This window comes from Gekko japonicus, unplaced genomic scaffold, assembly GCF_001447785.1.
Source record: "Gekko japonicus isolate JY-2015 unplaced genomic scaffold, Gekko_japonicus_V1.1 scaffold165, whole genome shotgun sequence".
NCBI lineage: Eukaryota > Metazoa > Chordata > Lepidosauria > Squamata > Gekkonidae > Gekko > Gekko japonicus.
Window position 1 is genome coordinate 1,597,635 of NW_015163097.1, and position 57,166 is coordinate 1,654,800.

General features: G+C 43.3%; 1 protein-coding gene across 1 annotated transcript; it reads right to left on the reverse strand.

Moving 5' to 3' along the window:
* Positions 1-21,587: 21,587 nt before the first annotated feature.
* KIF11 (kinesin family member 11) lies at positions 21,588-48,022 on the reverse strand. Its single transcript, XM_015406634.1, has 22 exons — positions 47,949-48,022; positions 47,063-47,195; positions 46,425-46,522; positions 46,269-46,347; positions 44,773-44,958; positions 44,575-44,699; positions 42,995-43,085; positions 42,194-42,436; positions 41,961-42,056; positions 40,259-40,347; positions 39,502-39,589; positions 32,029-32,217; positions 30,982-31,189; positions 30,644-30,816; positions 30,057-30,179; positions 29,682-29,840; positions 27,923-28,038; positions 25,967-26,246; positions 23,820-24,042; positions 23,554-23,708; positions 23,231-23,347; positions 21,588-21,896 (listed from the first exon to the last, which is right to left on the reverse strand). Exons 1-22 carry the CDS (start codon positions 48,020-48,022, stop codon positions 21,783-21,785), a joined length of 3,159 nt encoding a protein of 1,052 aa, XP_015262120.1. The 3' UTR covers positions 21,588-21,782.
* Positions 48,023-57,166: the final 9,144 nt, after the last annotated feature.

Consider the following 57,166-nt stretch of genomic DNA (forward strand, 5'->3'; position numbering starts at 1 on the left):
GCCAGAGGCATTGCTTTGCTAGGAGCAAGGGTGGCTCCCGGGGGAGGCTGAGCACCTTCCTGAAAATTTCGGTGGGGGCTGACGCCCTGACGCCCCCACGAAGATTACGCCTATGGGTGGGATATGCCTCTGGAGGAAAAAGATACAGAATCCTGAACCCTAAGAATTGTACAGTTAAAGTATGCAATGTAGTACATATTGATGAAAGCAATGTCCTACAGATTTCTAACCTGGCTGAGTCCACAGTGCAATCTGCTACTCAGGAACATGTTTCTCATGTTACCAATGTTCTTTAGATGTAGAAAGCCCGGGAATTTTCTCCCTGATCTAGGAATTTGATTGGGACTAAAGTGTCAAGGTGTATTACCATTTTATGGCTTCTCTTCCCATCTTTGTTTGGTGTTCTGAAGAAGAAGAAGAAGAGTAGCCATAATCTCTCTCTTCTAGTTTTGTCTTTGTAGAGTAAGGATGTAGCCGATTATGCTCTGTTGTCATTTTCATCTCAGTTACCCTTCCCATGCTAGAATTTAGTAAAAAACTTTATATTTTAATAACACATGGATTCTCAGTCTGAATTATTTTACTCTGGCTCTGCTGGACTATTTTATCTCTGCTAAATACCATTTTTTCAATATCTCACTATATCACCCAACAGTAAGGATGTAGTAGATTTTGCTGTTTTTATTTTCATCCCAGTTACCCTTCCCATGCTAGAATTTATTAAAAACTTTATATTTTAATCACACATGGATTCTGAGTCTGAATTATTTTACTTTGGCTCTGCTGCTAAATACCATTTTTTCAATATCTCACTATCACCCAACACAAGTGAAGCCTCAGAGGCGCGGGGCTTCCTCTCCTGTCCCAGACGCCTCTCCCCGCCCCAGAGATGGTTGGCCTGGAGACCCGCAGGCGCTAGAGCGGAGAAACTGAATCGAGAGGGAATGGCAGGGGAACCAACCTCCTTCGGAGGGAAATTGTGTGTTGGCGAACTCCACCCAATCCGCCTTGAGTCCCAGGGAGAAAGGCGAACTAGAGTCCAATTTATTTTCCCCAACCTCCTTATCTGAGACTGGAATTTCATTGGGGGGGGGGGCGTTCACTCTCCTCACCTGCTCCAACATCTTACCCCGGACCCTGACGGAGGGGCGGTGTGGTTCGAATGTCCGGGCAGGCCCTGGGGGACCCCACTCAGTCCAGAGGCTCCCTGGCGGGCCACTCGCACACAGGCCCGCTCAGGATTTGTCTACCCTACCAGAGTTGTTGTGAGAACGAAACTGGGTGAACTATCCAGGGGGCCCCGATATTCAGGGAGAAAGGAGGCGGAGGAGGGGCTAAAAACAAACAGACGACGTCCATTTTCAGATGGCAGGGTCTCAGTTCATTACTCCCAGGCATTCCAGGATACATCTGCCCATCAATCTCCAATTCTGACATATTTATTTCCTTCACCATGCTCCCCCCCCAATTAGACCCAAACAAATGGTAAACTACATAAATTAAGCTTGTTAGCCTTGTTTGGTCCTTGATTCTCTTAAATATCTTCATTATGTTGTGTGCTAATTTACTGCTCACCCTCTAGCTCTGTGTATGGACTGGCAACTTCCATTTCATTGTATCTGAGGAGGAAGCGGGCCTGCACACGAAAGCTTATACATTGAATCAAACTTGGTTGATCTTGAAGGCGCCACTGGACTCGAACTGTGGTCTTCAGATTTCAGTGGCACCCATTACTTATTTGAGAGTAATGCCATTCCACCCAGGGGGGGTTACGCCTAAGCAAAGTGGCCTGAAAGGTCGAAGGATCTCCGCTGAAAGGCGCACAGCCGTTCCTCTTAGGATTGTGGCTTGACGGTGGATGCCTCCTCGTCTCAGTTTTCCGGTTGGTGGATCCGGGCAAGAAAAGGCGTCTGAGCCAGGCCAGCTTCCTTCGCGGCATCGCCTTCCTCTCCTAAACTGCGTGGGTCATCAAATAAAGCCCCGGTATTGAAACACAACAAAGCAAAACGTCGATTAGAAACATGTCCCTCAGCAGCCCTGCTGGAATTGAGCTTCTCTCGGGCAAGAACCGGCCGTCTGCTTTGCTTCTTGTCGGAAAAGCGGAGGAGGACCTTAGAAACCGATACATGCAGACACACACACACACCCATCCCGCGTGAAGTTACTGGGGGGGGGGAGGATAAAAATAGATGGTTACTAATGGAGCGCTCCTTTTGTATTGTGTTCCTTTTGTTCTTGTTAATAACTTATTCCCCCCCCCCCTTGAAATCCGCAGCGGACTGACCAAGAAAGCAGACCAGGGCTGCTGTCACACACGCTAAATAATCCACTTTCAGTGCACTTCCCAACTGGATTTTACTGTGTGAACTGGCAAAATCCAGTTGGAAAGTGCATTGAAAGTGGGGTGGGAATGGATTGCTTAGTGTACGTGACCGCAGCAAGCAGGAACATCCCTGGGCGCCCTTCGGTCCTCCCTGTGAACCAACCAAGTCCCCTTCAGTCCCGTAGAAGGAGCTGTCAAGGGAGCTTTAAGGACGCGTCCAGGGGCTAATTAGACAGACCCTTGTCATTTACTCGAAGTCACTCTCCAACGTTTGCCAATTGCCAGAATTCACTCTCTCCGAAAATATCAGGTACGGGTAACTGAAACCGATCCTTCTGATTACTTTTCTGTCTGGGTTTAATGTCCCTTGGGGCAGTGCTGGTATCCCCCCCCTCCTTCCCTTCCGAGGGAATGGGTTCATATTTGCATCTGGAAGCGTTAGATTTGCGGCGTGGTGGACCTAATGCGCTCGTCGTCGAGGCCCGGCCCCGCTGCCCTTCCGAAGAACCACGCGGATGATCGGAACTAACAATCAACTATCAGGCCGCCGTCGATCTTTTTACGAGCGACCCCCATCAAAACCGGGCGACAAGATGGAGAGAAGGCGAAAAGCCGCCGGTTGGCTGGTCAGGCTGGGGGTGAGGGGGTGGGTGGGAGCCCAATAAAGAGGGGGAAGAGATTATTCTGTGCTGACTTTAATACAAGCAATCGGGCCTTGTTAAAAGGCAGTTGCAAGAGCTCCAGTTATTGCATTCCAGCCCCGCTGCATAATCCCCGGCAAGGGGGCGCGGGGGGGGGGAGAAATCAGCCCTTCGTTTTCCGTCTCACCGCCAACCACCCGTGTCCCGACCCGGCCGCTCCTTTCGAGAGGTTGGAAACGATTTAACTCCCACTCGCCACGAAATGTCACATTTATTGAGCTCCATAATTTTTAATATCACTCTCGTCGGTTTTACTGTCGAGCGCATTATGTTTTTATAGCCATTCGGGGCTCCAAAAAGAAAAAAAAGAGAAAAAAGCCCCGGATTTTTCCCCCTTTCCAAAGCTGTCCCTGTAAGTTTCTTTTTCACACAGTTAGAACTCGTAAAACTCAACAGTCCTGACGCTCGCTCTTTTTTTAATGCGAGAGGGCTTGAAGTTTCAATATTTCCACTCTGCTGGATACTCAAACCAATAAAACATACATGAGATTTTAATTATTTTCTGGATAAAATAAAACTTCCTCCTCCCCCCTCCCACCTTTAAGTGGGGAAACACACATGTTTGGGTCTCCGGCGAGGTCCTCCTTGCTCCAAACACACCCGGAGAACGCAAGGGGAGGGAAGAGGCAACCCCCGGCTTAAGCGCCCTGGGAAGAGCCCTCCGGCAGGAAAGGGGGGAGGGGGGCGGCAGGCACCGTGGTGACCCCCTCCCCTCCCCACGCACAGTCCCCTTCCCTTTCACACTCGCTCTGTCCCGCTGGATCTCGCCTTCCGCTCCAGTCCCTCGGAGAGGGGTGGGGGGGACGGTGTGGCACAGCGGAGTGACGGAGAAGTAGACTGAAGAACTCTTTCCGGGAAGAAAACCCCTCCGAATGTGCCTGAGGGTTCTGAGCAGACCTGCTCTGTCTCGTTCTCTGCGTCCTTGTGAGCATCAAGCACCTGAAGTCCCAGGCTGTGGTCAGGCACACTGAATAATCCACTTCCAAGCCACTTTCCAACGGGATGTTTAGGTGTGAACTGGCAAAATCCTGTTGGAAACAATGCTCCCTCTAAGCCGTAGAGTCTTGTGAGCAAAAATTCTACTTTGTGAGCTATTGGCATTAAAGTTGTGAGCGAGGGATTTGGCTGCTGCATCAATTAGTTTATGCGTTCCATTCGCCTAGAGCGCGGCCCGGCCCTTAGGGGGGGTAGGAGAGGCAGGGGCGGCCGGGCATAACTGTTTAAAGAGCCCCTCCCGAGAGCTGGGAGGGCCGGAATGACCTCTCGTGTCTGATATCCGAGCTCGAGACGCGAGAGGTGGATTTTGCCCCTAGGAGTATAAAGCCACCACCCCGGGGCTCAGGGAGGCGCGGACCCTTTCGTGCCCCCCCCGGCCGTTGCTGCCGCCGCCGCCGCCCACTTCGTGGCTGCGATGCCCGCCCCCCCCCCTCACGGGCACCCCTCCCCTCCCCTCCCTCCAATGTCCCCCATCCGGCGGGGCTGAAGAAAATCAAACCAGTATCCCTGTTGAGTCCTGGGGGTGGTTATTGTTCCTAGTGTTGTAATAATTTGTAATCCAGCAGTTTCCCTTTCCAGACTGCTCCTAAAGTTCCTTTGCAATAAAAATACAACTTTGAGGTCACCCACTGAAAGTCGTGGAAGGCTGAAGACAGCGTTCTCCTACAGGTTTCTCAGTCTTGTGATTCTTGATGTCAGATTTGTGTCCATTTATCCTTTGGGGTAGGGTTCGACCTGTTTGCCTGCATGGTGGTATGCCATCGCCTTCCTCTGCAGAGCCTTCCTTGGTGGTCTCCCTTCCAAGTACTGACCTTGCTTAGCTTCTGAGATCTCAGGCGATCGGGCTATACCACGCCACCATAAAAGACCGTCCTCTGCAGTGTGCAGATCTGGCCAGGGCTGGCGGAGATACCAAGCATTTCCCGACACATCTCGCTGTCCGCCCCCTTTCCTTCCGTGGTATTGAACTGTGTTTCGCCCCTCCCGCTTCAAATCGTAGTCAGGATTTGCCTTTTTGTACCATCGAATTGTTGAGTGTTAAAAGACACGAGGCGGCAAAGAGGCGTCATGTTGGCACCTTTTAAAGACAGCTCAGATTTTTATTCCAGCCTAAACTTCCGCGGACTCCGCGTGCTTCTGGCGAAGTGGGCTGCGTGTAGTCCGCGCAAGTTTAGGCAGGAATGAAATCTCTTTAGCTTTTCAGGAGCCAGAAGACGCCGGTTTGCTTTTCCTGCCGCGGGAGAACAGGGGCACCCTTCTGGCACGGAGAGATAAGAGCCGTGGCTTTCCCCCACGGCAGCACTCAGCGGCGGGTAAACCGCGGGCGGAGGCTTCGGCCGTTTGCGAGGCAGGGGAGCGCCAAAGAGGATCTCAGCTGGGATTCTCTGGTTTGAATCTGCTCTCCGCCACCAACTCTCTCCAACTCTCTCGTAGCTCGGATCCAGCTCTCTTCCTTCTCTCACCCCTCCCCCAACCCAGTACTGGGGGCAATAAATAACGCTGACCTACTTTACAGGGTACAGTTGTCTGTCAGACACTGTGTAGCACATGGAACACCATAAAGTGGCCTGTGAATATTAAGAACACTATTTTAAAAAGGTGACCCTGAATGTAAAATGACTCCCCCCCAGATTGTTATACACAGACACACACAAAATAATTACTAGGCAAATGTATGCAAATGTAAGAGGAACCCCCATCTTTTAAAATGTACGCTTGAGTGGAGGAGACCTAGTTTTACATTTGAGTAAATACCGTACATGGATAGCCCAGGTGTTGGGTGATAGTGAGATATTGAAAAAAAATGGTATTTAGCAGAGATAAGATAGCCCAGCAGTGCCAGAGTAAGATAATTCAGACTGAGAGTCCATGTGTGATTAAAATATAAAGTTTTTACTAAATTCTAGCATGGGAAGGGTAACTGGGATGAAAATAACAACAGAGCATAATTGGCTACATCCTTACTCTACAAAGACAAAACTAGAAGAGAGAGATTATGGCTACTCTTCTTCTTCTTCAGAACACCAAACAAAGACGGGAAGAGAGCCATAAAATGGTAATACACCTTGACACTTTAGTCCCAATCAAATTCCTAGATCAGGGAGAAAATTCCCGGGTATTCTACAACTAAAGAACATTGGTTACATGAGAAACATGTGACTTCCTATGAGTAACATAAACCAACATTTAACCCCAGATATACTGAGTGTTTTCAACTTGTAATGCCCAACACCAGGCTAGCTGGATCTTGCCAGATTTCTGAAGCTGGCAAGTATTTGGCAAGTTGGTCCTGGCAAGTATTTGGATGGGAGACCTCCAAGGAATACCAGGGTCCCAGGCACTGGCAAACCACCTCTGGATGCCTCTTGTCTTCAAAACCCTACCAGGGTCTCAGTAAGTCGGCTGTGACTTGACAGCAAAACAAAAAACAAAGAAACCCCCAGTACCCTGTTACATACCAAACTGCAAAATTATGGAAGGCGTGCACACAAAAGCTTATACCCAGAATTAAACTTTGTTGTTCTTAAAGGTGCCACTGGACTCAAACTTTGTTCTATTGCTTCAGACCAACAAGGCTACCCAGCTGAATCTGGGAGGCATAGGGATTACATTTTTTAAAATCCAAATGCTTTGTTTGATCCACTTTGTGGCATGGCAATAAGTTGCAAGGTATGTTATACCTTGCACCTCATAGAATTGCAGAGGCCTACCTATTCCACAGCCTACAGAGACTTCACTCTACAAGAAAGAAAGGACTGTTCTTCAAGAAGTCTATATGTTGCCAATGGAATTCTGAGCACTCACTCAGTACTACACTTCCCAGGATCCCTTGGGGAAGCCCTGACTGTGAAAGAAGCTTGACATCTCTTAATGGCAGAGATGTGTCCTGAGTTGGCAGTTGCACCTAGAGAAAGAGTCTGTTTCAGTAACACCCACTGGGTGAGGGCGCTGTTCTCAAAAGTGTAAGCAGAATTCTTTGGGGTTATTACAAAACAAAGCTACTAAATAAGGATGGAATATCGATAACTTTTATACTGTTGTGCAAGGGCAGGTTTCATTTCAAACAGGAGGTTCATAGGTTTTAAAAGAGTCTTTTGGGGCTTGATCAAACAAGTTTAGCAACACCTTAACATTTAGTTGGAGAAGTGAACGCTCACTCACAAAAGTTTCTACTGAAATCAGCTCTGCTAGTCTTTAAGGTGCCACTTCTGTTTGCTTGTTCTGCAGCAGAATCACATGGCTGCCCCTCTAGAATTATTTCTGGGCTGGGGCTCAGCCTAAGAAGATAGATGGTTACAAGTGAAGAAGAAGAATCCAGTGACCAGTTTCTGAAATGACAGCTGCCTGGGCTGAAGGCTGCCTGAATTGGCACCCTCCAGCCTTGAAGCGCTTGCCCTCAATCCAGTGGTTCATGAGCTACACAGTGTGAGGCAAAGGCATGGAAAATTCATGGTGGTCCTAACTGCAGCCCCTTCCAGAACAAATCAGCGGACGGAGTACAAACTGTTCCATTGATGTGCATCAAGAAAGGATTTCCAGTCATGAAAATCATTGTTGGAAGGGTCTCACTTGGCGGGAGCAATGCTCCCTCTAAGCTGTGGAGTCTTGTGAGCAAAACTTCTACTTTGTGAGCTCCTGGCATCCAAGTTGTGAGTGAGCGATTTGGCTACTGCATCAATCAGTTTGCTCTGGAGCCAGACAAAAATGCATGAGCCAGAGGATAAAAAACTGTGAGCCAACTCACACTAACTCAGCTTAGAGGGAACACTGATGTCTGGTAGAACATCTGCTTAGCATGCAGAAGGTCCCAGGTTCAGTCCCAGCATCTCCAGTTGAAAGGATTAGGCAGTAGGTGATGAGAAAGACCTCAGCCTTAGACTCTAGAGCTGCTGCCAGTCTAAGTAAATACTGAGTTTGATGGACCAAGGGTGTGATTCGGTATAAGGCAGCTTCATGTCTTCATGTGTTCTTCTTCTCACTGCATTCCAGAATCGGGATCTCAGGTGGGACTATGTAGCCTCCACCACCAAAAGCTTCTGATGGAGCCGCTACATCACTCCTGCCAGCTTGCTGCTTCCCATTTCTTTGCCCTTACTTCATTCCTGCCTACACTCTTTGCTATTGGGAGGAGGTAGGTCTTATCACTGAAGCTCTGAATGCTCTCCATGGCTGGGAAGCACGCATGCTGCACTGGGGCCCCTTCTATAACATCCAGGGTCTTGAGAGAGATGCGGCTAGCATCTTATAGTTCCAGCATAAATTCATAAGGCATCGTGAAGTAATCTCTAATATCTCCTTCCCAGTTTTTCAACCTGCAAAATGTAGAGAAAAGCACTTTGCTTTTGTCAGGATTGTACAAAGAATGAAATGAATGTGGCCCAGATTAAGAAGATGAAAAATGGCACCAGTTTGGAATCTGTATACGAATAGTGTCACCTGTTTTAATATATGTTTTATACTGTTGTACATGTTTTTATATTTAATAACGTATTGTATTTTTATGATATCTTGATTTGTTTGTGATTCGCCCCAAGCCCGCTTGTGGGAAGGGCGGGATATAAATTGAAGCAAATAAATAGAGTCCCCAGTCTAAGTTTTAATGATCTGATAGTCTAAAAATCTAAATACTTATTTCCTACATAGGAGCCAATATTCTTTAACAGCATTCCAGAAGCGGGTGGACTAAAGATCAGGAACAAAATCGGACTTGGATTTAAGAGCAACAGCAGTTAGCGATGGCTCCAGGGTTGTGCGTTTTGCACAGATTTATTGAACAAGGTCTCCATTTACCTTCCCAGATCGTTTGAGCTGCAGCAGGGAAGGGACCAATATCAAAAGGCAACTTCTTATCTTTGCTGCTAGAGAGCTATCTTGTCCAGAGACTGTCTTTCTTCCACTCCAGAACAAACAGTCCACCTGACTGGGTGGTGCCACCTCACTTTGTTGACTTTCTCCCGGTAATTGTGGGTTTATCAGCTTTCCTCCTAAAACACTGAGTCTACCTAGAAGGAAAACCAAAATAAGTGAATGTCCAGAGATCTGATTCTGGGAACAAACCAGGACAATTGAATAACTGAAACAGTCAACATTTAATTGGGGTAGCTTTCCCACTTTGACTTTGTTTGGCTGATGTATTTTGGATGTTGGTGTGTGAATAATGCGAATGTATCCTCCGGACTTTGACTCAGATCCTCAACCGGGAAATCCAAACATTGCTTTGTTTTGCTTCCACTATTTTCTTTGTAACAGTGATTTCTCTTCGCATTTCCATTTACTTTTCAACAATATGGCATTCATTTGGTTCTCGAGATCCTGCTTACTCCTACATTAGGTTCAAATATACACCCAAAACATGTTATGTTATGCATTCAGGAAGGAAGGGAGAAGATTTTTTAGCATGTGCAAAATGACGCGTAGCATTCTGTAGAAATTGTTAAACAGCCATAGCATTCTGGATCTGGACCAAGAAGACCATTCCTTAAATCAAGCGTACATCCACAAAGCCAACTTCATATCTGAATACGAAGGTCTGCCTTCCAAGTCCTGTTCTACATGCCCTTGCCTGCAGTGGTGATACAGTTGGCAAAAAGATAAAGGGCTTTTTCAGTGGTGGCCCCTTGTGTTTTAAATCCCCTCCCCTTTGAGACTCATTTAGGTACCAGGTCAAAACAATTATTTTTCCCTGGGTGTTCAAATTACGGGATTTTATGTTTTTTAGCTGTTTTATGGTCTGCTTCTAGTTTGAGGACTGTTTATGGATATTTGTTTAAAAAGCTGTCCAGTGGTTGTTTTATGATCTTTTTATGTCCTTGGTATTTAATACTGATAATTTGTATTTGGTTTTTTAAAGACTTTATGAAGCTTTTATTGGAAGCCACTCCAAAGCAGGTCTCTGGAGAGGCAGTATATAAATTATCTAAATAAATAGCAGGGATCTGAATATGGTCATAGCCTCTACACCCAAACCATGTCTGCATTGCACATTTGAAGTTGAACCTATATTGCATCTGTCATGACCCTTGATTCATACATTCTGGTTATCGTAGTTCTGTGGAGAATACCTCCCACACTGGTGCCCTGACCTAGACGGTCCGGGCTTGCCCAGTTTCATCAGATCTTGGAAGCTAAGCAGGGTTTGGGTTTGGATAGCACTTGAATGAGAAACCACCAAACCCACACAGAGGCAGGCTAATGGCAAATCACCGTTTTTTTTGTCCTGAAAACCCTACAGTGTTGGCTGCAAGTCAGCCGTGATTTGACAGGACTTCATACACTATCTCCATCCTGGTGTAACTATAGCTATTGCAGGATTCTTTGCAGAAAACATGACCGTTTTTGAGCAGTTTTAGATGTTTATTTCTTTCAATATTTATATTATGCCTTCCCTTGTGGCTCAAGGTGGCTTACAAATCACAATTAAAAGCATCACAATACTCAGGAATCCCCTCCCTGAGAAAATACCTGCAATTATATCCCATTAAAAGCTCAGACAAATAAATTGCCTTGTAGGCATCTCTGAAAAATGTCTGAAGCTGGGGCCTCCTTCGCCTCCTCAGGGAGGCTGTTCTACAGAGTGAACGCTGCCAGGAGGCACCGTCGGGTGGGGTGGGGGGCTCCCTTAAGTGGGGAAAGAGCCAGCAGATGGCAGCTCAAGATCTGTAGTTGGCACATGAGGATAGATGGGGGAAGATGGTGTTATATATGTTGAGGTTCTAAGTGGTGAATGGTTTTAGACTTCATAACCAGCACCTTGAATTGGACTCAGAAACAAACTAGCAGCCAGAGTGGCTGTTTTAAGAGGAGAAGAAGGAGGAGAAGTTGGATTTATACCCTGCCCTTCACTCAGAGTCTCAGAGAGGCTTACAAACTCCTTTCCCTTTCCCTTCCCACAACAGGCACCCTTTGAGGTAGGTGGGGCTGAGAGAGCTCTTCTGAGAACTGCTCTTGAGAGAACAGCTCTGAGAGATCTTGTGACTGAACCAAGGCCACTCAGCTGGCTTCAAGTGGAGGAGAGTGGGGAATTAAACCCAGTTCTCCAGATTAGAGTCCACCGCTCTTAACCACTACACCAAACTGGCTCTCAAGAGAGAGCTGTCCTTGTTAGCTAGTCCATTGCAACAATTGGGCTGCTGCATTCCAAAACAGATGACATTTGGGGTTGTTTTCATGGGCAGCCCAACACAGAGTGCATTACAGTAGTCCAGCTAAAAGGTTAGGTTGTAAATTTCTGGTTTAAATTGTTCAGACTTACAAAGGAAAAATGTTGGCTGCTCATAATTAAGAAACTGATCTCCTTGCTGTAGAATCTTCTTTCAGCAGTTCAGTGCCCATTTTTCCTACTATTTCATAAATCAGTTGCAACCCTGTCAAGACCCAGATCCAGGTCCCCCTGAGCCACCACCCCTCTACCTGGTTAACAGTGGTCAGACCTGTGGGTCCCTGAAGCTGCGTGCACACAAGAAACCAGACTTTTTCTTATAAGAACTAGAAAAGGGTTATTAGATAATTTTTTTAAAGTAAATAAAAGAACACCATTAGGCAGGACAGTTTGCTTGATTAAACAGCACAAAACAATAAAAGCTGACTTTTCTGTCTAGCACATTGATACCTGACATTAGATGGCCCAGTCACAGAATTTCAGAGTCCAAAGGTTAAGCATTCTTCTACAATTCAGCATAGTCCACTCCTTTGTCCAGTTAAATCACCAAGTCAGTCATCCCTTCCCTTAATCTCTAGCTGTATTATACTCTTTGGCCCTCTGGCATCAGGTGATGCTCCAAATGCAACCAGGGGCCATATTCACAGGGATTCTCTGGAAGATTGCATCATCACTTTTGTCCCCCCCCCCCACACACACCTTATGAACTAATTTCCACATTCTTGGCTCCAGCCTTAACAGGGATAAGAGCCAGCAGACCAGATGGATTAATTAAAAAAACCTGCAAAGCTGGGATATGCCCACGAATATTCACCTTAACCCTTGAGAGGAAATAGGGTGCTTTGCCTCACAAACCCCAAGTGGATGACAACTCATGAGCGGGTGGGTCACTGCCATGGACGCCGTGTAGCCAACAGCCCCAGCACCTGATGCCCAAATCCAACTCCCACTGAAGCTTGTTAGGAAGCTTGCTCATGAAGGGAAGGGATCCCCCCCCCAATAATTACGAGGTGCTGCATGGGAACCACAGTCTCAGCTGGCCTCAGTGGGAAGCCTACACGTCTAGCAGGATAGCCATTCCTCCTTAGAATGATGGCTATGGCAACCACAGTGCCCTCCCATCTGTTTGCAAAGCACTGATGTAGCCAAGGAACAGCAAGAAGGCAGTTTCAGGGCAGGGCAAGTCCCTGAGCCCATCATGAAAAGAGTCTGTCCTGCAGTCAGGGGTAAAGGTTAAATATCTTAGCAGTACTGTTTCAAGGAGCTGCGGTGGCTCAAGTGGTTAAGACGCTGAACTGCAGGCTGTGGAAGGTCGGTAGTTCAGCAGTTCGAGACCCGAGTGTGCCGCATGACGGAGTGAGTTCCAGCTCCTGCCAACTTAGCAGTTCGAAAGCAAGAAATTGCAAGTAGATAAATAGGTACCACTTTGGTGGGAAGGTAACAGCGTTCCGTGCGCCTTGGTGTTTAGTCATGCCGGCCACATGATCACGGAAACTTCTTTGGACAGTGCTGGCTCTTCGGCTTTGAAACGGAGATGAGCACCGAACCCTAGAGTCGGACTCGACTGGCTTTCGAGCAAGGGAACCTTTACCTTTACTGTTTCAGGGACTGAGCATTAAAGCAGAAGACAAGAGGTGCCACTTTGGCCGTGTTCTTACTTGCAGTCAGTACCAGCTTACTGTTTATTTCCGTTGTTTATACTCCACCGTTCTCCCCAGTAGGGACCCACAGCAGTTTATGTTGTTCTCCTCTCCTCCATTTTTCCTTCACAACAACCTGTGAGGCTGTGTGTGTGTGTGTGACTGGCCCCGAGATCACTCAGGGGGCTACCATGGCAGAGTAAGAGGTTGAACCTGGGTCTCCCATGTGCTACTCTGGCGCTCTGACCACCACACAACATCCCTCCCTGCAGGCTTGAGGTCTTTCCCTTCTTCACGAAGGAAACGCTCTGTGTCATGAACCAACAGTTATGACTCCTGTCAATAGATACTCCTGAGTTTGTATGTGACTGAAGTGAAACCACTTCAACTACTGGAGAAAGTGATTTATATGAGAATAGTGCTTAGAAATAACAGACTAATGGCAAATCCCCTCCCGACGGGGAGCCAAAAAAAAAATAAAAAAAAATAACAGACTGGATTTTAGAGGCTAAGGTGCTTGTTCAAGTTCCCTAACTCTGGGTGAACAAGCGACGGAATAGCTAACACGGCCCATCAGCAGAGATACAAATGAATTGATTCTCTTTTCTCTGGCGCCCTCGCTCTCAGCTAAAAGCTTCACTGAAATCTGGAGAAGGAGAGAGAGATTATCTGGCTGTCTCTGCCTGTTATCTGACCCCTGTGACAAAAGAGGGGGGAGAGGCAATAATGTGTTTGAACGACACCCAGGCTTTTAAACAGAGTGGTGGTGGAAAGTGCCACCAAGTCTCAGCCAACTTATAGCGACCCTTTGGGGTTTTCAAGGCAAGAGACAAACAGAGGTCTCTGCAAGGTCTTCCTTGGTTGTCTCCCATACAAGTACTAACCAGGCTGACTCTGCTCAGTTTCCGAGATCTGACACTATCGGGCTAGTGATCACAAAACAGGAGCTGACAAATCAGAGACCAACTCAAAGTAGGAGAATTGACAACCTAGTTAAAACGAAGTGCTTGGATGGCACCATATCCAGAGATCAACAGAAGCCCTTCTTAAACAATGGGGGCTCAGAAGATAGTTCTGATGAGTAAACCAATTTCAATCCAAGGAAGATTCGTACATTTCAGAGGACTGCTACATTAAGAAAAAATAGTGATGGTGCTATCCAGGAAATTCCATTAATTTTCTATCCTTTGTAAACATATAATTGAACCTTCTACTGTTACACGTTGGTAGAGATCCTGCTGTAATTAAAATAAAACAAAACAAAACAGAATCAAGTTGAAAACTGAGGTTTTCTGTATATTAGATATATATACTCTGCTTTTCTCTCCTTACTTCTTTGGAACGTGGGTTTGTTCTCTCTGCTTTTCTCTTCAAGAGACCTGAAGTCACTTACACTTACAGTCTTACTTATGTATCCTTTTGGTATCTTCACTATTGTATTATTTCAGACTTCTGGCCCAAACCATCTTTAGTGTTATCATATTCTCTTTTCATGCCATACCTTGTTCATTCACAATTGTCACATACATACAAAACAGCCAGACTATCTATTTGCATGATAGCTCATCCTTAGTGCCAGTCCTTCTGGGGAGCAAAACTCATAGCTTTAAGACTACAAAACCTATGATGCATACTGATTGCTCGGGAATCATCTGTTCTGCAAACCTGGAGTACAATGGGGCATTGAGAACAGATACTCAGCCTGATTTTCTCCGGAAAGTTACCCCTTCATCCCAATGGGTACTGGCCACCTCCCCCATGCTTTCTGCTTCCCAGTAGTCCTTGTGCTAAATATCCTTTGGTCTCTAGAGCAAACAGGAAAGCCAGTGTCTCTTCTGCCTTTTGTTTGTGCTGCTGAGAGGATGCCACCCCCACAGCCATCTTGAGTCAGACCCTCCTTTGTCCAAATTTGGAAAGTGAGTGGCACTGTTCTTAAATGCCTGTCTCAGTTCAGGTCTTCTTCCTTCCAACTTGGGTATCATTCTCTGCTTCCTTTTGCTTGTGGTAGTGACAACTGGAATACATAGATGGTGTTCAGTTGAACTCCCAGTTGTATGCATCTCTTCTGTTCATTCCAGTCATTGACGTGTCAACTGTTTTTATTTCCCATGTATTATGAATGACACATTTCCAAGCAGACTCCATTCTTGAGAGGTTACAGGACTAACCTGGCTCTAGATCATTCTCCTCTGCACTTCTACAGCTTGAAGATGCCAGGCCCATCTTGCTCCGGATGCTTCAAGTGTGTTGTTTAGGCTGTGTAGTCAACCTGATTAGTCCCTTTCCCTGCTATTGTGCACGGACACACATATGGCATTGCCAGGATCTTGGTTCAAATGCATCCTCTCCCTTTCCCTTATTATTTGTAAGTCTGGACAAACCAAACATTATAACCAAAGGGAGGCAAAGCAGCAGTGTGGCTTGTTTCTATTGTTTGATCTTAAAATCAGCAGCACTCTCATTTTGTCTGGGAACGCTTCCATCGAAAATATAATTTGTAATTTTCTGTTCCCTACAAAATAGTCAATAAGGGCAGTCTCATAACATAAAAACAGCGAGTGTTTAACAAGTTGGTAATGTAAAACTGAGCCAATTTGCTTTCAAAAGGTTTGCCAGTCCAGTAAACCACACGCCTCCTTTTCACAAGCATCAGTTTAATTTCATAAGAGGCACCACTACTCAAGTGGATATGCTGAGCCTACTCCCCCCCCAAAAAAAAATGAGTTGAAAAAATGATCCAGAGAAAATCCCTTCATAATTTCTTACCTTTGTACATTTTGCACAGTATACCAAATATGGCAAAAATTGGAAGAACTATTTCTTGTTTTCCGGAAGAAGAGAGAGGACCAAGTCACATTTCAAAATAAGCTTTAGCAGCTATTCTATAAAACGTACAGAATCAAGGTCAGGACAGAAAAGCCCAGAGACCATTAAATGTAATGAAAGCGGCAAATCACTTTCTATATTTCCACTACAACTGCAGTTTTATGCAAGCTTTTCACAGGCACAAGTAACATTTATGATAGCAACCTTTAAAAAGTCAATTTAATTATCTTTATCAAATTGCAGATAATAAATGTCATTGTCCTGTAATGAAAAATCAATTGTCAACATAAGCCATGGATAACATCTAATAAAATGGCCTTCTGTAAATCCATGATTAATAAGATTGGCTTCCACATTAACTAACAGATGTAATGAAATTCCTCCTGTGCATTTCAAGCCATCTATTCTGGATCCAGCCTGTCTGAATGAAGACCCTAAAATAAACGAATGTATAAAATCATGTGTAGTATTTGTGGCATTATCAACTATGCTACTATATTTAAAAACATCTCTTAATGGAAATGTATACTGTTTTTGCTTAGTGGTGAATCTGGGTACTAGAAAAGAGAGACCCGTTGCCATTAAGTTTACTTTCCCCCTCTAGATAAAATTAATCCTATGCTTGCAGTATATCGGGGGATGGAGACAACACCAGCCCTTGCCCCTTTTGTACCCCTCACATGGTCAAGTCAGGCATCCACCAGGTCCAGAGTGGTCTCAAGTGCCCTTGGTAAAGATCCTCACAAGCAGCCCACTGATCGAGGGCAGGCACTGACAGCTGGTCCTCTGACAACCTGCTGTCTGACATTCAGCTGTTGGGAAGCTCCATCCTGGGGGTGGGGAAGAGGAGTAACAGGGCAGAACTTACTCAGTGGGCACTATTGGTCCCTCACAGGCTTGGCCATAAGGCTTCCGGGTAGAGGGAGGCCACTGGTTATGCCCTAGGCCAGGCTAGGGCTTTTAAAAAGCTTGACAGGGAGGTTGGTGAGGACAAAGTTGCTCTGGATCCCAGCTCAGAAGAGTAGAGATAGATTAGAGGAGGTGGACTAGGGTGGTATACTCAACCACTGCTCCCCTCTGTCTGAGGCTAAGGGGAAGCACTTCAGCCAAATTAGGCCCCAGTGTGTAAGGACTGACGTCTGAAATCCTACACAGCCATCTAAATATTTACATCCTGTAGACATGTTGGAAGGGAGACTGATAATTTCTTTTTGTCTGACAATATTTGCCCCAGGATAAACTGGGACAATTTTCATCCCACCATTCTTCTGAGGAGCTCCAAGGAGAATATGTGGTTTTCCCCTCTTCCATTTTATCCTAACAGCAACCCCATTGAGAGAATGTCTGGCCCATGATTACCCAACAAATTTCGTGGTTGAGTAGGGATATGGATCCACCTCTTCCAAACCTAATCACTTTACAGGTTAGGGAAACCAGAAAAAATCATGTAAATTAATAAAAATTGTGGGAATGGACAGAAATGAGAAATATCCCTTACTTGATTGGTAGAATAAAGCTCCATTACCAATCTGGGGGTCTTTCCTGGCAAATCAATAACCTTGGGGCAGAATTCCAATGATTTTTAAATCTTAGAATACAGAGTCTAGGCAAACATCCCTTACATGGTACAGTTTGGCCTTCCCCCCCCCCCGATTATGAAGACATTTTCAGACTATGTACCATGTATTAAGCGACATTAGCATCACAAAGAAATATTTGGTTGATGAAAATGTAACAACAAAACTTGAGGAGTAGAGGCAAAGAGTAACCACAACCGCCTCAGGTGACATGTTCAATGAAAACCAGTTCCACACATTTTTTTTAAAAAGACGATCAAAGTTTATAAAAGATTTGATACCTACCTTTTAATCCTAATCTACCTTTGCTCAGGGTTTCAGGTATAGTTCTCATCTCCACAGCAGCCTCACAACAACCTTGTGAGGTAGATTAGCTTGAGTGTGATTGGCCCAAAAGTCATCCTGCGAGCTTCATGACTGAGCAGGGATTTGAGCCAAGCCCTCATCTGAACCACATGGTGATATTTTACATGAGGCAGGCTGGCTTTATGTTCACGTTAACAAGTTGCAACACTGCATGTATAATGTTGTTGGTCAACTCTCTCAAAGGTCTGGTCTTGAGATCGGGGAAGAATGAGGTCAGCTGGCAGAGACCGCTCTGGCAGCTTCAATAGTAAATTTGGGGTTGCCCCCCCCCCCCCCCGTGCACAGAGCAACCAAGTATATTGGTAAATGTTAAATGCAACACTGTATATTGGTAAATGTTAAATGCAAAGATAGAAACTGGTTTACTGTGAACTGATGTGAAATTCCTGCATTTCAGACTGAAGAGGGGGAAAGTAGCACGGAGGCTTTACAAGTGGGCCCTTAAAGGCCAAGTAAGTTTAGAAGTGTGTTCTGCTTCAAGAAATATGAGAACCGCTATCATAACCACAATGGAATGGAATACAAGAGCGCGCACCCACATTCTTTAGCTCAGGTCCCTACTGGCTAATATCAGCAATAGTCAAACAAGGCAAGGCGGCCATATTAAAGCTTTTGATGCCAAAAGCCTTCCAGTGTTGTGATACACTTTTTGTACTCAGTAAGCCACAAGACAATTATGCCATGCTGCCCAGAGGAAAGTCAAATTACAGTTGCTCCATCTGTTGCATATAGTGATGAAACTCTGAATTAAGCCAGGCATCATTGCAGAATCAGAAGGAAACTGCTCATCAAGCAATGACTGTGGGTTGGTATGAGAATTAGTCTCCCGCAAACCATGTCAACATAAGGGTGTTTTTCATTCTAGGAAGGAAATCCAGGCCAGGTGACCCTAGCAGAAGCCACAGCACTTATGCACATGGATTCTAATGGGATTTAGGCATGTGGGCACAGGAAGTAGGAGGGAGCTAATTCTACCCTTTGTTGGGAAGCAGGGAGGCAGAAGCAGACAAAGCTCTATAGAACTGGAGGTGGGGTGCTGTTTTGGCCAGTGGTGATGTTAGGGCTGGACTTTAAGGCAAAGTTCAGGTCCTGGGTCCTCACTGTAGCCCTCTCAACAAGCTTCACATTTGAAATATACAGTAATAACAAAAAAGGAGAGCATAAAATTCCCTACTTGCATCACTGGCAAAGCTCCCCTAGGAGCAGGAAGAACTCTTTAAAAAAAAGAAAAGAAGACATTTTGTGTTCTGCTGTACGTCATTGGGGGGGAAAGGATCTGAAAGCCAGTGTTTGTATATGAGGCAGAAAAGAAGCTGTAGCTCACCTAGGATCAGCAGAAAGAAGTGGGTGGCAGAGGAAGGGTAGCACATCTCATGTTTCATATGATTTAACATGAATAGAGAATTAAAAATATGTGTGTCCCACCCTCCCTTTTAGGCTCCACCTCCTTCCTTCCCCAACATCACTATGCAGGTTAACACAGAAATAAACCCCTCAGTTCCAAGGAGTTTACTCAAGGTGTCTAGGACACGGAGCAGTGTTATAGGGAGAAAGACCACTGGCACGTGTAGCTCAGGACTATGCTGAAAGTGAGCCTTAATCACCAATTGTTCCCAGTCTTACTCCTTAAGTCTATTTTAATGGGAGATGTTAGTGTCTGGACCTCCTTCTTGCAAGGCATGTGCTCCACCATTACAATATGGCTCATCTTCTTACCTGGAAAAACGGACTCTGATCTATAAACTTTTACCCCAGAACTCCCTCTTCTTGGAAAACCTGTAATTCCACTGGAGTTTTAAAATAAAATTGTTTTGGACAGGAATTGTAACTAAGCAGTACACTAGCACTTTCAACAACAAATGCATGCCTTTTATAACAAGGGCAAAAACATTTATGTTTCTGATTTCCTTGTTTTCATGTAAAGCAATCATCTTATATTTGTTTTTACCATAGAAAGTTACTCCAAACCTGAAAATAATTGTCCCCATGGTTCATTCCTATGACTGTAACCATGTACAGTGAGTCCATGCTCCTGTTAACCACAAGGAAGTTTCTATAATTGTTTTCATATTAATATAATACAGGGCCCAGTTAAACTGAGAATTATCTTATTACAGGTAATAGCATGGCAAGGTCAGAATTTCTGGAGGGGCTGCTAGAAAAGAACAGTTGGCTACGGCTTGTGAAGCACAGATGAGAACACCACCAGTCAGCCTGAAGCCACATAACAACTTTCGGGCTCATCTTCAAGTTCAGCTGTATCTGCAACCAAGCCAGCGGAGTTGAAAGACCGCTAATGGTAACTTAACAGTAGTACCAACAACAAACCCTGATCCTATAGTATAACTATACGGTGAAAAACTTCTTCAATACTGTCGCCTATGGCTGTTACAAAATGGGACTGAGGCTCCTTATCAAAGTGTATGAGATACAGTGGCAAGCAATGTTCCCTCTAAGCTGTGGAGTCTTGTGAGCAAAAATTCTCCTTTGTGAGCTACTGGCGTTAAAGTTGTGAGCCAGCGATTTGGCTACTGCATACATTAGTTTGCTCTGGAGCCCTCCTTCCTGAGCTAAGACAAAAAGGTGTGAGCCGGAGGCTAAAAAAACTGAGCTAGCTCACACTCACTCAGCTTAGAGGGAACAGTGGTGGCAAGTTATGCAGGAAGGTAGATAATGTGCAAAGATTATCTACCAGCAACTATGAGATTATCTAACAGTATCTAAAAGCAACTCTCAGTCAAGTAATTAGTCATCAGGCACAACTACAAAGGCATTAGGTATTCCTTGCTGAAGGCCCTGCCTTTCAAACTTCCTTCATCTAACAATGCCCCAGCCAAATTTAGTTGAATAGAATGCACATTGGGTACTTGGTAATCTTGTACCATGTAACAATACCTATTAAAACTGTGTAATAAATAATTTGCGGACATAAGTATCAATGAACTGCAACATTATTAGTACCACCCTAATAATGGACTAATCCGCAATTCGTCTTGAAAATACTAAATTTAGCTACCCCAAAGAAATGGAATAGGACTGGTCTACTGACCATTGATGGGACTTTGCTTGCTAGTTAATAGCACCAGATCTGAGTTCTACGGCATCTTAATCCAAGGTAAGAACCACATTTCCATTGCAAGGCAGAGAATAAGATGCTATGTGCTGTTAAATGACAGAAGCAGTTTCAAATGACTTCTTAGTAGTCCTTGGTGGAACTTTAATTTCTGAACAGTCTAACCTAATGAAATCTGCATACCTTCTCCACTACATCACTAAACTGCATACGTAGGTTTCTCTGCTCTTCTCCTGAGACACACACTCTCTCTCTCTCCTTACCACCCCTATTTTTGATGTTTTAAAAAATTAAACAACTAGTCCAAAGAAGAGTTCTAGGACACTTGGACACTTGCTACCTACCTTGTGGTAGTGTTTTAATACTAACACGAAGGTATTACCACTACTTTTACTTTTGGATCTTTTCTCTAGTGGATCAAAACGCTCACCTGCACTCCTGTCCAACATATGTGGACTGTTTCATCACAAGGGGACAGCTGAGGAAGGATCATTTCAATTTCCCCCCAGAATGGATTTCAGCTTCTGATGCACTAGCTTCTATGCCAATTCCCATTCAATGGGTTAAAGATACCCTACATGAGACCACAAAATGTGCCCATACCCCTCAGTACAGTCAAGAATGATTTAGCTCAACTAGTATGCGATTGCTTTTCAGACATTTAATATCTTGAGAGGTACATTTCTACCTCTAATGTTTAACGATTCATTTGCTAACATTAATGGAAGCCATCTCCAGAAGCACAAGCCAGAGGTTTTGTATTGTCAAAAGACACTTGTTCTATACAAGATACATACGGTCAGTCAACCGAGGAACAACTTATGACATCATTCAAGCTAAATGTATTCAGAAACCCTCCACTCTACTTCAGTCATTTCTGTTGGTTTCCCTTACCGGGGGGGGGGGGGGCAAAGCAGGGGGGGGGGGGGGAGGGAACAGCTTTTAATGACACTAGCATTTTAGAAAGTTTTTATTTAACTATATAAAGAAGTTGCAAAAAACCCCAAGTTGCAGCATATATAAAACACAGTTGACATGCCAGACAATCCATGACGCTAGGGCACTATGTACAAGCTGAGAAATGATGCGATTGGCAACAGAAGCAGGAATGTTGTATTTCATTAATTCTGATCTTTTAATGGATATTTTGGTCTTGTCAGAGATTGGTCTGCATCCTTTCTGTCACTTAAGCCTGTCAGTTTGTTCTCTTTCTCCTTTTTGGTGCTCCTTTTATGCTGCAAAGTTAAAAAGCTCTGCTGATAATTCATTCCATTTCATACAGTATTAAAAACAGACATTTCCCCGGCAGACTGTTACTCTTCTTTCTAGTCCCTCACACCCCAACTTTCAGCTAAACGTTCCAAACTTAGGTGACCTGGTAGCATGTTCTGGCTGAACCTCTGAATTACTATTCAGTCACAATTCAGGTACACATAGCGTGATCTACCAATTTCTAAAAGGAGCTACTAGTATAGTATGGAAAGCAGGATCCACTTCCATTTTGTCTCGTAAAACTTGGATTTTCACTCTGGGCAGACTAATGCCTAGAACCTAAAATGGCTCAGAAGTTTCAGTCAAGTCTGAATATTGCATTTAATTCCTGATCTTAACCGACAGCCAGAATCCTCAATAAAAATAAACATTCACATACAAGCACCCTATGTTTATACAAAACATAGAAGGGATACCTGCCAGAATACTGGCATGATCTTTTTTTGAAATGATGTTTTAATAGTGCAGTAACTTAGGAGGGGGGGACCAAGTCCTAGGACTGCAAATATTGGGGGTCAGGTGAGGGAAGGGATGACAGAAACCCTTCTGTTGTGTTTATCACAGCTAGAAATTGAAGAGCCATGTTTGTTTAATTTTGCAAGGTGATAAAATTTTGGGCAATGCATTTGAAATGCTTCAAGGAATAAGCTAACAAAACTATTTTAAAAAGAATACTTATGTAGGTGTCTACCTAACTCAACACAGTTGAGCATACTCTGCCCTAAATCCCTTGCTGGTGTTCCATAGGAGAAGCAAGAGTACACATGGTTATTTTGCTGGCTCTGGAGACATCCAAGGAGATACAGAGTATTGTAGACACCTGCCCTACTCAGGCTTCTGAGACGTTAGTGGATTTTCAAGCCTTTCTTTGCAGCCACACATGCTCATGGTCTGGTTTTAGAAATGAAAGCCAAGATTTCTCAACCTAAGTTCCCCAATTCTGCACTTAAAGGTGAACCACCCAATCCTGTCTAAGTCTGTTTAATCATTTGTGCAGGCTCATAGATTGTTTTTGGAATCCTGCCAGGATATAGCTCTTGTTTCTGGAAGTGCAGTGCTTTGAAGATAGGAGTGGACTGACACCATTTTCTAATTTTTGACACGTGCAAACACTTTCATTGCTTTACTCAAGCTTGTGCTGAAAATAGACCCAGGGTATTTCTAGCTTTTGACACATTTGCAGCATGCCCTGTACTTGGAATCAATGATAATCAATGATTCAGTTGTGCCAGAGCAACCAACACTTAGCTTTGTTTTTTCCTGAATCTAAAGAAGGGACAGAAAATGGATGGGTTACCTGGAAGAATGGCACACCACTATTGGTATGAATGAACACACTGGTCTCCAAGAAGGATTTTTCACTTGACAGGCTGTCATTGGCGTATCTCGTTTCTTCTTCACCCTCCAAAGGCTCCTGGGAACACACAAGTTACCTGTGCTATCAGTAAAGTCACAGAGATGAGCCACCTTGACCGGAGTATCACAGGATTACACTTCTTACACAGTGAGTTAGCTGTACTGCCTGTCACTGGTGCTGACAAGTAATGCAGCCTCACATTCTTAAGGGAAGCCACCTGAGGTGGGTCCATTCCCTCCCCCCATAAGAGTTTCCATTCATACCTGATCCAAGGCCTCTTGAGTCACGGGTACAGCGGGCTTCTCTGCAGCTGCAAGCTCCTCTTGCTGTTTCCTTAATGTCTGAAGCAAAATATCACGGGGTTCCGTTCTCCTAATTGTGACTGGGTAACGGTAATCTTTCCTTTGTGGGGTGGCCCCTTCAAAAACAAACCAGGTTTAAGTATCACGCAAGCCTTTGCTTTCTTTCTGAAGTAGGAAGCCCTCTAAGGAAAGTCTGCACGGTTCATTCCTCCCTCTTCTCTAAATACCTGTTGGGATGTCTACTTGAAGTTCCTTGCTCATAAAGCCATTAACCCGAGTTAATCCAGCCTCTGCTTCCTCAAGGAGGGCCTCTTTTTGTTTCTGAAGCACGTCACAATCGTTCTGCATCTTGCCAAGGAGCCTCTTCAGGGCTGCCTCCGCAGCACCCTTCTGTCCATCAATGTGGTCGGTGATCTTAGCCACTGATACGTCACAACTGTCATCAAGAGTCTGGAGACAAGGTGAAAGGCTTAAAAGCACATTGCCAGTTTCATAAAATGCAAATCGCATGTTCTTAGAACCGTTCATTTTAGAGACAGCAAAACAGGTCTTTAAGTTGTCTCCTTTATCGTGCCTCAGTTTTTACTTTTACAATTGTCCGCTAGTAAAGCTACTGAGCACTACTAACAGTAACCCAATTAGCGTCTCCCTAATTTCCCCGTGAAGCTGTAAGAAAAGTGTGTTTTCTGGGATACCGGAAGACACTGGTAAAGACAACTGCAGCTTGGAATCCATGGAGAAGTAGGGATCCATGAGGAACAGTTGTAGTCTTTCCATGACCAGCGATTCCTTTCCCTCAGCTCGTTAGAAGGCCTCGCACATCATTTCAGGACCCAACAGCTTCCTCAGATGGACCAATAAACAAGCCATAAGAAAAAAAAGATTTGAGCCCAGTAGTGTCTGAAAGATCAACAAGCGTTTCAGGGGGGAAGCTTTTGAGAATCAAAGCTCCCTTCATCAGGTAACAAACATATCTGACAAAGGGCGCTTTGATCTCTAAGGCATTACTGGACCCAAAACTAGCTGCTCTGCTGTACCAAGACAAAGTCTGCATAGACGCACTTCAGCATACGGAAGTGTCCACCTAGACTCGACTGAACTGATACGGCGACAGGGTGAAGAAAATGTACTTGCTTTGATGACATCACCACTTAATTAATTGGCTCAGTGAAGTCACACAGACAATTCTGAACGGGAGGAAGAGTGGCCAAGCAAGGGGAAGGCTGACCAAACTGACTTCTCAAGAGCACCAAGAGTAAAAATTTAGCAGTTGTAGATGTTAACTCTTCTGCAAGCAGGATGGGATGGGAAGCAGAAGCCAAACACAGACAAGCACACAAAATGAATTAATGTCTAACTCAGGCAGGTTCTGGTTAGTGTGGGTCACTGTTAAAGGTTTGATTATCCTTGACAAGACCCAGTGAAGACCCCATGAAGAATCAAAGCAATATAAAAGTTGGCTTACTGCCCTGAACTGGATAGCCCAGACAAACCTGATCTCATCAGATCTTGGAAGCTAAGCAGGGCTGACAATGGCAAGTACTTGGATGGGGGACCCCAAAGGAATCCCAGGGCTGGGACGCAGAGGCAGAAAATAATAAGCCACATCTCTGAAACATCCAAGCTCCACCCACTAGGGGTCACCAGATGTCAACTATGACTTCCAGGCATACACAAACACACTCACAAAAAATGTTGGCTTACTTATATTTTTACTAGCTTCATTTTGAAAATCACACCTTTAGTTTAGCTAATTTGGTTATGAGTTTTCAGGAACGATAAACTTGTCTGTTGTGGTTTGGCTCTTCCGAGCTGGAGATGTGTTGAAGTGATAGGCAACATCCTTCCCACCCCAGACTTTTCTTTGATAGGGGCCCAGTTTGGGTAATTTTTTTTTTTTGGGGGGGGGGGGAGGAGAAGGAAATGGCCTGGGGTCTACCTAAAAATTCTTTGAAAGGTCAGAAAAACATAGTTGTGCCTGCAGTCCCTTTCTCCTTTCCAGGGAAGATCAGCCAAAAACATTCAAGGGGACATCTGGTATAACTTTTTCGAGAAAAAGTGGTGTTTTGTGCATAAACAAAATGTGGTACCAAAGAACAATATCTTCTGAACCATAACATGCTGCTCAGAATATTAAGATTGGTAAAGGAACCACTGGGGATATTAATGGAGATTATTTCCAAGTTACTATATTCTAGGATTTTAGCCTACAGGAAAAAATGTAGTTGCCAGCAGAGTAATTTTCACCCCTAACCGTGTTATACTAAGCTTAGGAAGCTTTGCATCTGCTTGTCATAAGAGTCTTGTTCCGTCTGCTTAAAAAGCTACTTTCAGATAGTTTGGGCCATCACCAGGTAAGCAATGGCTTTGTTACCTTGCAGAACCTTTGCAGGTGTTCCTTCCTGCTTCTGAGGAAGCCTGTCTGTTGATCAATGATGCAGCTGATGTTGGTTGTTGCAACTCCACCCCAGTTGCTGGTTTCTTGGCACACGCTTTTCAAGCTGCTGTCCAAACGCTCACAGTGACCAACTGAATCCAACAACATATTCATATTCTTTTCACTCAACTGCCTGATCTCCTGAGAAAAGCCACTCAGAGGCTGAGTCAGGTTGGTTTGCTGGGGAGCGACAGAGTTGGCAAGTCCAGTAGTTTGCCTGAAAGAACAGATTTAGTAGTAGGTGACTCGAACAGAGGCAGCAGTTTAAAAAAACAAACAACAAAGAAGCAGGGCTGCCCCAGGGGCATTTCTGCACAAGTTTAAGATTACTAATACAGATTGCGACTACTATTTTGCATTTGCACTTAAATTGTTCTATGCATACTGCAATTCTGTCACAAGTCACCCCTATGCCAATCCCTCACTTGTGTTGATCTGTCCTGTTCATTGTTTAGTATGACCACACAGTTACTGTATCTGTTTTGATCTCAATTTTTGGAAGTGCTAACCTCTGTTTAAAAAAACCTGGTGGAGTGTATCTGGTTTAACATTGTGTCACACAAGCTTGGATCTTGACTCACATTTCTGCAGGAACAAGAACTGCTGCTCAGAATGCAATTGCCACCACCACCCCCCGAGCCCCAAATATCACCCTGCTCCTATGAATAGGTGGGAAGATTGTGTTGTGTGAGCAGAAGCCCCGGTGCATGCAGAAAGGCTAATGAGGATCCAGCCCAAACAGCTTGTATTGTTCTATTTTGTATGGAACCTGCCTACAGAGCACTGTGCTGGGAGCAATGCTCCCTCTAAGCCAGTGATGGCAAACCTTTTAGAGACCGAGTGCCCAAACTGCGACCCAAAACCCACTTATTTATCGCAAAGTGCCAACACGGCAATTTAACCTGAATACTGAGGTTTTACTGTAGAAAAAACAACACATACATTAACTTAAGATGACCCAAACAAAGCAAGGAAAGCAATCCCAAATGCTTTCATTTACTTAAAATTATTTGGCAGAGAATTCAACACTTTAATGATGGTCTGGGCCTGGCTGGGGCGATGGCACGTGTGCCCACAGAGAGAGGTCTTCATTTATTTGCCACCTAGATTAGTAATCACTTCATTATCAACCGTGGGAAAAACCTGCAGCTCAACACATGGGCCCAGAGATCTGAGCATATTATGAAGGTGAGGTCCTCCTTCCTCCAATTTTTGAAGACATTTCTTGTTTCATCTGCCCTACTGAAAAGTACTCAGAAACGTGGAGTGATTTCTAGTTCACACTAACTCAGCTTAGAGGGAACACTGGCTGGGAGTGTGAAGTATAAGTGTGATAAAGTAAATTAACACAACCCTGTAGGAGACGAGTTGTTCTCAAATGTATGGTGAACTGGTATGGTAAGTTCACTCAAGCATCTCCCCCACCGCACTTCACTCACAATAACTTATTCTTCTTGGAGTATTGCCACATTGCAACCACATCTGGGTAAAAGAAAACTGCATTGGCCTAACAAGAATAATTTCTGGTCAATGCCCCTAAGACTGGATCAGAACAGCTCCAAAAATCACTTTACACCATGCCTTTAATATTAGTTTGAAGAATGTCTGAACACAAAATTTGACAAGATACATGTAGCCCCCATAGGAGTTGTTCGTTAGTGTAGAATATGCAACTAAGGGATGAAAGACCCCAAAATAAAGCATGAAAATCCCATAAATTAGTGTTAGATGTTATACTTGCCCACTATTTTATTCTCAAAATAAGTTTAGAAGGCTCCCACTTGTGTATTCATGTCTAGGGAGCCTGCCTATCTGTGCAGTGTCAAAAACTGCAAGCTGTTTGCACAGGCTTTGAAAAAGGCATTTCAGAGATCACTAGCTAGAGATTCTTACACGGTTAGGTTTTCCTTTACAGCAGAAATACTCTGCTTCAAACTACCACTTTCCTCTTCCAGTCCATGGATATCCTGCTGGGTTCGCTGCAGAGAAGCTACAAGCTGGGCTATATCCTAGTACAAAAGGTAGAATATCAGAGATTAATAACACTTTTATGACAAAAGTCTTCAGCTCTGTTCTAAAAAGTACAGCTGGATATGTGAATTCATTCAAATGTATTTCAGAGTGTATTTTGCATTACTTTGAAAGGCTTTCATTATGACTGGCATACAATTAGCTACTCAACTGCTCGCCGTGTTTCCAATGGACATGGCGTTTGCCCACGTGTAGCAACTCCTGCCAACCTAGCAGTTCGAAAGCAAGAAATTGCAAGTAGATAAATAGGTACCACTTCGGTGGGAAGGTAACAGCGTTCCGTGCGCCTTGGTGGTTAGTCATGCCGGCCACATGACCACGGAAATGTCTTCGGACAGCGCTGGCTCTTCGGCTTTGAAACGGAGATGAGCACCGCAACCCTAGAGTCGGCTTCGACTGGCTTTCGAGCAAGGGAACCTTTACCTTTATCTTTAGCAACAAAACAAAGCAGGCAGACTTTAGACTTGTGCAGTCTACCTTTTAATAAAATCCCAGAAATCCAAAACCAGAAAAGCCAGAGTTACCAGTTGTACCATATAAGTCATTCATAAGGGTGATCCATAGCTCCAACAACAAACCCTCAGCTGGGTCACTACAAATTAGGAAATTCAAGGCATAAACACACAACCCACTCTCAGTGGAGCTGCTTTCTATACAAGTGCACTCCCATCCACTCGAACACACTTGGAACAAACTGCAATAAGAAATACATGCAGAAATTCAGAAAATCCTAAAAGTCAAATTTACTTTGATAGCTCAGAACATGTTATTGGGTATTTTACCTGACAATATAAAAAAAAATTTTTGGAAGAATTATTTAGATTCAGAACAACGGCCAGAGTTACATGTGCAACAAAACAGAAAGCAGAAGACTGCCCAAGCTGAGAGGACTGGAAAGACAAACTAGCAGAATATGCAGTGATGGCAAAACTAATGAGTTATGTAAATAAAGGGCCAATCAAAGAATTTCAGGATGAATGGAAAGCTTACTGGGGAGGAAAGTTAGTACTCTAGTTTAAGATTTTTTAAAAAAATCATTAATGTATATATTGAGCATTATATAGAGTAGTTTATGACCCACATTAAAATCTAGTATGTATTACAATATCAGCATTTAATTAATACCATTTGATGTTTGGTAAAGTATTAATTCTAATCTATTGCAATCGTGGATTTTTTTCCTTATTTTATACTATTCGTGGAACATGTTTAAAATATCTTCTTATTTTTTCTCTTTATTTCTTGATGTAGTTACAGATTTTTCAAATGTTTAATCGGATGTTCTTTTGATGTCCTTTTCATATTTATATTTAGATATTTAAAAATTGTAGGCATATGTGAGGCACTCAGTTAAAAGCAATAGAATATCCAGCATGATGCTTCTGCCAGATATACAGTGGGCATTAAAAGGAAAATCAGAAGGTCAGAATTTGACAGTTTCTTCTCTACTGGTTATGTACACACACACAAACAATTAAAGATTAAAGCACAGGACAGGGGAACCAGTAACTCACTCGTCCACCTCAAATCATCGACTACAACAGCCATTCTGCCTGCCCAAGTTCTGCCACAGGTTCTCACCTGACATATTTTTTATTTCTTGTAGCACTGAAAAAAATACCTTTCCATGGGCCAGCCTTGCCAATTTCATCTTCTCCTCCAACTTTTCAGTGTTACGATAAACTTCAGCCAACATCTGAGAGCTGTCTTCTTGCAGTTTATTCAAATCACGAGTATGGTTTTGGAAGAAGATAGTAGTTTCCTCTTTAAGACTTTCCATCTTCACATAAAAAAAAGGTATCACACCAAGAGGCAAACACCATCAATATTTAGTGGCTTTTTCTAAACTAACAACGCAATTATATGCCAACAATTAATAAAGCCAGATACAGGAGACTTTCTCTACCTTCTGCAGACGTTTTGGGAGAAAAAACACTGATCTTGTCTGCACCTAGCAGAATATGATAATTGATACAAGGGCTAGTAAGATAATTACCTTTTCAGCCAATGATGAATATTCCTTCAAATTATTTTGCAGTTGAAAATTTATATCCAGCACAAGTTTTACAACAGGAGAAAGACTACTTAATGCTCTGTATACTCCAGAGGTAAGTTCTGCCTGAAAGCAAGAAGAGAAGTAAGGTTACCGCCACAGGCAGTTTCCTTACTTTTAAAGACATACAGGCTTGGTCAGAAATCTGAAGATGGCGGCAAGCATAAGACTTACTACCGTTGAAATAATCAACAGTTTCTTATTAATGATCGTTAAAATCTTATTTACCCAAAGACGTTGGCTTGAATCCAAAGGCTATATTTAGCACAAAGGAAAGGGGAAGAAACAGTCTCCACCAGCTTGCTCCTCTAACTGTGGACAGTCTGCCCACAGTCCCATCTCCCAGAAACAGCATGTCAGGGTTGCTCATTAATGGGCCACAAGATCCTGTTCTTGCAGTTGCCACAGACCAACACAGCTACCTCTTTGAAACTTGCATATGCTTGCTTTTCTAGAAAAACTGGGTTTTTTTTAAATGGCCAAGCAATATGTGATAGTACAATAAAAGCACTATCTAGATCTATACTTACTATCAGTTTCTGCAGATCATTTTGCATTTCAGACGTCAGAGATGCCTGCTTCAGTAACTTTTCAGAAACCAGAGACACTTCTGTGGCAACTGTCTCTTTTACAGAACTGAACGCTTCAAGTATAGCTGCTGCAGTAACTCCAAAGGCTGAAGAGCTAGCAGACAGAAAGTCACCTAGCCAAAATAAGATTTTAGTAAAGAACAAAGATGCAGGCAATCACTTTGAACCAAGCCTCTTCATCACCAAATGAGTGCTAATTTAAAGAATCAGGCTAGCTCCATTTTAAGGATTTGGTGGCAGCAAGCCTTTGAAATTATAGATACACAAAAACATCTTACCAATGGAGATGGTATAATAGTCTAGCATCTGCTGTTGTTTCCAGTAGTTCTCACTAACCGAGTCCTGCATTTTGTTGAAGAGAGTGTTCATGTGCTCTGTAAATTTTGTCTGTGCTTCTGCATTATGTTGATCAACAGCTTTTTTACGATCTATTTTTGCATGAAGACCTGACACATCATTGGTAGTTTCTTCCACTGTACTAAGTAGCTAAGATAGGAAGGAAGATACTTCGTCACGCTTTACATTGCCATCACTTTCAATATATATATCAGAATGAATCAACTGGTCAGTCCCATGAAACTACATTGCACCCAGCATTATTTTCTACAATGAATGGCTCCATAGTATAGCAAGTGTAGGTTCCTTCACTGAGGCTTATGGTAGAGACTTATCTATTTTCATAGTCAAGTTCCATGTAGGAAATGGGACCAGGGAGTTTCCTCTTGACATGGCCTCGGCAATCTCCCCAGCCAGCAGCCTCCCTAAGGTAGGGAATTTCACTGAGGCTTCCAGAAACAATGAGACAAAGCACCCCCGTCAACTGAAATCTACCTGCACTGCCATTCACAGAGCAGATCTCAGATTACTTTTTTTTTTTGGAGGGGGGGAGGCAACAGCAGCCACCAAGTGCCTTTGAGCTCTTACAATGGGGTGAAGAACGTTTCCTAGCAGCTTAAAAGCTTGGCAAGCTGAGACAGTACCTTTGGTTGATAAAGCACTCCCTGATTAGACATTAAGGGAAAACAAAGGCACACAACTCCAAAAGGCCCTTCAGCCCCCTGAGCTACACCAGTGATGGAAGGGGACAGTTTCAGTGGCTAGACCTTATGTTTGGAGGTTATTCATAGACTGGAGGTGGCCTGGTAGCTCTGTAAGCAAGACTGATCACCATCTGGAGGGTGTAGGGCCCTTACAAGTCTCCTTTCTATAATGGATGCACTCTACCCTCTTAGGAGGGCAACTGTGCGACAGTTTGAATAAGACCACGTCCTTATTGAATCAACCATGAATGTACTGCAAAAACCTAGAATGATGAATTGCACAACCTTAGTGGCTGTTCCATGAAGCTTGTCTTCTGCAACTTCCAAAACCGATGCTACAAAGACTTCTTCGTCAAGAAGAGTCTTGGTCACTTCCAGATGCGTCTGAGTGTCTTCTAGTTCTTTTTCCTTAACTTGTAGCTCCACTTTGAACTGTTCAAGTTCACTTTTGTGAACTGTGAATAATTCAGTGACCTGTATTACAAGAAACATTTGTTAAAAGTTATATTAAAGTCAACAAGAAGAAGTCCACCTTGATCATAAGGTCCAGTTCTCCAGACCAAGGGACGAGCCATGTATTAGTGCAGGGCTATCTCCTAACAAGAAAACTTTAGATGAAAAAAAATCGAGAGTTAACTGCTTCAGCAACAATGTCCTATTGAGAGACCGGTTTTAAGGGAGTCTATGCATGTACAGTGGTGAAGTAACTTGAAGAACAGAAGCCAAGCGAGGCAAAGTTCATGCAATTAGCTACTTTGGGTTTATCGACCTATATTATACATATTAAGTCTTGGATTTTCACTACAAGATGCAATGAAAGTGAGGAGGGCACCAGGGTGATTCCCCCCCTAACTTGTTTGTTAACCATGCAAAGTTCTCCTGTATTTAAGCTGCATGCTGTGCAGAGAATGTTATGTTCTCCATAGCCTGTATACAGAGCTCCAAAATCCCCTTCCATAAGACTCCCAATAGCGAATGCCAGTCCCAGAGCTCCACTGGGTTTGTAAAGAATGCAGGAAAGAGATGGATTTCACTCCCTTTTGTAGAAGATAGCATCTGATCTCAACTTGTTCAGGACTGTACAGAAGGCAAAAAAGACACTACAGTGGTATACCTTTTCCCCAGTGCCTCCACTAGATGGCAATATAAGCACTGCTTGTTGAAGAGCTCTGTATAATACAAAGGGGGGGGAGAGCAGCAAGACAGAGGCCAGCCTGGTCTTTTTGCTTTGCAGTTTTGCATAAGCACTTGTGTTGTCTGGTTTGAAACACTAGTATGAAGGTCAGTAAAGACCAAAAGTAATGGTTAGCTAGTAAACCAAGGTAAAATGTGTGGTTTCTGACCGAGACAGCCATATTAACAGCTTCCTTTGTTCATATGACCTCAATTTTATATTAAAAACGGAGCAAAGAGTCTCAGAATGCTTCATTTACTTCGGTATGACAAGCTACGATAGACCCTACACATGGTATTCATACCTGGGAGAAACTAGGAGTTCCAAATGGAAGCCGCACTGAATTTATATCTTCCTGAAATTATTCATGCTTGTTTCAATTATTCTTTCTTTTAAATATGCAACGTTAAACGTTTTTAGACAACCATTGTTTTATGAGATGCGTGGCCGAAGGCATAAATGGGTGGGTGAGTGTGGCTGGGTTTGATTTTGTCTGCTTGAAGGCCATATACAGACAAGCAACAACAAGCAAAGGAGTCTGGTTCCACTTTTTGCAGAAAACACAAACTACAAAAGCAGAATATATTTTCCCAGTTTGCAGGGGACTCAAAGGTACATTGGGTCTGTGACTGCCTCCCTCTTCTCAGCCTTTCTACAGTGGTATCTGGGCTATCTCTCGTCAAGATATTGAAGAGGCCCCTGGATCAGGCCCCACCAAGTCCCCAGAATTTGCCCACTGCAACACTATTAGTTCCCAATAATCCCATTTGAGGAATACAATGAATTTTTAAAATCACATTAACAGTATACAATTACATACTGAGGACAAAGTTTAAGTCCAGTGGCACCTTTAAGAGCAACAAAGAAGAGGTGTTATTTGTGACACTGAGGGTGCGTTCAGACGCGGCGTTTGCAACGGTATAGGTGCCGGTAGCAATCGGTGTACTTACCGGCGTTCACACATAGAACATCTGCCTTCCGTCCCTAACCGTCGCAAAGCCCTTTAAACCGTTGTACTCTGCCACTAGGTCCCCAAGTACAACGGTTGTAATCGCTGTACCCGCCGTCTGATCGCTCTCCACCGTTGAGAAACAACTTCCGTTCGGAAGCCTGAGGCTTCCGATTTTCACCCGCCATTTTTTTTAAAAGGTCGGCGATATGCGCTTGGGCGAAGCTTCACACTGGCGTTTGTTTTTTTTAAAAAAGAAAAGGGCCTTAGTTTAGCGTTTCGGAGGCGTCCGGGACCTCAGGGAGGCTACTTTGCTCTTTAAACTTTAAAGGCAAGTCCTTACCTTTAAGTTTAAATGTAAGATAGGGTTTTTTGCGCATGCGCGAAGATCGCCATTCTGTGGATGGCTGCCTATGCGCATGCTCAAACTGAGTTAAAAAAAACAAACGCCGATGCCCGCTGTGTGTGGACGGGCATACAGCGATGGCATCCGCAGACAGGAGGTAGTTTATGCCGGCTGAAATGGCGCGTCTGAACGCACCCTGAATGTTGCTTCCCTTCACACCAATATCCCACAGGATGAGGCTCTGGATGTTTTACGAGAGGGGCTTGATAGGAGAGAGCAGAATTCACATCCACCTACATCTTTTCTGTCCCAGACAGCCAAATTATGCCTTAAGAAAAACTCCCTTCAATTTCAGAATTGCCTTTTTTGGCAAATTTCTAGCACTACTATGGGCTTCCAATCTGCTCCTGAGTTGGCCAATTTTTAAATGTGGAAATTAGAAAACAACTTTATTCCTCAAGAAATCATGAAATATGCTGCCCTTTATAAAAAATATTTTAATTGTCTGGAAAGGTACTGAGGAACTACTAAATTTGATATGACATACAATAGGTCAAGATTAAAATATTTTAGATGATGAGGTAAAAACGTTGGTGCCACAATACAAATTGATGTCTACAGGGAACCTACAGATGCCAATTTCTATTTAGCAGGGAATAGCTTCCATCCCGAAGTCTGTGAAGTGAAGTCTTCACGTTCAGTGACAGACTTCATGTTCCTGGGATCCCAGATCACCGCAGACTGTGACAGCAGCCATGAAATTAAAAGACACCTGCTCCTTGGGAAGAAAGCGATGGCGAACCTAAACAGCATGATAAAAAGTAGAGACATCACCCTGCCAACAAAAGTCCACATGGTCAAAGCAATGGTATTCCCAGTAGTCATGTATGGCTGCGAGAGTTGGACTATAAGGAAGGCCGAGCGCCGAAGAATAGATTCTTTTGAACTATGGTGCTGGAGAAGACTCTTGAGAGTCCCTTGGACTGCAAGAAGATCAAATCAGCCAGTCCTAAAAGAAATCAACCCTGACTGTTCCCTGGAAGGCCAGATAATGAAACTGAAGCTCAAATACTTTGGCCACCAAAGGAGACGGGAGCACTCACTGGAGAAGACCCTGATGCTGGGACTAGGGAAGACTGAAGGTCAAAGAAGACGGGGATGGCAAAGGATGAGATGGTGAGACAGTGTTATCGAGGCAACGAACATGAAATTGAGCAAACTCCGGAGCAGGACAGAAGACAGTAGGACCTGGCGTGATGTGTTCCATGGGTTCACGAAGAGTCGGACTCAACTGTGCGACTGAACAACAAGCTTCCATCCTTATCATTTAAAAATCTGCCGTATATGCAACTTTTGAGATTAAGAACAAATTGCAGTTTGGATTCAGATTTCCACAGACAAGCCCAGGAGCTGATCAGTCAGTTGGCCGACAGGGGGGTATTCATCTAAAACTTTAAAACAAGCCTTTTATAAGGCCAGAAGCACTCCAAGATCATCTTTGTTCATACTCAAAATTAAAAAATAAACTACAGATAGGATGGTTATCACCTTAGCGGACAACAGTTTATACACCCAAGTGAGAGGAATAATACCAAGATACTGGTACTGCTTGTCTGGGATCCCAAAATGTAGTTCTCCCCCTTTTTACTTTTAAAATATCTAGACATTTTAAGGACATGCTAGTGAGGAGTACATTTAAGAGAACCCACTACCAGAAAGACAACAATTCATGGTAAAGAAATACCAAAAGGAAATTTCCCTTGTGGACATAGTTCTGTGAGTGTCTATTCTGTTAAAATATATTTCAGAATACATCTAATGACAGAATCTTTCATATTAACTCCTTTGTCAATTATAACTCTAGAGGCATAATATGTTGTATGGTGTCCCTGCAATCTGATGTATGTAGGTATGACAAGATGATCTGTTAAGACCAGTGTTCTCTCTAAGCTGAGTTAGCTCACAGGTGTAGCCCAGGAAGGATAGCTCCAGAGCAAACTAATTTATGCGGTAGCCAAATGTCTCATTCACAACTTTAATGCCAGTCGCTCACAAAGTAGAATTTTTGCTCATGAGACTCCACAGCTCAGAGGGCGCATTGGTTAAGACGGTATTTGTGAACATAGGAGCTGCATTAGAAGAAAGCTTACAGCTCCACTCGTTCAACATGGCTCAACCTTTGCACATTCTGATAAGGAACTTCACTTCTGGGTTGTTGAACAACTAATAGCTTTACCTTCTCAACAGCATAGACTTCTAAAAAGAAGGGAGACATTCTGGATCTTCACTTTGGGAACACTTAAACCACAAGGACTAAATGAAGATACTGAATGGATGTGCACACAATTTCTTTCATCTGGACAGGGCTTATGTATCTGTGGAATGCTGTAACTAAGCCCCCCCTCCCCGTTTAAGGTTTGTTATTCCTCCCTTTCCCTCCCCCCTCTTTCTCCTTCAGTTTTCCCCTCCATTTTTTCTCTTCTTTAAAAAAAAAAATTACTCTTTTGTCATGTGGATTACATCACCCCCCTCCCTATATATGAGGTTTGTGAATAGGAGAAAGTTACTGTCAGTTTAAGGTTGGTATTTCTATGCACACTCAGAGTTTTGATAGCCATGGTCACCTGACCATGTATGTTATGAGGTTTGTCCCATTTAACTGCAATTTGTTGGGTCCTTAATTAACTGAATTTAATTTCTCCTTTGAGTAGCTTTGTTATATACATTTTTTACAGAAAGAGCCATTGAACTTGCATTCCTTGGATATGTGTGCTTAAAAGTTTAAGAAAACCCTCATACAACCCAATTCTTTTGCCACCCAGGATAGTTGCAACATGAGTCATTAATTTAAAAAAAATCAAAAGTTTTTGTAGTTAAATTGTTTATTTTTCACATATAAATTGAGTAATTATATTTTTATTCATTTTCACATTTGCAGGCCCTATAATCAACCTGCCTTGGCACTAACACAAGTTTATATGTCATAGTGTGCATGTATATACAAAAATTTGATCACTGAGGAAGGCCTTGGAGACTGAAATGCATCAACCTAGATATATTGAATTATTGGTACTGTTTTAGTGGTTCAAGGCTTTTAACCTAGAAATACTGAAATGAAGTTATATAGATTCAGGACTTTCGAGTTCAAATATTCACCACTTCAAGGGTGGATTGTGCCAATGTTTTTAAAGCACTGTTTTAGTGCACTTTGTAATAAATACATATATTTTGTTTAATTTCTTTCTTTCCCCCCTCTCATCCAACCTTTGTGAACCCAACTTTGTTGTCTCAAAAAGAAGGCCGTTTTCCTGAAAAGGTTGTGACACCACCTACCTACATCTGTCGGATTCCTGCCTCTTTCCTAAAAAGGAGGGTGTAAACCATGTGGAGCCTGAGACATAAATTAATATAAAACCAGCAAAGGGCAAGGGAGGAGCAGAATCCCATGTATTACCAGTCAGGACTCCCCAGTTTGAATTTTAACAGCTGCATCTAAAGGCGGCCTAGGTATCTGTGGAGGTGTGCCTGAGTATGAGCACACATGAGTGCTTTTGAATTTCCTTGGTGTGAGCTTAATAAATATTACTTCTGTATTCAAAAACTTACTTCCTGGCTTTCTCTCTGTCTTCCACCCTCACCTTATGGGGAAAAGTCCCGCTGGGCCACTTATCCTTTCAGCTCATTTGTACTGGGCCTTTCAGCTCATTTTGGCCCTGACACATCTCCTGAGGAAAGTAATAATGCTCTACGTGAGGAAATAAAACCCTTGGAGGCCCAATGACTCATTTTCAAGGCATTTTACAGATGGAAGTGTCACTCACATCTATTCCAACTTACACACTACACCAGTTTGGTGTAGTGGTTAAGAGCGCAGACTCTAATCTGGGAGGACCGGGTTTTATTCCCCGCTCCTCCACTTGCAGCTGCTGGTGTGACCTTGGGTCAGTCACAAGTTCTCTCAGAGCTGTTCTCTCAAGAGCAGCTCTCTCAGTCCCACCTACCTCACAGTGTGTCTGTTGTGGGGAGGGGAAGGGAATGGAGATTGTAAGCTACTCTGAGACTCCTTCGGGTAGTGAAGGGCGGAGTATAAATCCAGTCTCTTCTTCTCTCGCTATGCAGCCGCAGTTTGTCAGTGGCGGTTAGTCCAGTTCACAAAGATTAGGCTAAACTGCTGCTGCTGTGGCCTGAAGATGCTGCCAGGATGCTTGGAAGAGCAAAGCCTGCCACCTGTATGCTTGACTCTTACCCACTTGGGCTTATTATACTCAAACAGGTAAAGAAGAATTGCTGGCTTGGTCTGGCAGGTAGTTCATGCTTCATTACGGGAGGGCGTAGACCAAGCCACAATGAAAACAGGTGGTTATAACACCACCCCCAAGGAAGTCCACTCTAGACCAAAGTGATTCCAGCAAGTTATTGGCAAAGGCACGAAATCTCATTTAGGTTGTGTGCTCGGTAGCAGCCTTACTAATTTAAGTCATCCATGGATTGAAGCCAGCTATCTAGGCTGGCACAAATGCAGCTTCAGACAAAAGCTGGGAAAGAAACAGAACTAGTCTGACTCGGGATTACATTGGATGTTTCAGCAGCTTATACCACCATTAACTGGGTTATCATTCTTAGTGGACTACTTCCAAAAAGTGGTGCTGGATGCTGATTCTCTGTTCTACAGCATTTGTTATGGGGGCTACAGGGTTCCATCTTGTCACCCATGGTGTTTAATGTATACGTGAAGCCACTGGAGGATGTCATTCACATGTCGGCACATTACTGACAACTAGGACTCTTATTACTGGATTTGTGCAAGGCCATGGATGTTTAAAATAGATATTAGAGTTGGTAAATGAACTGCAAAGAGGCTAATAATACCATGATTGAGGATTCAGCCTGTTCTTTAGGGAACTGCAGCTCCACCCAGGTTCAGATTCAGTCTGGGGAATATTAGTTTGAACTCTGCAGACCGACACACCCTTGTGTTACCTTTAGGGTAAAGCACTGCTAATGACTTCCAATTTATTTGCCGGCTCGGCCTTTCCTGTAAAAATATATCCCATAGAATGGCAGGAATCCATAGAAATATTTAACAAAGAGCTCCCGCTGAGGGACTGAATTATATTTTCTCCTGTTACTGCCCAGCTTGGCAGAGACTGAATTAAGTGATTAGATAGGAAGAGTCCCTCCAAAAATGTTTCATTTTCAGTCAGGAAAGCTGATGCTTCCTTAAAATGACAGATCCATTAGGCCACCCGCATCTTTTGCAAAAGCAGGCCTGAAAACAACTTCACTTACTCTTTTCAGTTCTTCTTCCATGGTTGCAATTTTCACAGTATACTCTGCAATCTGTTCTTCTTGGACAGTCAGCTTCCCATGAAGAGCACTACAACAGGATCACCATTGAACAAATTAACGTTTCTTGGCAAAGGAATAAGAAGGCAAAGACAAGCATTCATACTCGTAGTTGACAAAAAGATTTTCCATTTTGCTTTAACTAATTTTAAAATTAAGAGATTTCTCATATTACTAGGCATCAGTGTTCCCTCTAAGATGAGTTAGTGTGAGCTAGCTCACAGTTTTTTTGCCTGCAGTTCACAGGTTTTTGTCTTAGCTCAGGAAGGATAGCTCCAGAGCAAACTAATTTATGCAGTAGCCAAATTGCTCGCTCACAACTTTCAGTAGCTCACAAAGTAGAATTTTTGCTCACAAGAACTCCACACCTTAGAGGGAGCATTGCTAGGCATGATTTACTCGTTATATATACAGATGCACCATTTACACTGAAAACAGTATTAAGTATAAATGGTCTACCGGTTGCCTAGGCATTCCAACAGAAACAGGTTCCCTCAATAGGGACCCAAAGCAACTCACAACATTGTTTTTTTCTCTTCCATTTTATCCTCACAGCCACCACTCTCTGAAGGAGGTTACGCTGAAAGACAGAGACCACCATAGCATTTTCCCCACAAAGCATTGCTGCCTGGGGAGCACATTAAAGAAAAATGCTCAATTGACACCACACTACCAAAATTTATAGGAAGTAGATACTCACTCGTAGTTTTCCAGAGAAATGTAGACTCCATTTTTCTCTCTTGCAGTGGCAAGATCTCGTTTTAAGCGCTCGATCTCTTCTGTGTATTCCTGAAAAAACATCAGTACAATGCACTCTCTGCAAAACTCATAATCTAATATGCGACTCTGACTCCACGTTGCAGCCCGCTGAAATGAGCTTTAGTGCAGCAGACAAAACTTAAAACTGAGATTATTTACCGGTAGTTACAAAATTTGTATATTGCCTTTCTGTCCTCATGAAGGCCACCAAGACAGCTGACTAGAAAAATACTTAACAAAGCAGGGCTTGAAAACAATGAAAGCAAAGTTTTTTAAAAATCCTTAAAATAATTACAACCAAGCTAAAATAAACATCTGTAGTTACGGTGGGGCTTTTGGGGGCTCCATCCCCTTTCTTAAAGGCACAGCCCACAAGAATTTCTCCTGTAAATGCCCTTTTCAGTCATTTTAAAACATTTTTTAAAAGGTGTGCGCGCCTTTAAGCAGAGTGGGATGTTGTAGTTAACTAACTACAGTAGAGCCAGTTTGGTGTAGTGGTTAAGTGTGCGGACTCTAATCTGGGAGAACCGGGTTTGATTCCCCACTCCTCCACTTGCACCTGGCTGGATGACCTTGGGCAAGCCTTATCTCTGATAACAGCTGTTCTCTAAAAAGAGCAGTTTCTGTCAAGAGCTCTCTTAGCCCCACCTACCTCACAGGGTGTCTGTGGAAAGGGAAGGGGAAGGGAAAGGAGTTTGTAAGCTGCTCTGAGACACCTTTGGGTAGTGCTAGTGCTAAAAACAGTTCATATACAGTGGCAGGCATGAACATCATCCAGCAAGCAGTCAGTCAGTTCGCATTGTGGTCTGGGTTATATCGGTTGTTGATGTTCATATAGATGTTAATATTGGGGCCAGGGTCTTGGTTGTATAATGCGGCTCCCTAGTCGAAGGCCTGGTGGAAGAGCTCCGTCTTGCAGGCCCTGCGGAACTGTAAAAGGTCCCGCAGGGCCCTGATGTCTTCCGGGAGCTCATTCCACCAGTGTGGAGCTGCCACTGAAAAGGGCCTGGCCCTCATCACAGCCAGCCTGGCTTCTCTAGGACCCAGGAGGGCCAGACAGTTTTGGGACCCTAATCGTAGAGCTCTCTGGGGAACATGTGGGGAAAGGCGGTCCCTTAGGTATGCAGGTCCCTGACCATATAGGGCTTTAAAGGTAAGAACCAGCACCTTGAACCAGATTTGATATGCAATAGGCAGCTAGTGCAGTGCTTTTAGTGCAGGAAAGATGTGCTCTCGCATAGGGAGGCCCAGCAACAGCCTGACTGCCGTGTTCTGCACCAGCTGCGGCTTCCAGGACAAGGGCAGGCCCATGTAGAGAGCATTACAGTAATCTAGTCTCGAGGTGACCATTGTATGGATCACTGTTGCCAGGTCATTGCGTTCAAGGAAGGGAGCTTTAAAATGAGCTTTAACTCGTGTCTTATCCAATTAGTCCGAAGCCTTCCTCTACTGTTGTTCGAGCCTTTTCATTGCCAGTATGCCTGTAACCCCTCAGTAAACCAAGGGGCCACCTGGACTCTTAACTCGAGAGAGAGGGTGCCCGGGAGTCATTTCCTCCAGTCCAGGGCAGTGATAGGAACATCAACATGAAAATCCCCAGGAGCTGCCAGAAAGCCATTAATGTTTAATAAAAGCATACAAACCTTAATAAGTGCCCGCTTTGTGAGCTTCTGGTTCACTTCAGGTTTATTCATGATATTCTTTGCTCTATGAGCATATTCAAGAGTACTCAGCGTTTCCTATTGTATAAGAAGCAGACAAGTGATTAAGTAAATGTTTTCTGTTTCAGCTCCAGCTGCCGCTCCCCTGCTCCATTTGTACATTTCCCACCAGGTATACAAGCCCCTGAGAATTTGCTATATATACAAAAAAGTACCTCAAGATTTGCTGAAGCAGGAGAAACCGTAGCAATTATGCAAGTTTTTGTGCGTCCTCCAAGGGAGTCCTGCAGGATTCTAGTGAGTTTTGACTCCCTGTATGGAATATGTGGGGTTCTTTCCACAAGAGCAGTAATTACTCTTCCCAGAGTCAACAAGGACTGGTTGATATTTCCAGCTTCACGAGCTCTTTTGTCAACTGCTCCAGAACGGCCTATGTTTTCACTTCCTGCCAGGTCAACCTATAAGCAAAGCCTTGCCTAAGTCAGTAAATTGTTGTAACTCTTCAGAAATGAAAGTCTTTCCTAATATTCAAGCAGAAAAGCACACCTTGGAATTTAGGTGTCTTTCTTTGTTGCATAAATCTAAGTGCCATCTCTTTGCACCGCATATATGTACACCACCTGTTTGTATCATTTTAGCAGGTGTCACTTAGTAGAAGAGTTAGTTTTTATACCCTGCTTTTCTCTACCTTAAGGAGTTTTAAAGCGGCTTACAATTGCCTTCCACTCCTCTCCCCACAACAGGTACCTTGTGAGGCAGGTGGGGTTGAGAGAGTCCTAGAACCGCACCTGGCCAAGGGCACCCAGCAGGCTTCATGTGGAGGAGTGGGGAATCAAACCCGGTTCTCCAGTTTAGAGTCTGCCATTCTTAACCACTATACCACACTACTTCAGTCGTAACACCCAAGTAATAGTTCTGATGGTGCCATAAAGACACCATGTCTCTCCCCCCCCACTTAACTTCCCTTAATTATTCCGATGCATAATCTCTACCTATTTATAGATACCTTTACTTACCAAATTTAGCTTTCCAATTTTAACAAGCTCTTCTCCATCTATTGTTGTTTCCTTCATATGTAATGTGACTGAGAACACTGAATGGGACCGGCTGCAAGAGGAAGTGAACAGCTTGAGGTGAGTATTCCCATGACCCTTAAAAACTTGATCAGTGCTCATTTACAGTAATACAGCAGGGGTCAACTAGGCTCATCTGCTTTGAAGAAACACTTCTCTTCACTTTAATGGCAAATTCTTGTGCTCTTAGGGGTAGGAGCTGTGATTTAGACATGTAACAAGTAGGACCAATTCAAGAGAGAAAATGTTAACTGAGTGTTCACCAAATTCAAAACAAGTGATATCCTGACGCAGGCAATAGGGACATTCAAACACAAACTGCTTGGAGTAATAGCAAGGACTGGGTTTTGGCACTGAAGTCGCCAAGATTCACACCACTCCCAGCCACAGCACAGCCTCACCTTCCTAACCTTATCGGCTCATTCAGCCTCGTATGGATTGCCAGAAATACTGTGTTGCTGGCTCCAATGCTCCTGCTGGCCGCCTGTTTTAAATCTATTCTTCCACATAAGCAAGTAGAAAGCAGTTTCATAGGACAGTGACTCAAATCGTGGGGTGGGATTCCCCCCTGCCAAGTTCTTGGGCAGTATAGGATCCTGAGGCAGAGGGTGCCTTCCTCACCTACTAGAAGAATATAGATTGAAAACCTTTAGATGTGGACCCTTGCTGATCCACCTTGGATATGTGGGGATGACTGCAATCTTATTGTCACATCAACTCAATACAGTGTGTTTAGACAGGCATTCAAAAGGAGCTCAATTTCCTAACCACGACTTTAGGAGAGGGTGAGAAATATCATACTATTCTTCAAGAAGTTTGAGAAATACTGACTTCTAGTGTTGCCCATAATAAATCATGCTATAATCAGGCTTGAATAATGTTTCAAATTATTCATTGGCAAAATTATTGCATGTTGCTTTAGTCGAATATTTTAACTCCTTTTTCTGCAATTCAATCTTTCTAAGGCAGCTAACATATAATTTAGAAGAAACACACTTAATTTTAAAAAATGGTATGCCAATTCAAACAATTTCAAAATTAAGTAGCCAGCTACCTATTTATGTGATGTTGGACTAGCATCTGGGAGGCCTGGGTTCAAATCCCCGCTCTGCCATGGAAGCTTGCTGGGGGACCTTAGGCCATTCACACACTCTCAGCCTAATCTACCTCACAAGGTTGCTGTGAGGATAAAATAGAGGAGAGAATCATGTTAGCTGGGTTGGGTTCCCATTGAGGAGAAAGGTGAAATATAAATGAAGTAAATAAATATTTCCAAAAGCAGTTCCAGAGGCGGCATAGAATAACTGACACACACACACACACACACACACAAAAATAATAATTTGAGGCATGGGTGCCATCATAGAAAAGGCCCTACTACAATCCTCTGAAAGCACAGGCTTCCAGAACAGGGCATGCACATAAACATACTTTTAACCATTTTCCTGTAGATTATCATAGTTGTTTTCCAATAGCATCAAAGTACATGATTGATCTCATGAACGCAAAGTCATATTTCTTACCTAGAATACTGATTCATATTAGTAGATGCAGTGGTTCTTTTTGCTGCCCCCCTTTCTAAGATCTGATAGACCTCATCTTTGTTGTGTACAGTTATTTCTTCCAAACCCTTGATTATTACACCTCTCTGTCAAAACATAATGCTAGGTTAGATATGGCATTCAGAATTCAACCATCTTATAGACAAATCAGATTTTTACCTTGTTACGTGGATCATCAAACATCTGTAGCTTTTCACCAACATCGGGAGATGGATTCAACAGATCAAAGAGCTCCTCGTTGTAAATTTCCAACAAAGACACTTTTAGAGAAAATTCTGTCCCACTTTCTCCAAGCTTTTCAAATATTTGGTGAAGTGTACGGGGAATTACACCAGCTAGTGGATCCTATAATAACAGTGCAGAAGCACAATATACTAGCATTATTGTTTTTAAGTGTAGGAATTTAAAAGGCTAGCAGCGCATATACAAGTATTAAAGAGTGCCTAATAACTTGAATTTGTGAGCACTTTGTGATTCCATACTACACTGTTTTTATTACATTGTTTTGTAATCTTTTGTATCGTTTGGCATGCACTGTCATTTTGGGGTTCTTTGATTTTGTAACCCAATTGTGATGATTGTACTATACATATCTGCATTTTTAAAATTATGTAATGCACCTTGAGTACTAGCAAAAAGGCAGACTACATATTATGTGAATAAAGTCATCAGCAAATAATTCAAAAGGTTTAGTATTTGACTATTGACAATGCTTCGCAACAGGTGCCTCTACTCCTACCCCATTCATGCCAACCAGCCAAAAATACCAAAGAAAAGAAAACCATTCCCTGCCAGGCAGCAGGGTGTGCAGGGGAAAAATCAGCTTAGACAATTTTCTCTGTAATGGACCTTTTTTGTTGTTCTGTTTTTCTCAAAGATAGATGCATCCACAGCTAAGAAAGTATTGGCCAATTTCATTTTCAGTACACAGGGAGAGCACTGAAATGCATTGGTTTGAACAGGATAGCTCTGAAACAAGGAACTTGAAATGAAATTGAGCAAGCTTTTCTTAGCTGCAGAGCTGCACACACTCAAGAGAAACAGACAAACCCAAACCTCCCAGGAACATTTGCTGGTTGTGGTGAGAAGAGAGAACGCTGCCAGCAGTGCAAAAGCAGTACATGTAGCCCAATTTAGCTACTTTTAAGATAAACTTTTTGTCATGATCCATAGCATGACAAAGCATACATGATCAGCAGCTACCTGGCCCTTTGAAGAAATCCAAAGACAGAGTCCACTAAAAATATCAATCGATCAATTTATTGCAACAGTCAACAACGAGCAGTACAGTTTGATTAAACTTTTTAAAAAGTGGTAATAAAGATAAAATTAACATCGCAATTGATCATCCTTAGCTATAAAATCATACTGCCCTAAAGGATTTTTGATGCTTATAAACCCGAGCACAGAATTTAGCTACTTGACAAGTAGTCTGGTGATTTCTATCTAAAACACTAGGTATTTTGGACAGGTTAGTTTGCATATTGATTGCATCACTTGCACATTTGCAATACCTACGATAAGTATACACATTTAAGCTAGGCTTTCAACAAAATTCAAAATATTGTTTTTACGCTAGAGCTCCAGAAAAAAAAACAACACATTGGTTAATACTTCCACAACCTTTTCCTAGGAACACAAAGAATACACTTTACCTCTTCCCAAGTATATTCCTCATTAGGTGATCTCTCCCCTTCCATAGTAAAGGTCTTTCCTGTACCAGTTTGACCATATCTATGTAAATAAATGTAGACTGTTAGCACTAGGAACACATTTTAAAGTTGGGAGAAAATAATTAGTATTAGACTTACGCAAACACAGTACAGTTATAGCCCATAAGTACTTCATCCAAAATGGGGCACATAACACTCCGGTACACATCAATTTGTTTAGCTTGCGCTCCGAACACCTGTTGCAACAGGAAAAAGGCCCCACTGTAAATGAAGCTGAGCCTCAAGTATTTGCCATAACACTACCTCTGGGCCAGGATTAGCTGCAACTAATGATCTTCTAAATGGTCCTATTGATATTCATCTCCCAATTCTTTTGTTTGTGTTTCCCTATACATAATACATCTGTTCCCTCCACCCAGTACTGGAAAACTCTATTGTTCTGGAAGGGAGGGAATTTTTTAAAAGTATTTCCAAAAGGGGACATTGATGGCAGGCATCATTGCTTTCAAAATAAATTTGAATCGCCAGAGTAATTTTTTTCTGAAAACCATGTTCTTCCTGTAAGAGGATGCTTATGAAGTAAAGGAAACCCATCTTATATAGACCTTTCATTCTCTATAAAGTTATCACTTAAATATACGTGGCTGATTAGATTCAAATGAAACTCTTATTCCTCCTCAAATTTACTACAAAAGGATAGTAACTTGGGAGAAGAATGCTAAGATTTTATTCTTATTTACAAAGCTGTTTATGGCATTCCACATTACTATTATTACCATGTCAAACGTGTAAGTCTTCCTCGCTGTCTTATCTGCAATCCCACCAGTGCGGACAACAACTTCCTTCCTTGCATGTTCACACTCCACTACAGAATAGGAATTACCTTTGCGTTCAGACATACTGAAGGGTCTTAAGAAAGGCAACAAAAGATGCAGAGTTTCAGAAAAAAACATACATTACATAATCCACAAAACATCAAAGCAAGTATTTTTTCTTAGAGAAATGACATTGATAAAGTGAGGTATGATGATGTTTGCTAACATCTCTGTAGTTCACCAGCACGTAAAAGTTAAGTACACACTTAGGATCTACACCCCAAAAAACCCTAACTGATGTGAAGATGCACTTTGTGTTTAGGAACGAAGTAGCCACTTCTCCTGTTAGCAAATGTCATAGCTGTTTGCAAGATCCTCAGCAATAAACAGGCACTAGATGGTGCCCTGAAAGTCAATCAGAGATCAGCCAGTGGATCACAATTTACCTTCTGCCTATAACCCCAAGAATTTGTGTGTTACTCATTGGCAGTAAGGGATTTTCATCTAGACGACAATCACTTGACCTTCACAATTATTGCCAGTATGGGGTGCCAGTGTGGTGTAGCCATAAGGGTGCCACAGAATAAAATGGGACAGAAAAGTGAACACCACCCCAATTGGAACCGCAAATTAAAATGTATTAAACACGGGTGGAGGGGAAGGAATCCAGAAAACCTAACCTCAGTGTCTGCAGCCACAACCCGATGCACTCAGTTGGCAGTGAGCCCCAGCGAGGTGGGTCTGACTCACTTTCGAGTGATGCACAGGACTGGGATGCCTGCGTGCGCGCGATCTCCAGGACTATGTATGTGTGTCCGTCCCGCAAGCCCAGTCAGCGAGATCTTACCTGCATCTCACCACCACCTGGATGTTCTTGCCCTTCTCCTCCTTCTTGACAGCATTACCAAAGAACAGACTCATTGTCAGGCCAGGAGAATCGAGCCCCCAAAAGGAACGAGCCCCTCAGAAGAAAAGCGGCGCTCTGCGTCCTCCTAACGGCCGCTCCCCCCACCACAGGGGCAGTCGCTACGAGCCCGTTGACAAACCTCCCCGAAGCTCAGTCTCTGGGTTGATCTCGGCAGGGAGATCGAAGCGACTGGCGACGGAGCAAACACACACACACACACGAGGCCCCCAGTTTAAAAATAATAATAACAAAATGCGCCGAATCTTCAGCTGCTCGTCTCAGCTCTCAACAACTTTGAACGGCGCGCTCTGGCTCGTCTCAACCAATCAACGGGAAGCAGAGGCACGCAAGGCAATATGGGATCCGTCCTAGTTCAAACCTCGTGGATTACGTTAAATTCGGCGACAGTGGCGCAGTAACTGGCTGTCCGTTACAAGAGTGCAAGGCATGCTGGGAGTTGTAGTTTTTTCTTACACCTCTTCCTTGGAGGTCGGTTAGAGAAAGAGAGAGCGAAAGGACTGACCGAGTTGTCCTCAAGTGAAGCATCTTGGGACATGCTGTTGCTGTGTTAGAGACCCAAAGGTAGTTGGTGGGTATATCTGTGGGATTATTTAATTTTATTATCAATTGGAAGCGGTTGTTTTCTTGCATACGTCATTGGTTACGTACCCTGTTGTCATGAGAACGCTCCCTGACGCCCCTAACCCTGGCCGCTTTGATATGACGGACCGCAAAAAACAATTTTGAAAACAAAAGTCATGTAATCGGGTTTTTTAAAAGACCGGTCAAAACGCTGGAAAGAACCATGTGTCTACTGAAGGGGGTCGTTTGAAAAAGCAACCCCGAGGGCAAATGAAAAGGTACTTCTTAAGCACCCAAAGTAGGGTTGCCAGCCTCCAGGTGGGGCCTGGGGATCACTCCGAATTATAGCAGGTCTCCAGGCTACAGAGATCAGTTCCCCTGTAGGAAATGGCCCCTTCGGAGGGCAAACTCGATGGTATATCGCAGATTCCCCAAATTCCCCCTCCACAGGCACTCCCCCCAAATCTCCAGGAATTTCCCAGCCTGGAGTTAGCAACTGTACCGTGGAAGGTGCGACATGGGATTCTGTATGTTGATTGAAATTAAAGGTGAAAAGTTGTTTTAGGTATATATTCCAGTTATTTTATTTATTTACCTTACTTTTGAAGGCCAGTGTTACTGAATAAAAGGTGTGTTCTGGAAAAGTGATACTCACACCATGATTCATCTCTAGACCATGGGAGTTACTAAGATCCTCTTAAATTAAATTATCCAAATCCACCCTATTAGTCACATGTACATCACTACGTAGTTACATCTGTGGTCACAACTTGTGTTGTAAACACCACAGAGTCTGGAATCTGGGCTTTCTAGACCCACCATGGATTTAAGCTGTAATGATGTGGTGGAACTGTGCAACATCCAGATCTGTATGCTGGATCTAAGTTTTTGTGCTATAGCGGACCAGGAAGCATTATACCTGATTTTTTTGTAATGCAGACTTATGGCATGTATGCCAGTTCAGATGTTTTGGGGGGATGTGTATTTATATGGATCAAGTAGTCCAGGACAAATACAACAAACAGTTGGGCCCTTAGTTGTTGGGGAATTAACATAATTTCATCTGTCACCAACTCACTCCTGGAGGTTCTCCAAGACCCCTAGTTCTGTATTCTACAGCCTCACCCATCAGCATTTGTATGCCTGTCTTCACATTACAGAGCTGGTGTACATTAACATTAGCTGTTTCTTTTGCATTTCAGAGAATCTTTAAGATATATTTACTGTCAACAGATCGAGTGGCCTATTTTATATGTAAGGTGTTGGGGAAATTAGGAGTGCAGGAACCTTTTCATGGACTTCCATCCCCACTGTGTCTACTGGGGAGGAAGAGAGGCTGGCACAGATCCCAGTTGCATCAACAGAGAGAGGGAGACAGTTGTTCTAAAGCATAACTCAATTTATTCCATTACACACTCTTAATACAGAAAACACTTCGTAATATTTCGATATTGAACATAGAATATTTCAACACAAGCCCAATACATAAATAGTGCACTTGTAATTCTATAAAGGATATCCTTGGTTGCTCTGTCAAGACCCATAACGTAGGGTGGTTGGCCAGAACAACCATGAACAAAACTAAATTCAGACAGTAAGTATCTTTTTCTACCCATAGGACCTAATGTAACTGTCAGTCAAGTCTGTTGCTAAGTATCTGATGTATAACTGATATACGACAAAGATCAGCCCTTTCTTTCTATCTCTCGGGTCAGGAAAGTCAGGGTGACTCAGAGAGTGAAGGAAGCTAGTTACAGATACCCTATCTGTTTAGAATTTGATAGTGCAGAAACATTCCAAAAGGCAAAAGTCATGTAAGGCCAAAGTCATGTACACGGTTATCGGTACCAGAAGGCCAGAGCACTTAGCAGAGTCCTGAAGCCTCTTGGGAAACAGAACCAAAGATTCAACTGTACTTTACTATAGAAATTAAAGTAACATAGGTTTAACAGAGGACTGAGGCTCAATCCAGGCTCTAATTCCACAACATATGGGTGTGAGGAACAGTCCTCTGAGGCTTAGCTCGAAGCACATTAATGTGTATAGGCAGCAGCTGATGGAGCTGACCAGCTGTCAGAATGTGTAGCAGAACAGGGTGCAAAGAGGAGGCCATAGGTCAGATGCAGGATACATCAGCAGACAGAGAACTCCAAGGGTAGTAGGCAACTTGTTCCAAATGTCTACAGCTCAACCAAAGCTAGCAGCAAACACACGTTACCTGATGTACGTCAACCAAAGCTAGCAGCAAACACACGTTTTTAAAAGAACTTAAAATAATTCGAGAAGCCTCCATTTCTTTTGTCCCTCTGCCACCTCCGGTCACACAACAGGTTTTACAAGCTTCTGAAAGAAGCGTGAAGCCTGCAAAGCCTTTTGAAAAAACGAATGTGAGATTAGTATGTATAAGCAGTGAACTCTGTTTAAAACGTCCTTCAACTGACTGGAGTGGGGGAAGTCTGTTAAAGTGACGATGCTCAGGCCTGCAGCCTTGCACTCTTACTGCATTTGGTAGCAGACTTCTGGTTGGGTCTCTTGGTGCCTCAGGCAATGATTTACAAGATATAAAAACACAAACAGTAAGTGGACTCCTCAGAAGGTACCAGCTGTCATTCAGATGGGCTACATTAAAATTACTACTGAGGATGTTAATAAGTTAATGGTGAATTTGAAGAAAATTAAGCTAGAAAAGTATAGAGAACTTGAAAGAAAGATAATCTGGAAGTGGTACAGAACCCCTGCACAACTAGCATATATGATAAACGGGATGAAACCTAATCGCTGGCTCTGTAATGCAAAAGAAGGGTGGTACTCTCACTTATGGTGGGAATGCCCAAAGGTGACAGATTTTTGGGAAAAGATACGGGGAAAAATAGCAGCGCTATGTAAAGTCAACCTGAATATAGATGTAGATTTATTATTTATGGGTGTATTGGGAAACCATAGAATTGAGAAACAAAATCAGGATATTTTCAAAGTAATGTTATTAGCAGCACATGCAGTGATTGCATATGGTTGGAAGGAGAACTCAAAATGGACTTTAGAAAAATTGAACAAATATTTATACGAATATATACAATCGGACATATTGGAATGTTTAAAGCAAGATAAGATATGGACTGTAAAAATGAAGGAGATAAAAAAGAAATGGTTGGTATACTTTAAATGGGTTATAAAGGGGAAGCCAACAGGGGTATATTTGAAAAGTTGGAAAGAATGTGCTCGTGGTTGAAAATGTAATGTGAATAACATGATGGTGGCCACCTTAGGGGGGGAGGGATAAAATAGGGGAAAAGAAGTATCAAAAATTTGGAACTAAACTGTAATGTAATAACAATATTGGGATACAATAAAAATATTTTTTTTTAAAAAAAGATGGACTACATTACTAAGTTCAGGTCAGTAACTAAAGCAAGTCCCCTCTTCAGGTAGAGCTAACATTTCCATTTCGATGATGTGCAGGTTTACTGATCCCGATTCCTCTGGGTCACTGTTGGAGTTGCTACATGAGATTGATGAGAGGGCACTTAGCATATAAATTAGTGTAGGAACTCCAAGTCAATCCACAGCCTGATGGAAAAATTACTGATGTCAGTTAGGTATTTGCCTAGTATATCCAGTATAGGATTTAATGAAAGGAGGGTGTGTTTAAATGGCATGACCTAATGCACGATTTAATTTTCACCTGATCATGTAACATGAGGAACTGAGTCATCCTTTATACCAAATAAGAGAATGAAAAACAGAAGGCAACCTCTGTTTACTATATAGTCCGTACAACCCAGCATGAACCTTGTATTTGCAAATTAAACCAATACACACTTTGACAGGGTGATCGATTAAGGTCCCAGTTACAAATGCAGGGGAATGAAAGTGTAGAATTTTTACATAAATGAAAGCTCTTCTGACAGCAGATGGTGGAACCCAGCTTTGAATATTCCTTCATATAAAACATTTAATTCAAACAGAAAACTAGTGGGGTTGTGGAATTCTACCCCGTATTTTTATCTGCTGCTCTTCTTTTCTATTTCAACATGGGAAAGCATTTTATAATATCTCCTGTCTGCAGTCTGAAGTGGTTCAGTCCATTGTATTACCTCACTACCAACTCATTCTTCTGCATGCACGAACCAGACACTCAAGCAATTCCTGCTCACCACTGCATGGACCAGGCCACTCTGTAGAAAAGAAAGGTCTCAGTCTCTGCAAGGTTAGGCCAGGCCCTTTTCCGTGACATTAACAGAACAAGATGTCTTACCAGGCAAGGCATAATCGGATGTCAAAGAGGCAACTAAGATTAGAAAGCAGCCTGGGAGGTGAGGAGAGAAACCTGGTAGGATTGGTTGGTCCAAGAATCTGGGGAAAGGCTTAAAGAGTCAGTGAACTAATGATAAACTTCAGTATTGACTGGACAGAGGTTTCTGCATTTTATGATGGGGAAAACAGCATGGACTTACTTTGCAAGTGGGTCCCAAGTAGTACAGTGAATTCAGAAGTTGGTCCAACTTCATACATTATGAGGACAACTGATATACATCACCTCTGTTGCAACAAGTCTAACAAGAAAGGGATGTTTATTTATGGACGGGAAAATCCAGTAGCCAAGGTTGGAGAAGGCAAAAAACTGGTATGGCCACTTTATTTCTGTGGAAAACCAACCAGAGGCTTCACTGGACCTCAGTATTTCAGCTCCAAAACACCATCTGGGAAGCTGAATCCACCTATGGCTCATGATTTAGATTAGGGGTGTCAAACATATGGCCAGGGCCCCAGAACCGGCCTGTCCAAGGCTCTTATCTGGCCCACAAGCAACTGGTACAAGGGAGGGAAAGCAGGAGGCTGCTCGCATGGCAGGGGTGAACGGGCGCATGTGGTGAGGTGAGGTCAAAGCTGTCAAGAAATAGAAAGGAAATGTCTAGGGGACAGAGCTAAGAGACTGAGGTAAAATAATGTGGGGGGAATGGCAATGAAGGCAGAGAAAGAGGAAGTGTGGTTCCCCCCCTTGCCTCCTCTGACCACAGTTCAACAAGGATTGGTGAAGCCACTACATGGGGGTGGGGGGTGGAGCTAAGCAGCCACCACTGTCACTACCCCACCAACTGTCCTCACGTTTTTTCAAATGGCGACTGTGAGGTAAGAGCAGGCTTGTGGAGCAGCATTTTGCCAACAAAGAGATGGGGTGAGTGTAAGAGGAGGCGGCCCAGCGTGTGGATTGGAGGCAACTGGGCTGTCTTGTGTGCGCCTCTCTGAGGGGAAAGACGTCCTTGGCCTCAGGAGCAAGTGGTGGAGCAAAGGGGAAAGGGGACGCTGCTGTCGCTGCCACACATCTGGACAGCCATGGAGCCGAGAGACAGAGTGAGCGTCAGGGTGGGTGGGAGGCAGCGACCTTCCTTCTCCCCCTCACCTGTTCTCAGCCTGTGAGGGAAAAAGGGTCATAGGAGCCAGGTTTAGAACACTCCCTACTAAGCCAGGACCCTGTCATCTGGGTCACTCGGGGCCAGTTGCTCAGCCTGGCCCACCTCACAGGGTTGTTGTTGGTGGGAATGGAGTGGTGGAGAGAGGAGTCTGGTGTGCCTCCACGAGATCCTCAGAGGTGGGATGGGGAAGAGGAAACAAAGAGTGAGAGATGGGTTGTAGCCATTCTTAGCTGCTGCGGCTGGGCGTATTGAGGGGGAAGGGTACTGAAAAACTACCTTATTTACTTGCAAGGAAGATGACGTTCTTAAAAGTGCTGTATATACAAAAAGTAACTAATTTGTATGGAAATTTAAGATTCCATGCCCTTTTAAGGTATCTCTTAGGAAAAAGCTAGTCTTGCATGTGATTAAATAGATTTATTGAGGCTTTTGTGGGTTCCCCAGTAAATCAGTTGCTTTCACTGCTAGGAATAAATTCCTTTTGTTTGTATTTTCACTAAAACAGTATAGTTCATTGAGTTTGCCTGTGTCCTTTATGAACTTTATATCTCTAGTACATTTTGTGGCACACCCAGCCTGACCCGACAAAGTGACATTTATGTCAGATCCAGCCCTCATAACAAATGAGTTTGAAACTTCTGATTTAGATTCTAATGTTGCAATCGTCTGCATAATTTTTGGGGAGTAAGTTCTACTGAAGTCAGTGAAATTTACTTTGGACACACACACACAGGTGCAGGTTGTGTAATTGTTTTACTTCTGCTTGTTAGTAATCTAAATGGAACCCTACAGAACCCAAATACTCACTGGCACTTACTCCTCAGTATGTTGCAAGATAGTTAACAATCTATGAAAACTGCTGGGTGGAAAAATTTACTTATTAAAATGGAACCGTTTTACAAGAATGTATTCTTACAAAAAAAAGGTGGAAGTTGTATACCTTTGAGTGGGTATACTCAGCACATAAAATTGTACTATTTGGCATGTTTATTAAATTTAGAAGTATAAATGCCTTCATTTTCTATAAGCAAAATTGATAAAATACCCAATAATAGAACGAAGGCTGAAAACTGCCACACTCTATGCTACCTTAGCACATGAATCTTAGTCTTCGTCATCTGATTGAGGAAAAAACAAAAGCTCAAAATCAAAACCACACATTTTTGTTGTAAACACAAGGAAGTGTATTATTGACAGTACCATACATACTTGGATATTGAAGAGCACGAGTCCAGTAGCACCTTAAAGACTAACAATATCTGTGGCAGGGAATGAGCTTTTGTGAGTCACTGGTCACTTCTTCAGATATATGAAGAAGTGAGCAGTGACTCACAAAGGTTCATACCCTGCCACATATATTTTTAGTCTTTAAGGTGCTGCTGGACTCTTGCTGTTTTCTACTCCTGCAGACAGACTAACATGGCTACCCATCTTGATCTATTTGGATACTGAGTTAAACTTTATATCGCTGAAAACTTTTCTGTAGTTAATACTGTATTATAACATACTGAGAGCCAGCATAATATAGTGGTTAGAGTGTCAGAATAGGATCTGGGATAGCCAGGTTCAGGTCCCCACTTTGCCATGAAAGCTTGCTGGGTGACCTTGGTCCAGGCATACACTATCAGACTAGCCCATCTCACAAGGTAGTTGTAAGGATAAATTGGAGAAAGGGAGAAGGTTCTAAGCCACGTTGGGTCCCCACTGAGGAACAGAGTGGGGGTATAAATGAAGTAAACAAACAATTATGGACAAACACAAGTCACATTTAAACAAACATATCCACCCTACCTTTGCTCATGCACAGCCCTTAAATGGAAGTGGTTGGAGCACCTTTCCTATCAGGAGGGACTGAAGAGCCTGGGACTTTTTCAAGGTAGAAAAGAGATGAGTAAGGAAGGGACATGACAGAGGTTTATAAAATTGTGCTTGGCGTGAAGAGAGTTGACAAGGAGAACTCTTCCAAAATGGCCACAGCTTTAAAAGGGGATCAGACACATCGAAGGAGTATAGGTCTATCAGTGGCTACTAGCCCTTGTGAGTAAAGGGAACCTCCGCGTTCAGAACCAGTCAGCCTTTGAATAACAGTGCCAGGAGGCAACAATAGGTGAAGACCTCATCCTCTATGCCCTGTTGTGGGTCTTCCAAAGTTGGCCACTGCGAGACAGGATGCTGGACAAGATGGACCACTGGTCTGATCCAGCAGGGTTCTTTTTATGTTTTTAAGTGAGAAAACCACTGAAAAGAAATAACAGAGAGAGAGAGAGAGAGAAAAGGAGAAATTATATGAGAAAAGATCTGTTTAATATGGATGGTATTCAAAGACTGTGTCCAGAAAACTGCAGAAAAACATCATATCACAAGGTATTCCTGAGGGTACCCTAATCTGGAGCACTTTGCAAAGCAAAACACAAAATACCTTAGACTAGGCATTACAATCTGTCACAGTCTCCCTTTGCTAGGGGTACAGGAGCTGGGGTAGTCCAAGGCTTGTTTTAGGGTGCACAACTGTTAAAATACAGTTAAATATTTCTGGTTGGCTTGGTGAAAGAGGAACTAGGAATCACAAACTTGTCAGAGTCCCACAGCAATCAGTTCCCAACAACTCCCATTCAGAAGAGTGAACTTTATTGAGTCAGTAAAGGCAGGTCATCTGTGCATACATTCTTGTTAGAACTGATTGCAAGTGTGTGCAAGGGGGAGTCATACATAATGTTGGCTTGGTGAAAGAGGAAATAGGAATCACAAACTTGTCAGAGTCCCACAGCAATCAGTTCCCAACAACTCCCATTCAGAAGAGTGAAGTTTATTGAGTCAATAAAGGCAGGTCATCTGTGCATACATTCTGTGTTACTGATTGCAAGTGTGTGCAAGGGGGAGTCATACATAATTCAAAGGGGTCCTCCTGATAGACCTGGACCAATCAGGGAACTAGCAAAAGCCCGCCTAACCTAACGGGTCTACATTCTCAGAGAAAGCAGCAACAAGGTACCAAGGTCACCAAGGCTTAGGCTAGCAGATAAGAAGAGCTGGGAAGAAAACGAAGTTAAGATTCCATTACAGCAACAGACCCATCCATCACGTCCCCCCTCCACCAGCTATGGCAGCAGCCGAGGGGGGGGGGGGAGGAGAGGGAACCAACTTCAGCTGTATCCAGGGCTG

Coding starts and splice junctions, on each gene's coding strand:
- KIF11 (XM_015406634.1), bottom strand. CDS start 48,022: ATGAGTCTGTTCTTTGGTAATGCTGTCAAGAAGGAGGAGAAGGGCAAG. Junction 31,190..32,028: donor TTCATGGAACAGCCACTAAG/GTTGTGCAATTC, acceptor TTCCTATCTTAG/CTACTTAGTACAGTGGAAGA. Junction 23,348..23,553: donor CTCAAGAGGCCTTGGATCAG/GTATGAATGGAA, acceptor GTGTGTTCCCAG/GAGCCTTTGGAGGGTGAAGA.